A 57261-nucleotide genomic window follows, 5' to 3' on the forward strand; every position below is an offset into this window, starting at 1 on the left:
TAAATATTATTTTGCAATTTAAGACTTTTCTTAACTAATAGGACATTTTGCAGGAACCTGCCCAAAACAATTTTACATGTGATTAGCCCAGATTCGCGTCCTTGTTTTTTTGTTTAGTTTTTTTAATGGTAGTTGATGATATCATGATATTAGTTCAGGAAAGTTTGAAATTGTGAAATAATGTGTATTGAAGGCCTGAGCTAAGACATTTTCTGGATGAAAAAAGTACCAAAGACTTGTGTCCATGTTTGGCAAATTATTTAATTGGCAAATACCTAACAAACTGGACTTTGCCACCTGTTGTAAAGGTGTGTCATATTCTCTTGAGACCCAGCAATGCATTTTTGTTCTCTGTAGTGGACAAGAGTTTCCTTGCTTTACGTTTAGAAAAATTAAAAAAAAAAAAAAAAAAGAAGAAGTCCACTGAAAAGGACATATTAAAAAAATGTAAATAAAAAATGTGTTTGAAACAACTGTTGCATCATGCTGTTTCCAATTAAGGGAATTATTTAATGTAAAATTGCAAAATTGTTTATTAACTAGGTCTCAGGAGGATATATGACTTTATTTTTCAGGTTTTAGTGAATTGAGTGTCTAAATAATACTTAAATGTTAACCAGTTAAATCAAGTCCCTGTTGTTGTGATGGCATGACTATGCACTGAGATGCCTGTCAAACACTACTATAATAAAGGCATACTTTCTGACGTAAGGAGGGCTGATATCATCATACCCATCACCAATCTTTTGTCAATCTGCTTCCTTTTCAGAAATAATTTGCCACAATGTTCCTCACCCTAGCGCTGCTGAGAAAAGGCATCCCTGGGAAACAGTGGATCGGAAAGTATCGACGACCACGACAGATTACGTGGCAGATGAAACGCAATATGGTGAAGCATCTGGAGCGCGAGGCTGAGAATGAATACTGGATCAGCCGACCATACATGACTCCAGAACAGGAGCACGGCCACGCTGCGGAGCGCAGAGCCCAGGCCTGGCTCAAGATCAAGGAGACTAAATTCAACAATTTTCCTGAACACAAGACTTTATCAGATCACCTGAGTCATCTCAAAATCACCAAGACGTGGTGAAATAATGCCTGCGGTTCAACATATGAAGACTGTGTGAAATGAAATGTTAAAAGAGCATTTATGTTTGCAGAAAACCCTGTTTGGTTTCACATTTAATGTTGTACAAGACTATCAGCTGTTAAAGGTTTTTTCAACATCACTATAATATACATCTGCAAGTGACTTATTCTGTATCACAAAGACTGAATCCACCTTCCACTTGAACTGTGAATGTTCCACTTCTGCTTCATTGGATAATAAGTCCTTGATTTCCATTGGTAGTTATTTTAACACTCATTAATAAATGGGACTCTGAAGTTGTAAAATTCAAGGTTACTGTTGGTTGTACAATATCTGCACAAATCAACAAGTGCAACAAATAAGGAAAATGCTGTGAGCCTTAGATTAATTGTCCGGGGAAATCTGTATTTTTACAAGTGTTTAATCTCCATAGAATATGGCAGAATTCATGTTTGATGTGTTTCAGTTTGTAACATTCAGTAAAAAACAATTGCATTTTATATGACAATGTTAAATCCTCCTGAATAAATTCATAAAAAATTAAGGAAAACATTTTCAAAGTTCTCTTATGGAAATGCTTTTAGCAGTCAGATAATTATAACATTTTACATTTACAGAGCTTTGTAGCTCTCTTCACTCTACTGTTCAGTGAGGTCAAAGTCTAGGAAGATTTGGTTTGACTTTACGGACTGGTCACATGGGAGATAAGTCAAACATCTGATAACAGATAAAGGGTCGCAAATAAATCACCTGCACTAAGAGGCATTTATGTATTTAAAAGCTTGTGATCTTTACGTCATGTGCTACACTTTCATTACCATTTAAGTAGAAACTCACAAACGCCAGAGGTGTGTCCATAATGACGAGGCAGTGACCCATCAGTAGTTGTTCATTACCAAACCTTATATGGTTTTTCTAACTGGAATGGACCAGTAAGGGCCCTACTGACCAAAAGAAATCCAAGGGCAAAACTGTGTGTAACCTGTCCAGTGAACAAAATACATAATATAAAGACCTACTGCTTCATACTATCTGTCTAGTCACTATCATGGTTGTGTCTCTGAGCTTTTGTTTGAGGAAACACTCTGCACTGCTTGGCTCAGCCTTGTTTGTACATTTATATTTATTTTCCACACATAGTTGGAGGCAATGTTTGGGCACCACAGGGTCCAAAATAATTGAACAGGATTAATGTGATGGAGAAGAAAAAGCTAGTTTTGAGTGTGCAAACTGTCTTAGGGAATCAGAGGAACTATTATTGCTCATCTGGGACACAAACACAATCCGAATATAGCAGAAGATTTATCCATTACAATTAAACAAACCAGTTTCCCCTCGTAGAGGGTGTACACTGGATCAAACAGAAACCTCACTGCTCTTCCTCTGTGTGATACCAGAACCTGTTCAATTACAGACATTTAGACTGAAAAAGATGAAAAGGAATGTACTGACTGTTTTCATCATTTATATACTTACTCATTCAGTCTGATTGTTGTAAGAACAATAAATAATTATTTAAAAAAATAGGGAATATAATTAAGCAATTATCAATATTACTTATTACTCAATTTACCCACATTATTACCCTATTATGATTATTTTTATTCAATTTAAATTAATACAATAATTATTGTAATTACTTCAGAAGTGATTAGAAAAATAAAGGTAGATACCAAGAAAGAAATAATCATTTATAGCAGGAGTGTCAAACTCATTTTAGTTCAGGGTCCACAATCAGCCTAATATGATATAAAGTGGGCCGGACCAGTAAAATAATATTTATACACACACACACACACACACACACATATATATATATATATATATATATATATATATATATATATATATATATATATATATATATATATATATATATATATAATAGTATAAGAACTTTCAAGTGAAAAAGTAAAATTCTGTAATGAAAATGTTTAAATCTATGAACTGTACTTGAACATAACATGAACAAATATGAACAACCTGAAAATTCTAAGTGCAATGTTAACAATATTGTGCCTTAGTTTATCATTTATACATGTGCATCACAACGTACAGATCACAGTTTATCTACAAATATACAAGACATTTAGAGAACATTTTTAAAATTCCATATACATCTATTAGGACCTTTCAGGTAATTTACATTTTTTTTGTAAAAGGCTAGTCTGTAAATGTAAACATTTTTGTGAAATGTAACTTTTTTTAACACTAAAACAAAGAGAAAAAAATTGCAGTTTTCATTGTTCCTAGGTTATTATGATAGTATTTTACTGGTCTGATCCACTTTAGGTTGAATAGACCGAAAATGATTCTAACATCTTTGATTGTTAATATCTGCAGTGTAATTTTTGCATTTCACAAATTCATCCCGCAGGCTGGATTGGACCCTTTGGCGGGCCAGATTTGGCCCCCGGGCCACATGTTTGACACCTGTGATTTATAGGATCCTTCACTTTAAAATTCATCAATATTGTGTATTTACAGATGTTGGAATTGCTTTTTCAATTCAGTGAGCAACAGCTGTAAAGAGAGGACACTGTAGTTCCTTTTTTTTTTTTTTTACAATGATATTCTAGTTTATTTGTTGGAAGGCATAGGATAGGCAATAATAATCCTCATGCTTCAGCCTGTTCCTTTTTTTCAGTTGTTGATCATGACAACATTGGAGTGAGATATTGTTTATTGTATGATCCATGCAACTGAAAATAAAATTTCATTTCATTCAAGCACTGACTTCAGTCATAATATTGCACAGATTACAATTCTTATTTATTTACTTATTTATTAATTCATTAATTCTGGTCACAAATAACACTACAGAAGAAAACCTTTGGCCCATCAGTGGCCCCTGAAGTTAAATGAATGTGACACCCATGCAGAAGATATTTGGCCTGTAGTTCCAGTTTTATCACCCTGTGAGTTTTCCTGGTAAAGCTGCAGTGGAGCCTCAGTCCAGCAGATGGAGCCCCGGGTCCTGCTGCTGTTCTGGGCTGAGGAGCAGAGCCGCGGCCCCTCCTGTGCGCTGCGCCCCGGCGTTGTTTTCCTCTCCTGGATGATGAGGTGCGTAAAGAGGCGCCAACGCACCGCACCGGGCTGAGGGAGCTAATGACCAGACCAGACAGACAGACCCTCCACTAGAAAATCCACGCAGCGTCTCCAAGCGAGGAATACCATGAAGAGAAGCACCGGATTGAGGAGGAAAGATTCACCTGCAGACGACTGAGTGAAGAGGCAGGATGGCGGGGGGTCGGAGGGGACTTGTGGCCCCTCAAAATACTTTTTTGGAGAATATTGTCAGACGGTCGAACGGTAAGGATGATGCTTAATTAGTCAGATTGTGTCTCATGATTTCAAACTAATCTTTAAGAAAAAAAAAACTCTGCCTCCTTTTATTGTAGTAAACCTTTTGTAATCACGACAAACAAATAATTGATTAAGACTAAGGAGGAATTAGTGAAATAATTATCACACGCACAGGCTTTGGAAACTTACCACAGCAAGCAACTACTGAACTATCCACACGTCTGATTCCGAAATGCACTCCTAGTTCATGCAAATATATATTTTATTATTTTAATTCATCCTATTTAAATGACAGAGTTTTCAAGCAAATCACCTGGTCTTATGAGGGATTCTCCAAAAAAAAAAAAAAAAAAAAAAAAAAAAACAGCAGATACCCACAACAGTCATTACATTTACTGCCAATTACATAAAGCCAATGGAGGTTTTAATTGGAAAATCATCTAGGATGGAAATGTCTGGTCTTTATACTTGTGAGGACAGTGTAGCCTATAGCGTCTGAGAGAGTATTTTATTGAACCAGTACAAGGATGTGCAATCTTTCAGGGATCAGTCATGTAAAATGCCTTTTTATGATTATTCATCTGATTTTTCCTTCAAAAGACAGACTGGTGGTGAATTCATCTAAGCTATTAGGGCTTTCAGTGATGTCTGGAATCAAGCAGGAGCCTTTAATGTGCACAATCTGAATTGAATGGAACTGAGCCTCAACTTGGGTCCAATGTAGGCTGTGTCTTTCTTTATTTTTGTGGTAAATAACCACAGAAACATCCTCAAGTCCTAATTGGATTTTGCTGAAGGTCTCTTAACCAACACAGAGGAGAAAATTGAAAATTTTCAAGTAGTTGTGGTATAAATTTCAGACATTTATTGACAGAAAACCATGTCAATATGGCATGGGCGTCTCGGTTTCTCGTCTTTTAGTTTATTGAGCATTAAATCTTTAAATAACTTTGCAAAATGCATTGAATTAATTAGACTGTTTCATCTTCAGCAGGCTGCAGATGTGGTTTAGATCTGTACTAGCAAGGTAACATTTACAAAACAATGATAAATGTTTTATTTTTGGATCAAGCTGTCAATAATCCTTTGCCTTTTCTGTACGTTATTAGATTCAATAGGATGTGGCAGGAAAGACTGGAGAGTTATGACAGTGGACAGCTACTGTGAAACAAAACCAGCATCTGAGTGTGTGTCTGTCATGAGGTTGTCACTGGAGTTGAATACATTAGGAAACAAAACAGCTTCTTCCTTGGCACCGGTTTGGTTAAGTTGAGGTTTATGCACATTTTATCCTCTGCAGTCAGTCATTTGTCTGTTTTTGGATCCACTCCTCGTGCCTGTCTGTTACTCTCCTGCTGTTATCTTCAGTAATGGGTGTTATGACAGAAAAAAACAACTTGGTCAGAAAAAAGATGGTTGCTATGTCCAGAATTAGGATTTTTTAGGCGAGTCATGCTATCTGGGCTCCAAAGTTGTACAGAATAATTTAAAAAAAAAAAAAAAAAGGAAGAAAGGAAGGAAAATCCCCCTAGAAAAAAAAAACAAAACCCATGCAAACGTTATTCCTCTGACCTTGGGCGGTCTATGGATTAGTGAGCAGTAAATCTCTCCCAAGTAAGAGACAAAAGAGCCAAGACTATAATCTGCGGGATGCCAGCGAGAAACAGTGGAGTGACTGGAGAGACACTGAGTGGTGGGCGGGCGTTACGGAAACAATGAGCTCTTCCTTTTATGTATCTTTGGTTTCTCAATCATTCATTGTGTAATAAGCAGCTTCCAGCAAAATTTTGATGACAACGTGTGAGATTACAGGGTTTACATTTTACTTCTATTTTAAGTTTCACAAATAAATTATTTAAAGTGTACTTATAAGAACTTACATTTGCTTGGAACCTCTACATTTGAATATTTTATTAGCTATACGAGTGCCATTTAAAGCAGAATTTTATATATTTTCACCAAATTCTGCAGCTCAGAAAGAGTTTTATTCTCGTAGCACATACTAAAAATGAGTCTCTTCATATGAGCATTGTTTCAGCCATATTTTTTTTGTCTTATAAACTCATTGTTAGGCCTTTTACTCCACATCAAACAGCAGACAAAGTCAAACAGCTGGGGAGTTCTGCATGTTTTTGCTGACACAAGGGAACACTAGCACAAATATTCTTATTTGGGTTCTTCTAATGAATATAGAGTCAGTATTTTTCCCTTTTTCATTTACTCCTCAGGAAAAGTGGCTCATGTTCCACTAGAAATGTTCAGCAGGTACTTGCTAATTGCATCTATCTGCTGTTTGTTGCCGGGCAGATATTGTGGCGTACGATGAGTTTAAAAGAAGAGATTTTTGCTGAAAGTAGCTGCTTGCTGTGGCTTTAAAACATGTTTGTTGATAGTAGGTAATAAATATGAAACCAAACCAACAAGCAAAACAGAAAATTAAAGCAGTAAGCTAAAAAAAAAAATTGCCATGGTGGAAGTACGTGCTCTCACTTTAATGTGTTATCTCATAGGATTTAGTTTTGTCTGTGACTTGTGAAAAAATATAAAATTGAACAGAATTAGGTGATATTTTTCAGGACTCTTACTTTTATACCAAATTTTATGCATTGTTTATTGTTATCACAACTTTACTTAAAAAAAAAAAGTGACACTGGGGAAATCAAATAATTTCACTCCTAATGCCTTTGACTTCATGTGATATGATCTTACATAAGATATAACTGTATGTATATCAACTGCTGTGAGAAATGTTGGTTTGAAGCACTGTTTTAACCATCTGTGTCACTTTTTTGTTGACACATCCTTTTGTCTGTCATTTACTGTAGCAGATACTGTGATTTTTTAACCATTGTTTTTCTTTTTAAAAATTTCAGTTTGGACACTATCACATAAACAGACAGGTACTAGAGCCATAGTTCTTCTTTTGTTTTCTTTCCAGATCCCTCTTTGTAATGTACTAAATGTTCTATACCAAATGCTGTTAATTTACAAAGTCTTACAAAGATTAAAAAATAAATAAATAAATAAATAAGGCTGCTATGTTGTAACAGATCAATTCAAGGCTAAAACAGTCCTAGAAGTTTGGACTATTTTATTCACAAGATAAATGTTCATCTGATCATTGTAAAATAACACGTTGGCATGGAACGTCTCGTGCATCATGTCACGCTTTTCATGTTAATTTTTCTGTGTTTTATTTGATGGTTACATCATATCACTTTTTTTGTTCTATAGTACCATTGTGCCAAGTGTTTTAATCCTACCCTGCTCTGTTATCTGTGTGTCTTTACATAGTTGTAGTTTGTGTGCGTAGGAAGGTACAGTATGCTTTCATATGTGCAGATTCTGTTTTATGTGACTTATGCCAACTTACCATCATAATTCTCTTGTCCCATTTAAGGCCATTGCTGCTATACCTCTGTGCTTTTTGTCACATTTATGCCAGTAGATTTATAACTGCACTATTAAACATAAACATATCAATGTAGATCAATAGATAGATAGATAGATAGATAGATAGATAGATAGATAGATAGATAGATAGATAGATAGATAGATAGATATTTAAAATGCACAGTATATTGTTTTTCTAACATTCTATGGCATATTACATGTTTTTTACTATAAATAAATCATACCAGAAGGCCATACATCACATACTGTATGTAAAACTGTCTGATAACAGTCAGCGTAGCCATTGTTTTCATTGACAACTAATTAATATTTTATAGAAATCAGTATTTATAGATTATACCATAAAGAAATGCTTTATACATTTGTCCATTTCTGTGGCAAATACACCTCACAGCCATGTCTGACACGCTTGTGAAACAGCCATATAGATCTGTTCCATATCCTGCAGCAGTGCATGTAAGAGGCACCACAAGAACCTGTTATTTTGTTCCGCTTTAGTCACATACAGTATGCCCAAATCTGAAACACACATTATTGCTCGCTGCAACATCATACTGGGTTGAGGCGTTTCTAATGAGAAACTATAAAGAAGTCAGGGAAGTGTAACTCTGCATGTTTTCCACATAAACAGCAGAGAGTTTGTGTAAGTGCTGTATGTGGAGTATGTAATGAGCCTTAAACCATCAGGGAGACTGAAAAAAGTCTTTTAAGTGTGGCAGCAGCGCTTAAAGACGGGCTACTGCATCTTTTTAATGATATCAGACATGTTTGAGCCACTTTTAAGGTCTTATTCAAAGTAAGAGAGTAAAGGGTGGTAAATTCATGACAGTTTTAGTGAAGTAGATGTCTTTATTATGATACTGCTGCATAACTTTCTTCAATCTGACACTTAAAAAATATAGTGTTCTTATAGTGATCACATTTTCTCTCATTATTGATTGGTACATGCAGATAAAGTCAAGGAAACATGTACAGACATTCTTTAAAGCGTGACAGTTTTTAGTTTCTCTATACTTATGTCAACAAATAAATCATTCATTCTAAACTTCCTCTGCTCTCATTTTTGCTTTGAATTTTTGGCATTTAACTAATACTCCCTACAATTCTTGTTTTTGAGGTTGCAACTGGCCTTTTTGTAAGGTTGCCCAAACTAAGCCACATTAGTACATTCCTTTTGCTTTTAGGAAATGTTGTAACCCCTCAAGCATGTGCCCTCTTTCTCTCCTGTTTAATCTTTAAACAGATACCAACTTTGTCCTGGGAAATGCTCAGATAGTGGACTGGCCAATAGTCTACAGCAACGATGGTTTCTGCAAGTTGTCAGGATACCACAGAGCTGAAGTGATGCAGAAAAGCAGCACCTGCAGGTATGCAACAACATCTGTGGTCCCATTTTGGAATATAAAGATATTAGATATTTAGGTGTTTTTTGATTCATTGCAAATAAAACTTGTATATCCAGAGTGGATACATGACCAGAAACGAAAGATAAACAAGTAGTACCAGGCCCAACAAACCCCGCCCCTCCCATGTATTATAGCTTATTTTGGCATTGATCCAGCCGATGTCATCATGTCTATGTGTGTGCTGATGTCAGCGTAGACACAGACAGCATAGACAAATTGTGGCTATTATAAGTAAAGAGGGAAAAAAAAAGATTTTAAAAATTCATAAAAAAAATTGAACTTTGACCTACTTTTCCCAAAATGTAATCACATCTATTCTGGGTCACTGGCAATCTATAAACCCAGTTTGTTATGAATTCAATCAATAGTTTTGCTGCCAAAGTGTTAACAAACAAAGAAACAAGCCAAACCATAAACAATACCCCCCTAATTATACAGTATTTGGGAGGGATGTACACAAAAATTTGATTAGCTGATTAGATCAGATTCATTAATGGAAATAATGTTTACAGTACTGTTTTTGCCTTAGAGCTGCATAAAGTAAAGTCTGAAAAGTGTTGGTTTTTTTTGGGGGGGTGGGGGACACTTGGTTTTATTTTCAGAGAATGATATATTTAGCTGAAAAAGTCACTTTTTTAATACTTTATTTTTTGAAAGATTTTACATTTTTAAACAAACAGATGATAAAATGAAAATGCAAAGAGAAGAAGAGCATCAACAAGCACAGATAGGGTGGTATCAAAACTTAAAATACAACGGTAACGAAGTAGGTCCATGAGTCACATTATTATCCCACCGTGATAAGAGGGTTGAATTGACTTAGGTCAGTGTTTTTCAACCTTGGGGTTGGGACCCCACATGGGGTTGCTTGGAATTCAAATGGGGTCGTCTGAAATTTTTAGAAATTGATAAAAAAAAATTAAAAAATAAAAAAAATAAGAAAAACTTACTAATAAAAAAATTGTTGATTTGAGAGAGAGACAGTCACAATCCATAAAAGACATGATGAACTCTGAAGCTGAAGTGCTGTGGTACTGTTTATCTTTCAAATGTTCATTGTGGCCAGTTTAAGATGCTGCAGCTCTTTCATAATTCATAGTTTGAGTTATTGTTTTTTCAATATTAATTTGCAGCTCATTCAGATATATTCTCATGTTGCATCAGATCATGTCCACGTGTGTGAAACGGTTCCTCAGTGACACTGACAAGTGTTTTAAAAACTAAATGGGATACTTGTGTTTTATTTCCTCCTTGATTAGTTATTTTAATTTTTATTTTGGTTTTCGTGGAGAACATGTGTAACAATGAAACCATGATTAATCATCTTATATTGGCTTGATTTTTGGTCTTCATAAAGTAATTAAAATGCCCATATTTAGTCAGACATACCTGGCAAGTGACCAAAATTATGAAAAATGTCAAAACAGGTCAAACTTGAAGTAATGACAATAACTATAGTAACTGAGTGTATATTATTATTTCTCTACCTGTTGCAGTTCACATTTGAAGCCATTGCAAATGGTTTTGTCAAGTATTAATCATCTTACCAACAACACAGTGTTTTTACAGAATAAAGAGCTCAAATTCATGTGTCTTTTTGGTAAAGTTGACATTGATGCCAGGTTGTTCTTTAGTTCATTTAACTTCTTATCAGTTATTCAAATGAGTAAGATTTAGTACATTAGCAGTGAAGTGAAAACGTTATTATTCATTCATCCAGTACTGAGATTGATTTCTGGTTGGGGGCAGTAACATGTGGTGACAAAGACACAACTGAGCACTGAAAACCACATGGCTCTCTCTATTAATAGATTTTCTAGATCTTTATTTTCCAACCTAGGGCGCAGAGGTTCGACTGAGTACAGACTGGGGTGAGCAGACAGTTCAAATTGTCACTGTTAATGTAAGTGTTCAGAGGTTTCAGATCTGGGCCTGACACTCACGGCACCATGGAGTCCTTGGATGGATTACAACTCTCCTTCAGCCTTAGGCACCTTGGTATAAACATACAGAACTCACAATTACAGCACTTTTAAAACCCCCCCCCCGCCATATCCAGTCCTCAGAAAGTGATATTTAAAGGCCAACCAGCCGTTGTGTGGGGACATGATCCTTTATTTCGACGAACATGACAGCTTTAGCTCAGGCACAGTATACACTGTGCTGCTGCTGAAGACACAGTCTGTAAAACAGTCCCAAACCAATTCAGTAATGTTTAATTTATTGTTCTTTTTTGTAAAGGGAAGCATATTATTATAAATCCTCTGTTAGCATTTATAACCTCAGTAAGAATAAATGGGCTCAGTCAGGGAAATTCAAAGATCTGGAGATTGAAACTATGCTTTAATGCAATGAAACTGAAGAATAATAACAATAACACATATTCACCCTGCTGTCTTTGGGCTTTGTTGTTGTATAAGACAGTTAATTAGTTGTCTATTTCTTGTGCAAAGACAGAAAGCAGATACAAATCTGTGATGTAATCAGGTTGAAACAACTGAAACGTCTTGAGCTCCCATCAGTGATGCTGAGGTGTGGTTTTTTTACATACCTTAAAATGGGTATTCATTTTCAAGTACTGCCTATAATTTTGTTGTGTTTATTGTGCCTATTATAAGCAAGACAACAACTGCTAAATTAAAAGGATCACATGGAAACAGTTGGGGCTGCCAGATTTTAAAACCGTGGGAGATTTTGTCTGTTGTAGGAGATGAGGTTTCTCACAGCCAACACTGCAGCTATTACTGATTTAGACCCTCGAGTCCCTAAACATAAGCTGTAGGAAGCTTTGCCAATACAAATATTATTTGCCGATTCTTTTTAAAGTTTATTTTTAGCCTAGCAGATGCAGCTAAGTGTTGTAAGGACAGAGAAATTTGCCCTTAATTGAGTTGGATTCATGACTGGATAGTAAACATTCTTTTACTGTATTAAAATGTGTATGGATGGATGGATGGATGGATGGGAAACAGAAAAATAGAAAATAAGAGCAAACACACTATACATAATTACAAGTATAAAAACAGACCTGGATAAAAAAGCTGGATAATTAAATTGTAAGGTGCAAAATAAACTGTAATGTTCAGTATGATAAAGGTGCAAAATGGCTTTAAACTTATGTTAAAATTGTCCAATACTACAAATGTATAATGCTTGATATTTTACACATTGCTGATATGCTTTTAATAAGATAAAGATAATGGCTGATTGTGTTATTTAGGGTCTAAGGCTGAGGACGTGAAGAACATAGATGCGTAACCCATGTCTTGGATGACTCAAACATAAAACCCACACTAACTGGTGTTTAAGTCGAAGATCACAGCTTGTTTTGCTCTAGATGTTGATTAAAGAATGTTTTTTTTTCCATGTTAGCACTTAATGTTTTCTGTGTCACTTTCGACGATGGATTATTTATTCTTCTGTGTTGGATGTCATAAACATAGAGTGACAAACCTGTGGGAATTCTTCACACATGATGAGGAACTCATTTGAGGAATCGTTTCAAGCGTTTTCTTTGAAGAGCGTCACATTACTTCAATTCCAGTCACAGACAGGGAAAAAGAGAGAGGACATTCATCAGTGATATTACATCAAGCACTGGTCTGAAAAGTCTCTGCAGCGTCAGAATGCAGTCTCATTAAATTTAGCCTTCCTTTTGTATTTCATAACAAACTCAGAGTTATATTTAGATCATGCTGGAACAGGCTGCTACTGAGGGTGGCAGTAACAAGCAAAGTGAGATGAATGTCTCTGCAGCGTGGTTAAATGTGTTCATGGTTGCTTGACCTCTCTTCAGGTTTAATTTGTTTTTGAGAGGTACTTTACATTTGGCCAATTAGGTTTCTGGAAGTATTTGTCTTTATTTAGTTTTAATCTAGTTTCTCTATATAATGCAACACTAATTTCTGGATTCCACTTAACATAGTAGCAAGCAATTTTTGCACATTTTAGGAGGAAATTGATAAAGATATTATAAAGCATATTAAAACAAGAAAGCTAAATGTAAATCACGTACTGTGTGATAACTTATAAAGACGACAGTGCACAAAAGTGTAGCTTAGAAATTCAAATATTCACACATTTGAGTTTTCCTCAGCAGCTTGTAGTGGAAGAATAAATGTGCTAGCGTGATCTAAACTGTAACTTTTCGTCTTGAATTGTTATTTTTCTTTCTGTGTTGCAGCTTCATGTATGGGGAGCTAACGGACAAGGACACGACGGAGAAAGTGCGGCTGACGTTTGAGAATTATGAAATGAATTCATTTGAAATACTCATGTACAAGAAAAACAGTAAGTAGTGGAGGCATATGTGGAGAAAGAGGGAAATGTGAAGTTCCGCTCTCTTGTCATGCAAATGTATTCAGAGCCTTACTAACATACAGCAGAGTTCAAAGGCAGCCCAGTGCATTTCTACCTCTGTGGAAACATACTAATTGGTTGGAACTCAGACCAAAGAAACCTTCCCAGAAAAAACTGTGCTGTGTTTGTTTCCACTCACAGGTGTAACCTTCCTCTGCTTGCAGGTATAACAGGAAAGTTTTAAGACACTGGGATGTTTCTGGTTACAAATTGCAATGACTATTTCTGCCATTACACCTCCTGAAAGCAGATGATGTATATTCATATTAAACTTGTTCTTTTTCTAATTTAAGGGACGCCTGTTTGGTTTTTTGTGAAGATTGCTCCTATTCGCAATGAACAAGAGAAAGTGGTCCTGTTTCTGTGCACGTTCAGTGATATCACAGCCTTCAAACAGCCCATTGAAGACGATTCCTCCAAAGGTTAGAGTCAAAAAGCTATTTGATGCTGATGGATGTTCTTCTTAAGCTGTCAGTGAAAATGACTGAAGTCCATTCATACAATTACCCTGCCCCACGAAGGGGAGGCAAGGGGTATTGTTTTTGGTTTGGTTTGTCTGTTCATTTGTTAACCCTCTAACAGCAAAACTGTCGGTTGAATTCATACTAAATTTGGTTTGTAGACTGCCAGTGACCCAGAACAGATCAGTTAAAATTTTTTATGAATTTTTTAAATCTTTTTTTTCCCCATTTCCTTATAATGGGTGAAATTTCACATGTCTGTAGTAGCAAAACTATTGGTTGAATTCATACCAAATTGGGTTTATAGACCCAGAGTGGATCTCATTACATTTTTGGAACAGTTGGTGAAATTTCAAATTTTTTATGAATTTTAAAAATCTTCCCATTCACTTATAATGGGCGAAATATGTGTGAGGGGCGGGGGTTTGTTGTACCTGGCACCAATTCTTCCTTTTTTTTTTTGTCTACATTATTGTAGTTTAAATTATGTTACAAATTCTGCCCTTCTGGTTTAAGGCGAGCCCAAACAAACATTATTCCTTTTGCACTTAAATGTCAGAACATCCTGACTGTGTCAAACTCTGCACAAACATCATTTTGCACACTCGCTCTCAGAGATTACAGGGAAGGAAGATGGAGAGAAGTTGTTTTTGAGTGGTGGGGGACTTTAATATTTCATACAGAGATGATCAGATGATAGCGGTTGAGTCATTTTGTAACATTTTATCTCCAGCGATCATCATCCGACCCTGAGTATTGTGCATCTGCTCTGGCAAGTATGCATTTGGTCAGGCACTCAACACTAAAAATTATTCACTGGTCTGTATGTAACTGTTAAAGACAGCCAAAATAGAGCATGAATTAGTTTAAGAGAGCGAACACAAACAAACAGTGGTGACAAAAACAGAATGGGAATAAATCATGATATTATAGTTTATAAGTTGGCATCAACAGGTGAAGGCCATTTCACTAATGATCTGTTTTATAGTTTACTGGTTTTATACAACAACAGAATAATAGTAATTTAACACAACAGAAACAGGTACATTGTAGTTCGAGTGACAGCCACATAAATTACACAAAAACTAAGTATACAGTCACGGAAAAAATTATCAGACCATCAAAAGTCATCAAAAACAATGGTTATGCAATCAAGTACTAACTCCTGTGTGTATCATGTGACTAAAACAGACAGAAAATAAAACACGGAATGCCTAAAAGCACTGTTCTTGGCAGTACAATGCCATAGACATTGACGCAAGAACTTAAGTGATTTTGGTTATTATCAAGAAAACATGGAAAATGGATAGATATCAACTCTTAAGTTAAACTCTTATGAGCTATTTTTGTAGTTATCAATATATTTTTCTAAACAAATGTACCTTTAGTTGTACCAGGCATTAAAATGAACAAGAAATTAAAGAAAACAAGGGTGGTCTGATCATTTTTTCTGCAACTGTATCATAATCAAGTCAATAAAATAAAGGCACAGAGCCACAAAAAAGTGGCTGATACATATGATGCTAGCAGCTGTGTGGTTTTCTTGCAAATTTTGTGATGCTACATGTGTTTTCTTACCATCCTCAGGCTGGGGGAAGTTTGCTCGACTGACTCGAGCTCTCACCAGCAGTAGAGGCGTGTTACAACAGCTGCAGCCCACAGTTCACAAAGGAGAAAATGTCCACAAGCACTCCCGCTTAGCTGAGGTACGGACCTGCGAATTTACTCCAGATTTTACTTAGTATGCTTCCCCACTTTGTATTGCGTTGTCTGCCACAGATATTTTATTCAAATTTAAATGCGCAGTATGTAATTATTGCTGCAAGGGGTCTCAATCAAAACAATAACAACAGATTGTTTGATGATGTCGTGAATCGCTGTGGGACCATGGGAGTTGTTGTTTTCAACACAGTTGCTGATGAAAAACCACCTAATGTGAATTAGGCAGATACAGTATGTAGAGATGAGTACCATGTTACCATAGATATTTTTATTACGTTAATTTATGTCATTTAATTCTAATGAAATAATAGCAAGTAATGCCAAACATTAACTCTTTGAGACCCAAACAGCCAGTGGTGACCAAAAACATCTGCTGATCTAAAATGTTTAATACCTGTTGATCCATTAATCCTATCAATCCATGTAAATAATTGGTGTAAAATGCAGTTTTTCCTCCTTTCATGGTCATCAGATATAATCCATTTGGACGTTCAGAGGCTCCGTAGTGAACATGGAAACACCATCATCTTCTACAACATTGATTCACCAGTAAAACCCATGGAGTTTGATATATGACAGTGGATGGACACACTTGTTTTTATGTTCAGTTAATGATATTTTTGCTGGAAAAGTCCCTTTTTTCCCAGTTTTCTCTGATTTTGATACAATAACCCTCAACTTTAATTTGAGCTTTTATGAACATCTACATGATCAGTTAATTAAATTTAGGAAAATACAGGATTTTCACTGAGAAAACACAAAATTCAGAGGATAATATTAGAATAAATGTTGATAAGTCATTTAAGAAAGGTGAAATATAGAGAAAAATTATTGGGGAGCTGCCACAAAAGTAAGACTAAGTCTTTATGGGTTACTGTTAATAGCAGAGATGTTGACAACATTGACAAATAGACCAAATAAAAGGGCCCATTCCCTATTTCTCAGAGGTCATCGTAGTCTATAAGCTAGGCCTGCTTGTTTTGAGATTAATAATTAATGCAGAAATGTTTTAAGATGCTGATGTGGAAAAACTGAATCAGGGGCATAGTCAGATGACTCCTCAGATTTTGATGAAATGAAGTAATGTATGCTAGTGCAGACAACATACAAATGTCTAGTCATTCAAAGACACAGTAAGTCTTATATCTTGTGTGACAAGCACCTCCCACTGTCCTACATACAAACCAACCTTCAATAAATCAATCAAGTTGCGACAAAGTACAAATTTATGCTTAAACACAAACTGCAGCCTTCTACGTACACACTCAGACATGGATCTGGTTGCGGCTTCTGGCCTTGAACCAAAGCATCCTCTAACTATCTCTCCACTGGTTTTCACCGCCTTAGGTCATGATAGCCATGAGAATGATAAGATGGTGAGGAAGGAGAAGTGAAGCATATAAAACATGGAAAAAAACTCTATAAAGTGAATTATTACCCACAACTGGCAGTGGTGCAAAACTGGTTGTTGCACAAATTGAAACATACACTGATATACATGAGTCTCCCTGAAACACTGGCCATTTCTTACAACACACCATAGGGAAACTATGAAGAGAGGATTTTATTACAACATAACCAACTTATCTCAGTTATAAGGGGTGACTGCATTTGTTTTGCATAGTTGTGATAATCATTTCTTTTCAAATGCACAAATACAACTGAATGAATGTAACAGAAATGTCACATTTCCACCAAATGATTGGTGGAAATGATTGATTTGATGTGCGCTCTTTTAATGATGATCCTCATTTTTCATCTCTTCACAAAGTGTTAAATGTCTGTTGGTACCTGTCACTGGTACTTTTCTTTTATATTTCAGTAATAGCTTTTTATGTCTAAGCTGTCTCTTATAGACATAAATGTGGTTATTGTTTAGCCTTTAATAAATGGTTGTTTTTCTTCTCTGGCGTATAATCACATGACTGTTAGTCTTATGCTATACTAGAGGCATAACATGAAGTGAAACAGACAATTATATGATTAACTGTGATTAGCTGTTGGACAATTAATCATCAGTTAAAGTTTCATTTTCATGACAGCCAAACTGACAGATGTTATAAACAGGTTATGTGGCTGATTAGAATGGACACAAGCATAAAGTTCAGATCAAAAATAAATGCGGTCACTTCATAACAATCCCCCTGACGAGGACAAATGTCTAATCCTGGAGTTAAAGTACCTTTGGTCTCCTGCTGAATGTATATATCATTTTACCTGTTTTCCCTGTTCTCTCTTTTCCACAGGTTCTGCAGCTCGGCTCTGATATTCTACCTCAATACAAGCAGGAGACCCCCAAAACCCCTCCTCACATCATCCTGCACTACTGCCTCTTCAAGACCACCTGGGACTGGGTCATCCTCATCCTCACCTTCTACACGGCCATCATGGTGCCCTACAACGTCTCCTTCAAGACGAAGCAGAACAACGTCACGTGGCTGGTGGTGGACAGCATCGTGGACGTCATATTCTTGGTGGACATCGTTTTGAATTTCCACACCACATTCGTAGGACCCGCGGGCGAGGTCATCTCGGACCCCAAACTGATTCGAATGAATTACTTGAAGACCTGGTTTGTTATCGATTTACTCTCCTGTCTGCCATATGATGTCATCAACGCCTTCGAAAATGTGGATGAGGTGAGTATGGGTGAAGGTTTAAGGCTGATTATTCATGATAGCATTTTATTACTATAAGAAAGTTAACCATGTACTTGATACTTTATACAGAATTTAGTCATGATTCTAAGTGGGATTAATGAAATGCTTTTCATCTCATTCATGTAACTATTTATAAGATTATTTTGTAGAATATTTTTGTTGGATAAAAAGCATCAACTTCAGATTACAAACACTTCATGAGCAAAAACTGTAAAAAACAGTTTGGCTGTATTCATTATTTTTGAGTGCTGTCAGAATCGGATCAAAAGAACAAAAACATCACCTATAGTAAGTTGTAGTATTTATTCTTCCATTAAAATTGATGTGTGAGGGAAGGCAGCAAACGTGAGCAGATCAAAACAACTATAAAAACGGAGAGACATTATTTTAAAGAGTTCCATTAGCCTGCACAGAATCATGATGGATATTGCTCTGGAGTGATTTCCATTATGAGGCCCCAATGCTGAAAATCAGACTTACACAAGATGAAGGATCACATATGGAAGAGGTAAAAATCAGAATTGATAGGATCAGACTCCATGTGATTTCTGCTGTTCACACTGTGATGAAAGAACAGATATGAGTGGTGGAAATTCAGATTTAGACACATCATTACATCACAATTTATATATCAATATAAATAAAAAATTTATAAATTTTATGCAGCAGCCTACAATTGGAAAATGGTTAAATCTGGTGGAATACAGTAACGATGTCAAATATCACTATTTTGCTTCAAAATTAAATGTTGACGTAAGAGAATGTGTGGTTACATACTGTAATGGCAGTGAGATGAAAAAATCTGGTTTTAATGGAAGTCGATGAGGCATTTTTGACTAGGAAGGTGCCCAAAGGAAGTATCTGACTCTATATAAAAAATAATAATGGATTGGATTTTATATAGTGCTTCTCTAGACACCCAAAGCGCTTTACATTATTGATCCATTATTCATTCACTCTCACATTCCCCCTCTGGTGGTGAAAAAAATACAAATGCAATCAAGTCCATTTTGTTGTTAATCTTTGACACATGCAAGAGTCTAATCACCACCGATGCCCCATCCCCCTACTATGAATTATATGGAAAATGATACATTTTTTATGGGGTATTTTTGTAATAAATAATTAATTAAACTAGGATTTAAAGGGTTAAAATGCTGAAAGTGATTGAATGTTTGATAGCGTTGAGCGAGTTTGAAGTTGTTTAAGAGATTTATGAAAAAAAGCCCAAAAAAATATTGACATGTCATGATGCAATAGCAGTTTTTTTGGGTTTTGTTGCATGCACATTTTTGCCACAAAGGTGTCCAGAAGGTAGTAAATTTGAGGAGGGCACAAGAGTTAAAATACTTTTTATACGTTTGTAGTTGATTCTCCGTCTGCTTTGTTCACTGAAGCTGAATCATGTTTAAATATACAGACAACACAGATAATAAAATGTTTGGTGGATTTCCATCCACTCCATCAATCACTGATGTACACCCAATTCAGTTCACTGTTGTTGTTTTGTGTAGCGACAGACAGTGGGGAAAATAAGTCTGAATATGCAGCATAATGATATGCTTGTTTGTGAATTTATAAATGTTCAAGCATAATGAGGGGTGTTTGCTGGAGAGCTATCACAGGATCTTGAGATAATTGGCACATTTTAATTGGGGAAGGAGAGTTACATTATTAAACTGACACATTGTGCTGTGTCACTGATGGCTTAAAGTCATCAACACCTCATGAAAGCTGGGAAAAGGAAAAACTGTGGCTGGTTATTTTCAGGAAATCACTGGACTTGTCACTGATAAATTACTGTGACTGCAGTGTTTATGGTAACAGTGTCCCTCTCTCTGGCCATTAATTCTTCCATTTGTCCACAGCTGAAATGACTAGTCCATTAACTGACTGGTTGATTTCACAATTGATCTGCACCTATTTTGACAATTAATGTATATTTTGGAGCATTTTAGGGGGGGGCTTTTTATGCTTTTATATGATAGTGGAAAGTGATTCAGGGAATGTGAGGAAATAGAGAAGAGGAAAGCCATGCTGCTAATGACTGGGAATCAAACCACAGACTTGGCACCCATGAGGTATGCACCCTAACCACTTGGCTATGTGGTCAGTACTATTAATCTATAATTTAAAGGTGGACTCTGTGACTCTTATCCAAAAGCGTTTTGTCAAATTCAGTGAATATCTCATCATGAAAATGAAAAAAAGGATCAGCTCAGTCTATACAACACAGTTTCATTCTGCAGTAAGCACACTGGGCTCCAATAAATTAGCAATAGGATGTGTTAGTGCTCTTGCACAGAGCATGGGGAGTTAAGCGTCTGAAGGAGCACTGAAGCAAGGGATGTTTGGCTTGAGCTCAAATAGTCTTTCTCAGGAATTGCTAACTCCACTTTTAAGCCTTTTTCAAGAGTGCAGTTAATGGTTCTCCAGTCTGTTGTTACTACAAGATTTTGTTTGTGGAGAAGTAATTTCTTCAGCAGTGATTTTGGGGGCTCAGTAGCACAATATGTGGTATTAGTGCAGATGATAAATTCTAAGGTATTAATAACTGGGTAATCTCATGATGTTAGAATGTGATTGATTTTATTTTGTCATATGATCTGCTTTCAGAGAGATTGTACAGATCATGAGATTAAAAAATACCAGTTCAAACATTTCTACTCAGCTGACATTTGATGTAAAGGATCACCAGTACAGGTTATGAGGTTAATAAGTTTGTTTTAGTTTATTAATAGTGATACTTAAGTATCTGAAAATGCAGAGTTCCTTGTAAAAAAAAAAAAAAAAAGTCATAGCTCACAGCCTAAACCAGAAAAAGTAGAGTGAAACTTCTAGTTAGTTGCAGCTTTTCCTACATTTTAAAGGAGATGAAAAAAATGTGACTCAGATAGTGGATTGTGATTCTGCCTCCAAAGATCTTACAGCCAGGTCATCCACATCTAAGTGTAACAGTGTAAATTGTCTTACTGTTATTTTGAAGCTAATTTTTGAAAATATTTTTTATATTTTTACATATTAATTTTTACACAAATTAAGGAATTTTAACATGGTGTTGCTTTGTTGTAGTCAGAAGGTGTCAAAGTTACAGTAGAGAGATGATCTGAACACTGTCAGCAGCAGAAAAACACTTACATACAAACTTCTGCAGGTTGAAGTGAACAAACTGACAGAATAGTATGATGATATAAACAATCACTTAGAAGATTAAAATACACCCAGGAGCCCACTCTGACATCCCATAATACAACCCTCTGTATTCACACTAATACTCACCCAATTTAACATGAATATTAGTGGCATTGGAAAGTTTTGACAGCACAGTTATGACACATTATATAGGATTGGTCTGAAAAGCAGGTCAGATGACAAATCAAGATAACATTTGTGTAGGAGTCAGTGCTGGTTGTGGAGCCTCATGGCAAACACAACAACTGTGACCATAGCAGGTTGTCGCGGTTGTGTGCAGTCCTCTGTGGTTTCCATGTCAATAATGCGGTACTACAATGTTGCAGTCAGTGCAGTTACCCAAATGTAGACATATGCTTGTTTTTACAGATATATTTGGTTATTTCTGGTGTTTTATAGTCCAAATATCTAGAAATAACACTCAGTATAATAGTCTATCTGCCAAGGTGTTGTTCAGCCCTATGGCAGTGGGGATGAGGGACCTCCTGTACTGTTAAGTCCTGCAGCAGAGTGAGGTGAGCCGTCCACTGCAGCATCACTGTAATGAATAATTAAAAGAATGATTGGTTGCTGTCCTACTTTAGTGTAAAAAATGTCAAAATGTGTCCATCAGAATTTAACAAGTAGTTTCTGTTGAAAGGAGGCAAAAATCTCCTTGTGAAATTGCAACTAATACAGATTTTTATCCTAAAAATGACTTAGTATTTGCCAAATATTTTTTCTGCCACTGTATTTGGTGATCACTCCTGGGTTCATCTCAAGGCCATAGAAATATTTCATGTGTCCACGAACTATCAGATGATACTGTAATACAACCGAAATACTGTTACTATCTGTAAGTTTATCAAATAATTGTATCTACGCCCATTTTCTTATTCTTTTGCAACCAGAGCAGATCTTTTTTTTTTTTTACACATACACACATGCCGCAACACACTCACACAAATACTGTACATTGATTAAATGGAGCCTCTGGGTCTTGCACTTGCCGGTTTTCATTATATCAATGCATCATTGTGCCTGTGTGTGTATGTGTGTCTGCGTGTGCTTAAATATGTCATGCCTCTTGATGTGTGTGTGTATGTGTGTGTGTGTGTGTGTGTGTGTTATTGCATCTTGTGTAAAATGCTGTGATAGCATTTATCAGCCCAGTGTGTCACACAGTGAGCAGTGTACTGTATGTTGGCTCTCAGGGGCTGTCTGGTACGACGTACTATAAAATGCTGTGGTAATGTTTAAAAGAGGCCTGTTTGTGGGCGCTGAAGCATATTTGCTGCCCCAGCATTTTGCTCCTTTCTAGTCTTTCAATGCTTCAGCATCCTAAACGCTGACGGGTTCAAGTATCTGGGGCAAAAGCAGTCAGAGGTCAGCAGATGGAAAAAACAACGACCTTTTGAGATTTCAAAGATAACACTGATGTTATTTGATTTTATCTTAACATTTCCCATCATCTCCCCACTATCAGCTTCTAATATAAAACATGCACTATAATTAAAATCCATTATCAGTTGAGAGGATCTTACATTAAAACTCATCGTTATATTGTTTTTTCCTTTCTATTAAATGCTGCTTCATACTTTCCAGTAGTGCATTTTCACTCTGAGAAGGATGGACATTGGCCGTGGCTGCAAACACACATCACAGCTGTAACCGTCCACTCACAGGATCGCCTCGTGTATCTCCGTAACAACCCACTGACACCAATTTGCTTCAGATAGCTTTGAAGCAATGCGCCGCAACAGTAAATGTGAGCAAGTAAACAATTGCCTGAGTTATTAAACCGCTGCTGAAACATCTCGTTGCCGTTGCTGCTGCAGACCTTAATGACTGACATGAATAACTTTGATGCCTGTTTTCCCCTACAGGTTTCCAAATGGGGAAGGAGAGATCATTAATGTGAAGTGGCTGTCAAAGTTATTCTTGGCTATTAGCTCTATGTACCACCTTGAAAAACTAATAGTCAATGTGTCATTTCAGTTTCTGATGACTGAGAACCCAATGACGACAGAAAAAAAAATACCGTCTCAGAATTGCAAGTGAAAAACGATGCTTTCAATGCATGCTTATTCATACTGCACATGCTTTATTAACACAGACACTGTGTTTTATGTTTGTTTGATTTAAATCATTTCTTTGAGTGTTGATTTTCTCCTGTGTTTATTCATCGCTCACCAATGATCAGGTGTCTTCTCTCTTACTTGTGCTTCATTTTTGTTTTCTTCTTTTTCATCCCTCCGTTCTTTTTGCATGGCCCCTTCCTCTTCTGCCTGTGTTCATGCATGGGACGAATTGATGGGAAGAATTGGAACCACCGAGCTGTCACTCAAGTAGGCTTCAGTTTGATCCGAATATGATGATGTGTTTTTACTTGCACACTTACACACCTAATAAACATGTTTCACAAACTTGTCTCTTGATGAAACTGTCGTCACATTTTCTGCAGCACTTACTTGCCAGGAATAACTTGTTAAAAGTATGCAAGAAGACGCCATCAATTTTTTTTTTTTTCTTTTTCACTTTTACTCAAATTTGACACATTCTTAACATCTTAAACTTAATTTTTTTTTAATTGCATCTGTCAACAAATGCACAATTATTTTCTGTGCAAGAAAATGTCAATTCAAAACTTTCCTACTATGGAGAGGATGCATTAGAGTTACTGTTCCTCGGTCTGTCTTTATTTATTTACTCTTTGTTTACCAGTTATATTACATTAATGAAGCCGGCTAACTGACTGAGGTAACTCCTTTATTTTAAGACAAATCTGCCTTGGTCTCTTCAGTTATAAACTTTTGTCCTAACTCATGTTTGCAGAGTTTGCAGCAGAACTCAACAGCACGATTGCACTGGTAATTGAATTGTGTCGAGAGCTCAGGTCTGTAAAGTGATTTTAGAGGAGCTGAGGTGTCTGGCAGGCAGCTAGATCGGATCAAGTGACAGCGAGCACTGCAGTTGTACTCACATTGCAGACCACAGCACATTAGCAAAATCAATATACCCTCCCAAACACACACACACACACACAACTGAAAAGATGTTGTCTCTTAGAAAGTGTAAAGCAGACTGACGCAATTTCCATCCCTTTAAATCACAGAATGGGTGTCTCAGTATAACATTTCAGCTGAGTTGACATTTACTTCTTGGTTATGTAACCACTAGAAACAGTAAAATAACATTGGAGTGAACAGGGGATGCTCATAAAATTAACACAAGGTACACTAACATTTTTAGTCTGTCTCATCTTATTTTTTGCTACATTTCATTTACATCTGTTAACTGCTTCATAGTACCACCTTTATGCATATTCATTAATGTATGCTGATACACATTTAAATAAACTAGTCTGGTTAAAATCTAACTCTGGTTACTTGTGCCAACAGGTTATTTATTTAATTTATAAGTTACATAAAAGATTCACTTAATTTGTGGACATTGGAGTCCCCTTTATTTGACAGTTTTCATTGTTTCTAACAGTGGCAAATATAAAGATATATTTTTTAAATGGTGGTGTAAATTTAGGATTCAGAGTAAATTTATACATATATTTTGTATGACAGCATTTTTTTCTCTTTTTGTTTGATTAATATTTTAGGGGATCAGCAGTCTGTTCAGTTCTCTGAAGGTGGTCCGACTTCTCCGTTTGGGTCGGGTTGCCCGTAAACTGGACCACTACATTGAATATGGGGCGGCGGTGCTGGTCCTCCTGGTGTGTGTTTTTGGGCTGGCTGCCCATTGGCTGGCCTGCATTTGGTATGTTCTTGTTATTTTAAAACAAATGAGCATGTATTTTACATTGAGTGGACCGTCCTCAACTAACACGTAATTATATCCTGTTTTACTCTCTGATCATGATTATCAATTAACAGCACTGCCAGTTATTATAATGAGTTGCTTAATTAAGCTCATTAATGCATTAATTAGAGGCTAATTTTTTGTCAACATTCTTGTTTTCACACATTCAGACTGTATGTTCTTTGTACCTTAAAGCAAGGAAGAGTTATCATAGTTTCAAGAGAATTAGTTTTTCTCATTGATATGCAAATTTATGGAGCACAGGCCTCCGAAGTCTAATCAGATCATCTACTCTGCAGGAGGCAAGTGTGGTGGAAACATTAAGTTTCCATCATGTTTTGTGCTTGATTCATTATGTTTATGAGAGCGTGTGGTATACACAGATAGATAGACATACATACCATTATGACTGTTTAAAGTCCTACAGGGAACAAAGGATTATTTCCTTGTTGTTACATTTTTATATTATATTGTAATTAGAAATTATAACTTTTTTACAGTTAATTTTCCATGTATGCTTTGAGAATAAACTGGAAAAAAATCCCATTCTGTTCTGTTATTATACTAGTGTTTCAGTTACACAACACAAACAGAACATTTGTATTTGAACGCCATTACATAAACATAAAAAAGTAGGAGCAACAATGGCAATATTGTCTCCCCAAAATGATCAAATAAATTTACAACATTGTTTTTTTTTTTTATCTTGACAAAAAGCTTTTGTCTGCTCTTTGAGGTTCTGACCATTCTGTATTTGTGATTGCATGACAGAGGGTATGATTTTATTTATGATATAACCTAAACACGTCTTGAGACAGTTGCAGCAGCATCTCTTATGTCATCTATATAACATAAAGTTAAAAAAAGTTTAACCGATCAATACATTAAAGCAGGCTTTACCACTAAAGCTGGTTCTTATTAAGAAGAAAAAATAGGTTAAACTAACATTCACAGGTAAATGTCAACATTTAAGACAGAAGTTAAAATCACACACTCAACCACTGATATTACATTAGACTAAATTAGTATTATCAGCTTTTTTCCAGCCAATTCCGGATATTATTTCCATAGAAAACAAAACAAGGAATACACTATTTAACTTTAATATTAATATTAATATAAATATTATTTCAAAGCTTAAAGAAGTTTCATGTCCTGTGGTAGAACTACACTGCTGTGACTTCCTGTTGAATATTGAATGGATGATGTGGCCCAATTTTCTAGAAATCAAAAGTATTTTTATTTAATGTCTACCTAGCTTATGTATGCAGTTGATAAAAAAGAAGATAGAGGATACACATAGGAGTTCCAATATGTGCAGACAGAGGATGAGTCAGTTTTGAACATGGATTTGCAGTAGTTTTACAGTATTTTATTAAAAGTTCCCGTTGGTGGGAGTATAGAAACTAAAAGCAGTTTTTCTAACTTAAGTAAAATGACAAGGACTTTGTAGCTACTCGTATTGAGTTTGGTGTTTTCCTGAGAACTATTACACAACCACACAATGTCAGTATTGAATTTTAAAGCCAAAACTCTATTTAGTAAATGTAGTGATGAGTGTTGTATTTCTACCTGTCCACACTTACAGGTACAGCATCGGTGACTATGAAGTTATCGATGAGGAAACCAACATTGTGCGCACAGATAGCTGGCTCTACATACTGGCTGAGACTGTGGGTACTCCATACCGCTTCAACGCCAGTGGCTCTGGGAAGTGGGAGGGCGGCCCCAACAAGGACTCGGTCTACATCACGTCTTTGTACTTCACCATGACCAGCCTAACGAGTATCGGCTTCGGGAACATCGCCCCGACGACAGATGGGGAGAAAATCTTTGCTGTGGCTATGATGATGATTGGATGTGAGTGGAGGCGTTACATCTTCAGTCTAATGTAGAGAATACATGAAACAGGAGAAGTTCAAATAAGCTCTTTAAAGCCACAGTCCACTGAGACAGATGAACAAAATCAATTATGCATACTGCTATAGCTACTCAGAAAATATAACTTTACAGATGATTAGCTGAGTAAGATTATAACTCCTCTGGAGCCTAGATTATGCTTCTCATTTTGACTATAATTTAATGAAATAACTATTGATCATATTTTCTATTTAATTCATCAAAGAGTTTCCCACTACACATCACTCCTTATTAAAATAGCATTGTTATGGTCAAATATTAGCCTTTTTGCCTGAATCCTGACTCAGCTTCTCTAAATTAATCATAGGTTATAAAATACATCCACCTTTTATAAAAAGAAAAGGATCAATGGATTTAATATTAATCTAAAAGAACAAAACAAATGCTGAAACCAGAGAATTGTGTGGCATCCTGGCAACCCAAAAGAAGACTCATGGTAGTTATGCAAACCCCCCCCCCCCCCCTTTTTTTTTTTTTTTTTAACAATACAACTTGCTTTTATGTTTGTGTTCTGGATTGATGAAGTTCAACAATCAAACCCCACTAATATCAGTTACATGCACAACACACTAGACATGCTCTACCTCTATAATGAACTGTTAAATAATGGCACAAAAACAACAAGACCAGTTTTCCTTTAAGTAAGAATGTTATAAAACCTGACCTCACTAAATTATCAGATGATCAAAACTACTAAGGATGAGGCAGATTTTCACAGCATGTCCTTATTTCCACATCTCCATATGAAACATTTATGATGTATCTCTGCTTATGTGGCTTCTAATACAGTGTACAGTGCTGTGCCATTATGTGTGACTGTACGTGCAAAGCAACAGCTCAGAGCAATAACACTGCCAGATCAGTTCAGCGCAGCACACCCGCCGATCTCTCTGAAATCACTCCTCACCTACGTTGTACTTTTCTTAGCCACAGTCTCAATCCTGTAACGAGTAGATGATTGTCCCCTACCACGCACTATTTGTACCTTTTGGCTGTTCTGTTTCTGAATGCACTCTCAGGGGAAATGGCAAGACTCATCTGGATCTAAGAGTTGTCTTTTTCTAAATGTTTCATTGTGTGATACAGATCATCTTAAAATGTGAATATCTAAACATCAGACAGCCCCTGGAGGTTTCTGTTGTAGATGCAATCTACTGTAGTCCACGGCTGTTCTCTATGAAAAATGAATGCCCTGATACTGTGCTATTTTTACCATCAGCACTGGATCGTGCTGCCAGTAGAAGATCACAGTGTGACGAGGGTTTGTGCGGAGGGTGGCATGGGGAAGAAGGGGGGCTGTACATATGTCCTGTTGCTATAGCAACTGTTGTCCTGGGGCTTGAGTTTCTGACAACTGTCTTTTAACTACCTTGAAACAAACCAGCTGTTGGATGCCGAGCAACGCTACGATGAAGTTCAGTACGTCAGCAAGTGAGGAGCGATGTGCAGGAGCGACTACAGTAGATGAAGCTCTGCTCTACGGGGACAGATACAGTGTCTTTTGTTGCAGCAATTTCTGCTTATTAGGGAAGGATGCACTCAGGCTTGAGGTTGTTGTCATCCCAAAACTCTGACAACCTCAAACGCAGGTTTTCTTTCCTCAAGCAGATTAACCCTCTTGAGCTACAGACACATGAATACTGTACGACAAAAATCATAGAAATTAATTTCCTTTTCAAAGCATGACAAATATTTCTAAAATCTAGGCCATGTAAAACAATTGCTTTGAAAATAGGGCTGGATGATGTGTCCAAAATTGTCATCATAAAACTGTTCTAATCATTAGACACTGATGGTATCATAACTAGGATGGTTTTGTCCTGATTTTAAAAACAATAAGGTTTATTGTTGTTTTAAACCCTTCTTCATGGTGAGAACTGAGAAACACTATCCAACTATTTTTATAATTATAGAGACAGCAAATCAAATTCATATTATATATTTATATTAGAATAAAATATTTAAGGATGAAATATTTATTTTGTGTGTTTCAGTGGATAATAAAAAAAACCCCATAAAGATAAAAGAAAAATATAGACCACAATGCTGATAATTATCACAAAGAGAAATTATATTCTTTTAAAACCAGCAATAATAAATCTTTATTCAACATAAAATATGAAGACTGAAATTGAGTAAAACAACAAAACATTTCTTTTCATTACTAATGTGAACCAAACATGTAAATGATCATAATGCATTCACTTACTATCAGCCCTACACATACATATTATTTTGTGGCGTATAAAAGTGTCGTGGACTGCAACAACTGATAAAAGTGCTGAATCAGAGGATGAGGGTGAAAGTGGTGGTCATCAAACCAGCTGTTGGATGCTATTGATGAAGTTCAGTATGTCAGCAAGTGAGGAGTGATGTGCAGGAGCGTCTACGGTAGATGAAGCTCTGCTCTATGGGGACAGATACAGTTTCCTTTGTTACAGCATTTTGTGCTTATTAGAAAAGGGAGCACTCAGGCTTGAGGTTGTCATCCTAAAACTTTGACAACTTCAAACGCACATTCTTTTTCCCTCAAGCCGATTAAATCTCTCAAGCTGTTATCTCACCGATTTTATGAACATATGCTCCAAACACGCATCCGTTGTTTTGTAGGTTATAAAAGACTGTAGTATACCGCAGCGCTTGATAACACTGTTGAACCAGTGAGTGGTGGTGATGAAAGGATGAAAGTTGTGGTTATCCTCGCCCTTGAGGAGTTTTGAGTGCATTTTTAATTAGTATTATTCCCTGTGCAGTTTTTCAACACTTTGATTGTGCACCATAAAATAAACAAACACACAAGCGCACACAAACACACGCACAGGTTACTGTCATCATCTGAGGATAATTGAAATGTGTGGCTGGCATGTTTCCTCTCCGTCCCTTCTAGCAGGGCTAATTAGGGCTCTACTGCCAGGAGAACACTGCACACAGAGCAGACATCTGATGGCTTTGATCCACACACACCAGCTGTTGCACCAGTTCATCCACACAGACATCCCACAGATCCACCTTTTCTTATCTGTTTTTTTATTTCTTACATGACAAGATGAGTGAAAGACACAATCTTATTGGGTAGGATGTAACAATGTGGGTATGGATGGGTACACACACATTTAACAACAAGCTGTAATTATGGTTTTTCCCTTTTGGCAAGAGGTTTATTCATCATATTTGGAGGTAATGATGAGTAGGAATTGTTAATTTCCCACATGATTGACTAAAGCAGTCACTAATAAAACAATATTAACACTTAAGGCACATTTGGTTTGACACCTAATTATGATTATATATAATAAGTACCAGCGGTAGTTAGGATGTTTTATGTCCTTTTACACCAATACTTGATGATTCACTGTTTTCATCGTCAATTTGAAATAACATCACAGCTTTTCTAATAGAGAAATATTATGTTAATCAACATTCTGTTGACAATATGTGCAATTTTCTTGCTTGTTAAAAATGTATAAGGCTTTTTTGTATTTATTTTAGCCTGTCCCTCTGAAGCCTACACATACTGTAGTTGTCAATTCATTCATTCTGTCACCACTTAATCCTCTGTGAGGTCAGGGGGGATGGAGCCGATGTAGCTGTCAGTAATGCTGTTTTTTTTTGGTGTTGTTGGAGGCACCCACACATTGATAATGTATTATATAATGTGTAAGGTGTCATTTGAGTTATGTGTATTTATAGAAATAGGGTAGGAACAGGTAAATTTGTACATTTATACCTGTTTTTGTCCCACTCTCTTTTAGACATGTATTGTTATGGTCAGGGATATTTATTCATATATAAATATTGGGAATTTTTATCTATACGCTCTAGTTCATTCATGTTATATACTAATTTAACTTAACATGACATAATATAACTTGATTTGAATCTTGAATTTATCAAACTTATTCTTCATTTTCTGCGTCTTTCTCCAGCGCTCCTTTATGCCACTATCTTTGGTAACGTGACCACAATTTTCCAGCAGATGTACGCCAACACAAACCGTTACCACGAGATGCTAAACAGCGTCCGGGATTTCCTCAAGCTCTACCAGGTGCCCAAAGGTTTGAGTGAAAGGGTCATGGACTACATCGCATCGACCTGGTCCATGTCACGGGGCATAGACACAGAAAAGGTACCAGAGTTATATGATGTCTGGTAAAATGCTCAGTGTCTGTACTTTTAATCCTTACAGTTTTGTTTTGTTTTGCTTTTTTTTACTGAAATGTCAAAATGTTTAGCAATTTCAAATTATTTATTGAGCCCTGTTTAGGCATTAAGCTTGTACTCTATGTACCGTATCATTTCTTTGTCTGGCTACAGGCCACACTAAAGGGTCTAAAAATGGCACATAATCCCTTTCTGCTTGACATTCATCTTCAAAGAGATTTGTTTTAAAGGCAAAGTCCTGTGACGGCCTGGCATCCTGTTGATTAGGTGTACCTGAACATGCTGCCTCTCAATGACACTGAGGACCAGTGTGTAGCAGCTTCAGCAACAATGAATTCACCTCAAATCTGAATTTATGATGGATGTATTCAGAAGTAGATCCATAAAGTCTCCAAAACTACAGAAAAAGAGATTTAAAGATATAATATTTCACATTTCCTCAGAAAAATGCACAAAATGATTACATACTGTATGTTTTATACATGTTTTTTTTTTTGTTTTTTTTTACTTTTGTACTAAATGATGTACACAAATGTAATTAAATTACATCAAATGGTCAATTCACAGCAATCTGTTAATAGCTGCATCAGTTCCTAACATTACTTGTGGCTTCTTTATTAAAGAAAATAATATGATGTGAATCTTCACTAAGAATCAAGTGTGAATACAACCTGATGACTTGAAAACATGATTTCTGGCTGGGTCGTGTCTGATCGATCATGTCAGATTTACTTATTGTTTCTATTGAGAGCAGTTAGAACAAGTGGTGCCAGGCACAACAAACCCCGCCCCTCGCACGTATTGTATATTATTTCGGCATCGATCCAGCTGATGTCATCATGTCTATGCATGTGCTGATGTCAGAATATCAAATGCCTCTACATATGTGCCAAGTTTGAAGTAAATTGAAACAAAATTGATGTTTTTATAGACATTTGAAATTTCGCCCATTATAAGTAAATGAAAAAATAAATAAATAAAAATTCATAAAAAATTGAAACTTTGACTTACTTTTCCCAAAATGTAATAACATCTTTTCTGGGTCAGTGGTAATCTATAAACCCAATTTGGTATGAATTTAACCAATAGTGTTGCTGTTAGAATGTTAACAAACAAACAATCAAATGGAACCAAAAACAATACCCCTTGCCTCCCCTTCAGGGGGTGGGGTAATAACATGCTTAACTCAGTATGTGTTATTTGTGATGTGGAAATACTTAAAACACTATGTTCTTCAGAATATGGCTGCGATTTGTGCTAAATGCAAACTTTGCCACGGATTTCCATCAAAGTAAAGGACAAAGTGAAAGTGTATCAGCAATAATATTTAACATTTTCCCAGATTTTTTGACAACTTTGTACATGTTTTTTAATTATAAATGAGTTAATCACTTGATATGGTTGTTATGGTAGGATTTAACATAAGCCTAGTTTTCCAGATTTATTGATCAGTTACTTTGAGTTTGACATTCACTAATTTATATATTTATGTAGTTTGGTCTTGGAGAAGGAGAGGAAAAAGGCTTAACCTGACAAAACCAGTCAACTATTGGCTGTATACTGATCCAAAATGTTATTGCTGCACTGACATTTAAAAATGCACTGTCAGTTGACCTCTATTTAATTATTAATACAGCAGATTTAAAGCAGTTTTTTGGGCCCTGTAGCAATAGCATTCTGTTCTTGTATACTCCAGTCATTATTGTTGAAATATTTTTTCTTTTTTCTTTTTTTTTCAGGTGTTACAGATTTGTCCTAAGGATATGAGAGCAGATATATGCGTTCATCTCAACCGTAAAGTTTTCAAAGAGCACCCGGCTTTCCGACTGGCCAGCGATGGCTGCCTCAGAGCTCTGGCCATGGAGTTTCAGACCATCCACTGTGCGCCTGGAGACCTGATCTACCACGCAGGGGAAAGCGTGGACAGCCTCTGCTTTGTGGTGTCTGGATCGCTGGAGGTTATTCAAGATGATGAGGTGGTGGCTATTTTAGGTGAGATGAGCAATATTTTTAAAAAATGTTATGAAATATCAGTGTCTGCATTTATTTAGTCACATGTTCCTTGTTTGACATAATCGTCTCTGTGTACGTCAATGGACCTTTTCTAATGTAAGGTTCTAGGTTTACTCTAGTCAAGTTCTTTACTGTTTCGACTTTCCATTAGACTGGTGATATTTTTCTTTTTATTTTTGGTTATTACCTCTGAAGCAGCCAGTCACCTACTAATTGGTGTTCAGTATCCCAGTGTTGTCTCATCATCTAAACTCTATTTCCACTCTTCTTAAAGATTTCAAGATTTAGAACTATTTCTGTGGTGGCCTCCAAATGAGTTTGTCTTTACTTTTAACATTTCCAAAGTGATTTATCACCATTTATTATAATATTATTGTGTGCATTTTTTTTTCATTTTTCAGTGAAAAACTCATTTTCCTATATTTAATTCACTGATCATGAAGATAATCATTAACAATTCAAAGATTATTTTGTCAAAACAGAGAAAACTCAAGAAATAGTGACTTTTTCAGCAAATATCATCAACTGATTATAAAAACAACTATCTACAACTACTGTCATTTGTCGAACAACATGGGTTTTACTGGTGAATTCACTACAGAGCCTCTGAACGTCCAAAAAAACACACATCTTATTCTGCTGAGAAGCTGAGGAATTGCCTTTTACCTGGATTATTCATTCATTCATTCATTCATTCAAGCTTTATTAAAGACACAAAACTTGGTCCATAAGATAAGATAAAACAAAAAAAAGAGAGGAAAAAAACTTGTTCTATTGATAGAACAAGTGAATCAAAAGTTATTTAACATTATAGATCATTCAGTGCGTTTGGCCTTTGAGGGCATTAGTCTCCTTGTGGCAAACATCCACAAACTGGAATAACATCTTTTACATATTATCTGTTGTTCCTGTGTATTGTGTTAGGACGGCGTCACTCCAGTTTCAGTTCCAGTTAGTGTGATGACCAGTTGTATTGAAAGAATATTATATCCGCAAAGGAACCAAAGTACCTGATATGAGTTGAGCTGGTGCCTTGCGGTGGAAAAGCTCCATTTGTCTGACCTGAAAGAGATTGTTGTGCTGAGCTACTTTAGTGAAACCAGGACTAATTAACATCTTTTCACTAAGCTGTAATCAGCACTCTGAAATAATTAAAACAGAATTAAACACAATTTACAAAGAATTAAATGAATCACCTGTGTTTATTTCATGAGAGGCAGTTTAACCCCTACTGTCAAAGGACCTGTCACAAATCTTTTTCAGAATATAACTTTAAAGACCTTTTCTGACACAAAAAGTTGTTGTTAGGTTTTTAAAAATAAATTGTGAGTGTGTTGATGCTTTTGACCCTCCTTTTGAAAGATGTGTCAACACCAAAATGCTGGCAGTGATGACAGTAAATATGCTTTTTAGTGAAAGTGGCCTCCAGCACTGATCCAGTACGAGTTACTTATAGTCTTAGCTTTTTTCTGTTTTTCTGTACAAGCAGCATTTTACAAGCTTTTTATCCGACTGCACTGGAAGCTGAGCTGTTTGGGTCCCATTGTCAGCTGCATCACGAAGTCGGGATTTGAATAAGAATTTCTTTGTTGCAGATACATGATCTCTCATAACATTTTAAATAGAGTCTTGTCGTTAAAATGCAATGAAAAGCGGAAATCCTGTACAGATCTGCTTATGTTTTAAGGCTGTGAGCTTATTTTATGGGCTTCTACACATAAATATGACTACATCAGCACATCCAGTGTCAGTTTAGGCAAAATGATGATGAATCTGACTGAAATCTAACCTTTGCCAAATGTGCTTTAAAACCTTATTGATTTTATTTCCCCGCCCCCTGAAGGGGAGGCAAGGCGTATTGTTTTTGGTTTGGTTTGTTTGTTTCTTTGTTTGTTAACACTCTAACAACAAAACTACTGGTTGAATTCATACCAAATTGGGTCTATAGATTGCCAGTGACCCAGAATAGATCTGACTACATTTTGGGAAAAGTAGGTCAAAGTTCAAATTTTTTATGAATTTTTAAAAACTTTTTTTCCACATTCACTTATAATGGGCGAAATTCCAAATGTCTGTAGCAGCAAAACTATTGGTAGAATTCATACCAAATTAGGTTTATAGATTGCCAGTGACCCAGAAAAGATGTTATTACATTTTTGGGAAAAGAAGGTCAAAGTTCAAAATTTTTAATGAATTTTTTTCCTCTTTTTTCTCCCATTTATTTATAATGGGTGGAATTTCAAATGTCTATAAAAACATTAATTTTGTTTCAATTTACTTCAAACTTGCCACATCTATAGAAGCAATTGATATGTTTACAGCAGCACACGCATAGACATGATGACATCATCTGGATCGATGCCAAAATAAGCTACAATACGTGCGAGGGGCGGGGTTTGTTGTGCCAGGCACCACTTGTTATAAAACTGATTCTTATGAAATAAAGAACATGCAGAAATAATCCAACTAAATTCTAATCAAAGAACTCTCAAAACAATGAAATATACATTTTCAGATGTATAATCCTATGCCTCTTTCATCTACATTGTTTTATGTTCTAAATATGTAACATCATTTTTTTTATATATATCAAGGTCCCTCTTTACTGTTTCCTTTGTTAGCATCTCTGGGGCAGTTGCATAAATATATCAAATGAAATGGGTTTTGGGAATGAATAGCAAACCTCATCCAACATATAAAAGCACAACAATCCCTAATTTGTGGCAAACTAAGTGTCTGTGTGGAGGTTTTTTTTTTTTTTTCACTAAAATTATTTTTTCCAAAGCATGTGATTTAGGGCTTATTTAGTCATTTAACACTAATCCTCCTCTGTATTTAACAGCAGTGGGTGAGGAAGGCGTATTTGTGAAACCACATCAAGATTTGAGGCGATGATTGACAATAAAAATCCTTTAACCTCTTTCACGGCGACGTTTTGGCTCCAATAAAATATCTCTGCATGAGGATACAGTATGCCCATGTTCACAGGGTGCAAAAAGAGACAGAAATATTGCAGCCAAATCAGAAACAAATTTAAAGCAGTGACATTGTACCTCAGTCCCAGTATTTTCTGGATTTAGGTGTGAAGTGGTCAGAACAATCCGTCCTTGAGTAATAGATTTTATATTCTCAGGCTATGTGTTCGTCCTATTCTCAATCTCATTTTGGTACATTTTTTATCTGTATTTGATTGTGTAGTAAGAAAGGATGTGTGGGTAAAAAGAGCAGAGGAATGACATGCAGCAAGAGCAAGAGGTGTGGTCATCTAGGAATTTAACCCTCAACACTTTGTCACAGCTGACATTTTGACAGAAAACACACAGGTGTAATTGGTGTCGTTAAAACAGTTGTTTCCCATTTAGACGCATCAGTTTCAGGCCTTTGATTTGTTAAACTAGAATGGCCTCCTGGGAAAACTAAATGGAACACAGCCACTGCTAATATTAGTAAAACCTGTGCTTCAACCGCCTTTACAAACCATTATGTCTGCTGTGAAAAAGGTCTGTAAATAAATGATGAAGTGATGACATTTTACTTCCAAAAGGCCAAAGGTCAACTTTACTGTGACATCATAATTTTCTGCAAACATTTTTCTTGTCATTGTTAAACACCATAACTCAGGAACAGAAGGGCAGATTGTGACCATATTTCACACACTGTGGTGGCTGTATAGATCTGGTCTGCTGGTGTAACACTGAATTCTGTCACTGTTGCTACTGAGCAGCCTGACACAGACAAGAATGTTTTAGTTTGTTTACATTGTAAAATAGACTGTAAAGAAATGACATTAGAAAGACTGGGGCTTGATATTTCTTCAACTTCATAATTACCTTTTATAGCATATTGTAATTCAAGTAACCTGACAGGAAATGAGACATCTTCACCTCCTCTTGAGGCTGTGAAAAATGAATTCCATGACTGAAGATCACACATTTTTAGCTGAAATGGGTAATTACAAGTGTTTTTAGAGAGGTCAAGGAGTTTAATATATGCTTCAGTTATCAAATGACTCTAATGCTCTATTCTGAAACAAATACATGCAGAATATTTTGGCAATAAGAAATGACATATACATATATTACATTTACACTATAGACAGGATAGATCTGCAGATCAAAAGTATGTATTGTCAAATTTTGGCTTCTTTTTTTACCCTAATAGTTAACAGCTGTAGGTTGAAGCTGAAGGTGCATTTGATTTCCTTTTTTCTTTTTTTTTATTCTTTGGAGGTGATTTTTGAGTAAATGTGCATAAAAGAAACAGAAAGACCTTTTTTTTTAAATTTGTAATAAATTCTAACCTAACAACATTTAATTCTAGCACTATGCTGCATCTTCCCAGATGTTATGATGGAGTGTGAAAACATGTCTAGTACATGTCATGTACTGATGAGGAGACCTTTCCTATCCTATCCCATCCCATCCCGTCCTATCCTATCCTGTCCTGTCCTATCCTATTCTATCCTATCCTATCACAAAATCAACAGAATGCTCTGCTTCTTCTACTCTGTTCATTAGAATTCTATGTAACATAGTTTACAGCGGCCCCTCCCAGTAACACAACGCAGCCTAGATTAGTCACTCCAAACCAGTTTATTGCACTTAATTTGCATCTTCATATTTGTGACAAAAGTTTACTTAAAATGCGTGACATTTTGTGGAAACACAGCTGCTGACACCATCAGGACATTTTCCAACCAAACTATTTCTACTAAGGCATTTTACCTTCTAATATAAATAAAACCTATTAGTAGTGCTCAATAAGTCAGTGCATTTTCTACTGTCTCAGCTTCCACTTTGTGGTCTATTAAATCAGAGTCAGCTTTATTGGCCCAATAGAAACTTTTTTTGTTTCCCTCTCATTAACACAGTAGACAGAAAAATAAACTGATTTCTCTGGTGGATGGAGGCATATAACCACGAAGTAGTAATTCTAGTTGACTTTTACTTTGTTACTTCCTTTACTTTCCAACTTGATTGATTTAATGAATAATGAACATCATGCAGTGACATAGTCTTGGCTCTGGTGTGTTAGCTATCTCCTATTGGATTCCCTCGGAACAGTCAATACTTTGCCGCGCTATTACCGTTGACCAATATGGAGGTCCTTTATTGAGAGGCTCAAGTGATAAACAAGCCACTACTCTGAGTCAGTTTCTCATTAGCCTAATGGTACTGTAATGCAGATCATCATCTAAACCTCAGATGGGTGCATTTTGACTTTCAATTCCCCAAACTACTCTGCGTGGCCCAATGTGCAGCTCAAAATGTCATTAATCAATGTAATTCAATTGAATAGCCCTATCAGTTTGATTAATGCTTCTGTAGTACAGCTTGAAAGGCTTGAAAATCACTTTTTTTACAACATCTTGTACAACTTGTCATCAAAATGTCCAAGGCAGTGGTCAGATGGCGTTCAGTCAAGTAAGTCACATATATTTTCTGCAGTTACATGTGAGATTGTTGATAGTAATGAGTCACAGTACTTCATAAGTGTTGTTTTATGATGACGCCGTACCTCTCAAAGTTAATAATACATGTAGACTTTTATAAATGACTCATGCCTGGGTCAGTATACTTATGTTGAGCACTAACAGTATAAAATTTCTTAAATGATCTAATGCTGTAGGCACTTTATATCCTGGCTGTGGAAAATACAGAGTGTTTCTGACTGGCTGCCTTTTATAATGCTATTATATGTTATTTTATATTTTATGGCTGCTACAGTAAACTCTGGCTGTAATTTACGATGTATCACACAGTGTTTTATTACTGACAGCACTTCTTCTCCTGTGCTGTCTCCTTAAGTTGCTTTCACTGCTGAATAGGACCTAAAAATATGTTTGTTTTATTGATACTTTATTCATGAGAAGCTAAAAATCTGTCCATGCACAGTGACCCTCAGCTACTTCAAAGCCAAAAGTTTGAGGCGCTGAAGCATTAGAGCTCACACAGTCTCATTCGGTAGTTCATTCCAGAGTCTCGAGGATCTTGGCCAAATACAGCTGTCAGGGGTGACTGGTGCAGGACTTTGGCCTCTACGGTCTGGATGAATCATATGACACTGCAGTATTAAATCAGAATTTGTCTTGGTTGGCAGGAGCTGGAGTCTCATCCACTCGCATGTTAAACTGAATATAACCCTGTTTGAAAATGATGATTTGAACAAATTCTCCATGAAAACTGAGCATTGTGTAAATAGATTAAATCGATAATATATATATTTTTCTTTCTTTCTTTCTTTCTTCATTTTTTAAATTTTGAGGCCTAACATAAAGCACAGTAAGGCCATCACGTTAATTTTTTGGGTTGAGTTGAAGAATTATAAATATTGAAACTGGATCATGTTGAAAACACAGATCACATCAACTAACAGTGTAATAATTAACACCATAAATATATTTCAGCTACTTAATAAATGTTAACACATACAATTATGTTTGATCACAATATTATCATGTATAAACACACTAATTACAGCTACCTGAGCTAATTAGCAGGCTAAATGACAGACCATATAATTCAATGCAAATTAATGCTACTAATACAGTTAAATAATGGTGTTTATTGTAATTAACTAGCAGTAAACTTGACAGAATCCTCTAACACTACACTGGAGCTGCCGATCAAGGAGAAAAGTAAGTGTAATTTGGTAAAAACAAGAGGTCAGATTGTCTAATTTGGCAGGGGAGCTAATCCTAGCTGTCAATCAAAGCCCACACAGGACAACAAAGTCTGATGACATTTACCTGTCAATCACATCGGCCACTCCTTTAATAGGTTCTTTTCAGGTGACGTCAAATCACAGCAGAGGATTATTATAAGCAAACAATCCACCATCCGTCTGTAAATCTGATACTCAGTGTCACTAGTGATAATCAGGTTTATTTACTTTGAACTGGTCTAGTGGTGGTTTTTAGAAATATTTCAATGCATTTTCATGCTGCTACATAAACATTGTTATAAGTAGAAATTCTGGATATCTCCAATTTGGAATTAAAAGTGAGACGATCTTTGTGACTCATATTTACAGCCTGATTATTGAGCTCAGCAGATACACAGTGGTTAAATAATGTTCACAGAAACATAATACTCTCTTTGATTTTAAATCACTGCAAAAAAAAGAAGCCCACAGAAACCAGTAAACAGTCCTTTCTCTTCTGACCTACCACCCCATAGAGACAATACTTAACCGACCATCAGTTGGAGCTCAGTTATGTGTTGTCTGCTTTGCCAGTCTGTATAAAGAGAAAATGACAACCTCATGTATGAAAAAATATAAAATAATTGTTGTAAGTCGACTTGTCACCAGCAGTGAATAATTGACCTCAGCATTCATATGTTAATGCTTCAGTCCCAGGCTTTTTGATCCATGTACAGTAGCAGTTCTGTAACTTACACGCATTGATGCATGTCTTTAGTGACATTTCACTGGTTCATTAATCCAGTAATGATAAGTTAACAATTATAACATTAACATTGCAGCACTGTGGCAGTGAACATTTGTTGTTTGGAGAAGGACCAATAGTGGCTTCCTGCCAGGGGCGCCGCAAGGGGGACAAAAGTGATGATGATACTAAGGAACCATGACTGACAGGAGCCCTAGAAGACAGTAGAATATTAGTCAGTTTTCCTCTGAAAAGGATTAACTTATCTCCATAAAAGAATGTTTGCTTCATATTTGTTCTTTGCATTAGTTTTGTTTTGTTTTTGGCAAAAAAGAAGAAAATCCAGCCATCCTCTTTTTGTAGTGAACCCCCAGTGGACATTCAAGTTACTGCAGATTTTGACACTAGCTCCTTTTACACAGCACTTCTGTTCCAGGTATATTTCACCTTTATTCCGGAACAATGTCTATGTAAGCAAAATGGTGGGATCATTTGGTCCCACCTCTGTCAGGGCTCTGTAACACCTCTGGAGGTAGTAACAGAGCTGTGATAAAGGTGGAATCATGATTATGGAACGCTATGTGGAAGGAACACCTCTCGTTCCGCAACCAAGGTATGACGTTTTGATGACGTACTGCGTGTGTGACCCCCGCACCAGGGGGGATTTTAAAATGACCGCAGGCCGTGCACAGTAAACAAACATATCAACGCGACCAGAAAGATGTCGAACTGGGGAGACACCGAGGTCCGCGAGCTGCTGTCACTTCAGGCGGAGGACTCCATCCATGCGAACATTTGTGGAACAGTGAAAGACTCTGCTTGGGTATTTCTGACACACTATACGCCACACTATATGCTGCGCTGTGTCACTGCCCCTTTGATTGCGGAACACAGGTCCACTGTGTAAAAGTCTAGCCTGTCTCACCTCTGTTACTCCTTTGGCTTGGCTGTGGAAATCGTTCAGTGGTGGAAAAAAGGTGGGATCACCATCTCAGCTTTTTTCCAGGATCTCTGTGTAAAAGTGGCTTCTGACTTCACTTTTCAGCTTTTTAAGACTTGTTTTTTTATGATTCTGCAGAGACCGAGCACATCAAAAGTCTACCAAAAACTGTAAATGTGTTTCCTTTGAAATACACAAAGGGCTTCATGCTGCTAAAATGACACAAAGCATTCACAAGTTTCCACATCTATAATTAGCTGCAGATGTGTTTTATCTTATTGTTAAAACATAAAAAAATAAAAAATGAGTGTATCTGTTGAATTACAGTCTCTCTAGTTTGTAGTGGACATTTGAACCACAGTATAAATGTAAGTTAATCTGTCTTTTCCTTTTTCTACAGGTAAGGGGGATGTGTTCGGTGATGTTTTCTGGAAAGAGGTGACTCTGGCCCAAGCCTGCGCCAACGTCCGAGCTCTGACCTACTGCGACCTCCACGTCATTAAACGTGACGCTCTGCAGAAGGTGCTGGAGTTCTACACGGCTTTTTCCAACCACTTTTCCAGAAATCTGCTGCTCACGTACAACCTGAGAAAGAGAGTGAGTGACTCTACAAATATTCTGAAACAGTAGTTGAAGCACATCTTTATATTTTTAATCAAAGACCACAAAACTTCAACCAAACTGACTGAAAACGATGGTGACAAACACATTAGAGGCCCTACCAAAGATGAATAATTCTTTCTCCATCAAAAACATTTCTCAGAAGTGTTTTAATGAGTACACAGAGAGTTAACCTTTTGTTCTCCTCCTCTGTTTTTATGCCTTTCACAATAGAACTAATTAGATTTTGAACTGACCAGTTTCTTTCCCTTGGTTGGGGATATTATTTTTAATGAGAGCTTTTTTAACCTAACATGTTCACTGAGTTTTATAATTGTATTTAGCTCGCCAGCTCATAATTGCTGGTTTGTTTTTGTAGAATGTAACTTTGTGCAGTGCTCTTTATTATTTCTTCCTGTTGAGAGTTTGTACAGGTTTGATTGATTAGGTTCATTTTGTCGTTTTTCTTATATTAGATTAGCGATTCCTTTTTTCCGACAAAGTTAGTAAGGATGACTGATTTACCTTGTTGACATGTTTCGATTACGTCTGAGGAAGTCTGCAGACGTAGTCGAAACATGTCAGCAAGGTAAATCACTCATCCCTACTAACTTTGTCAGAAAAAAAAGAAGCACTAATCTAATCTTGTACAGGTTTGATTTTTAGTTGAAGAGGCCAGACTTTGACATGGCTTTAACGGTATATGTGTATGTAGTATTAATATATTCCAAACTCTCAACAGCAGGGGGATGTCGTGTACCAGAACACAGTATCCACAGACTGTATCGCTGACTAAACTAAAACTTAACAACAGGTAACAGGTTATACTGTTACTGTTCCAATGTTATTAGACACTTACAACAGTGTCTAATACTCCTCATGTGCTGCATCATTTGATACTTTACTGTTACTCTGTTAGCTACGCTTTGATTTTAGACAGGAAACAGCCAGAAAAGAGTAAAACCATAAGTCACCTCCATTTTCTGCACGATTTGTGTTGTCGATAGCTGCACTAAAGATCTGTTTGGAATCATCCAAACAAGGTCAGAACTGTCATCATTTAGTCTGAACTTCAAATCAACAAAGAGCAACTTAGCAAAGACAAGCAGAGACCTTTATAAAACTCATAATCAAAATCCCCCATGATTTCAGCATCAAACTCCATTGTTTTCATTTAGAGCTTTGTTCAGTGATGAAAACAGTAACAGTGCTTCTATCTTTTATCACTTTGTCGCTGTCTTTGACGCAAAAAGTTGTTTCTCAGCAGTTCTAGTTGCATCCTGTTATTTTCTGGTGTTTTGGTCAAATACCCCATGGTGTTAGTTTTTCTTCACCTTGGGAGAAAGTGACTCACTACTCCGTCTAGTGGCCACATTAATTTGATGACCTCACATTGTAAATATATTCAGTGCATATCTCTACAATCTAATACATTGGCATCATTGACATAACACTTCTTTTTAACCACTAATGACACTATTAGGTTATTTGAATGTCAAAGCACATTAAAACAAAATAAAGAGATTTTGTTTGTTTTGTTTCTTTGGATTATTTTATTCTTTTTTTAATTTTATTTTGATTAAACTCAATTTTGGGAGTCTTTGAGCTTTTATTCAACAAAAAGTAAATTTTGCCAAGCAGCAGAACAAACATAAAGAGTGAATGTACCAAAAAATTTGAATGACAAGATGTTACATTTTTTTATCGTTTGACAGCACAAATTTTGATGTTTTACAAACATCAAAACAAAAACATCCAATGATAAAAAATTTTAATCAGATTAATCACAGGGTTGCTGTGGATTAATTTTGGTTAATCACAATTAAATATCATTAATTTCCAATCTATATTAATGGCGTTTCATTTTGCATGAGCAAACAGACTCAAGAAAGAAGGGAATATGCACTTAATTTGTTTATTCAACACCTGTAACAGTTTCAACAAACAACTTGAAACAAAATAACTTGAAACAGCTGTTCCGTCTTGTTTTTTTGTCCTCATATTTTCATCCAGAGGGTAAACGTGCTGTTTAGTGTCTTCCATCTCTGTGGGTTGGTTCTGTTGCCTGTCAATACCAGATCAACTGCCCATTTGTTCATGTGCAGTGCTAACTCTACTTGGACAAACTGCTCCAAATGCGCTGCCAGAGAGTCATTCTGCGCTGCAGATGGGTTAACTGCGTTAAAATTTTTAAGCAGATGGATCATGATGATGGATTAATCCACGTTGGCGCGTTACCTTTTTTTTACAGCCCTAATCAAAATATGTAAAAGTAGTAAAACAACAAAACACAATGAAATAAACCACAAAAGATGGAAAAAAAATGTTTATATTGATAATGGAGCTATATTATGACAATCAGTATTATTCTTTTATGATCCACCCGTATTTCCGTATGCCATTCTTGGTACAATTTATAAAAGCAGAAAGAAGTCGAAGTTCATGTAGGTTAGACATCTGAAAAACATTACAGAACACTGTACATAAGTCATACAACCTTTATTCAGACACAAACAGCTAAGACGTCGAGACAACTGTAGCTACCAATCATCGCCTCATTCATAATAAGGTTAACCTGTCCCGGAGAGATTCAGTGAGATTGAATTGCCTGCATATTCAGAGGCAATCTCATCTTCTGCATTAAACTAACTATTCACCAGGGTCCAATACTTTGTGAACGTATACAGCTGGGAAATCCAGAGATAGATTGAAGAAGGAGCCAAATGCTGCTTTCAAATGAAACTCATGAGGTTGTGTTGTTGAAATGGAAAATCCAGCACACGCATGTGTTCTGCTCTCCAAGTCGATGAGAATCTGACGAGGGAAATGGACAATGTGTGTTCACTTTTCAGAAATGATGGATGGGTTTGTGTCGTTCAGATTTCAGTGTCAGGCTCGGGGACGAGAAAAGAGCAGACATCAAATTAAAAGATATGAAATGTACTGTATATTCTGCAAGAGATGATATGAAACAGGAGGATTATAGGAGCACACGTGGCAGGAAAAATGAAACTGAGCACTCCACATCTCAGAGTTATTTAGTGTGTATTTTCTATTGCAGGGCTCAGATTGGAGAGAGGCTCCATCCAAACTAACCTGAGCCAGTTTTAAGTATTTTATTTATTTATTTATTCCAATCTGAGTGGAAAAGAGCAGGATGAAGAAAACTTAGAATATTTGTCCCTTTCTTAAAACATCTGCTTACATCAGATAAGTTGCCATTACAGCTATTACAGTAAAAACAGATTACACAACAGTCAACAAAAAAAAAACAAATCCAAAATCCATAAGTAAAACTATTTCATTACATGTTTTTATTAAGCTTCTCTATTCTCTCCTTATACAACCTCTTAAACTGAGAAATATTTGTGCAGCTCTTCTCTTCCATTGCCAAAAAATTCCATTTATGACTGTTGTGACGATGCAAATGTAAAATCTCTCAGCAAAAACATTCAACTTGTCTGAACTAAAGCCACAAAACAATCTGACATTATAGAGGAATGAGTGACAAGTAAATACATAAAGTTCTAGCAGATGAGTTTATCATATGAATATTGTATTCTGTTGTATTCTGCAATTTACCTAAATGCAAATTCATCACATTATACTGGTCTACAAGTAAAATGCTCTTCATTAATAACGAAAAATTAAGTCAAAAATGCTAGTGGCTATAGTTTTCAATATGCAGTATTGGATCCAAATATAAAATTCCCTGAATTAATAAGAGAATGGATTTTATTCAAAAGGAGTATTTGTCTCTGAGCTACAAGTTATTCTTTAAAACACTATTTACGCATTCAAATATAGGAATTTTTCAGATTTCAGACTTATAAATGTATAGATGTAACAACACTGTATCGTGTATCGTGAAACCATTACCCAACCAGCAATTTAATTTTCAATTCATCTTATATGTATGTAGGTTTTAGCACATTTACTTCTAAAGCAGATCTCCAGAACCAGTGCGGCCCAGTGTTATAAACAGCTGTGCAGTGTTTCATGCTCTGATAAACCCTTAAACTCCCAGGTCTGTTACTCAAATCATACTTCAGTTTAATTTCTTATCGGTACCAGAAGCAACTCACCCATAATAATGCAGATCTTTTTAACATGTGGCTGTTCAACCAAATTACTGTTTCATGAGTCTTTCTGAAAAGCAGCAGGAAACTAGTGAATACATAAAACATACCTGTCTATTGGCAGCGGCTCAGTGAGCTTACAGTAGGCTGTGTCTTCAACCACCGAAGCCAAAGGCAACTTATGAACTTTCCCTTGGTGTCATGGGAAAAGACTCTTTAAGGTGACATTTGCAAAGCACATACAATTTGAAATATATCTTCACAAAAAATTATCCATTAAAAAGCTAGACACCACACCAAATCACTGGATTTATGTATTTAGATTTTTAAGTATTTGAGCACTTAAAGAGGCTAATATGATTTAAAGGCACAATATGTAGCAAATGTGAATTATATTAACCCTTTATAAGGCAGCCAGAGAAAGGCTCTGAAATTCTAAATTTCCACCTTAGTGTGTTATTGGAGGACATAACAAGACTTTATTACCTCTGCCAAGGAGGTTATGTTTTTGTCGGCGTTGGTTTGTTTGTCTGTCTGTCTGTCTGTTTGTGTGCAAGATAACTCAAAAAATTATGGACGGATTTGGATGAAAATTTCAGGAAATGTTGATACCAAAATTTACTCATTTGTTCCTTGTGCCAGTATCAACATTTCCTGAAATTTTTATCCAAATCCGGGGCACTGATCTGCCTTGGTGGAGGTCTGCACTCTCCAAGGGCTTCTAGTGTTTTCATTGGGGTTTGTTTGTTTGTTTGTTTGTTTGTTTGTTTGTTTGTTTGTTAGCAAGATAACTCAAAAAGTTATGGACGGATTTTGATGAAATTTTCAGAAAATGTTGATACTGGTACAAGGAACAAATGGTTACATTTTGGTGGTGATCAGGGGGTGGGGTGGGGTGGGGGGCTTGGGGGGGCACGCTGATCTGCCTTGGTGTAGGTCTGTGCTCTCCGAGTGCTTTTCTACTTACTTTTGTGAAATTTTTCAAAATTTTTTATTGTCATGTAGAAAATCAAGGTAAATGAAGTTACCATATTTGGTTCCTTGCCCATGAGTGGCAAAATAAAAAAAAATACAAGAAGTTTATATAAAAATGCAAGAAAAACATATGTAGGGTGAAAGCAACATATTTTAGAACACAGGTGTCAAACATGCGACCCGGGGGCCAAATCCGGCCCGCCAAAGGTCCAGTCCGGCCCTTGGGATGAAGTTGTGAAATGCAAAAATTACACTAAGATATTAACAATTCTTTTAGTTCAGGTTCCACATTCAGACTAATTCAATCTCCAGTGGGCAGGACCAGTAAAATACAATCATAATAACAGATAAATAATGACAACTCCAAATTTTTCTCTTTGTAAATGTAAATATTTTCATGCATTTACACTATAACAAAGTATAATTTGGCAAAAAATGTGAACCACCTGAACAAATATGAAAAACCTGAAATGCCTTAGGTTTTTTTTCATTTTTTTTTATCAATATTCTGCGTGTTACTGAATGTTTTGTGTGTTTGTAGATCCACTGTGATCTATAAGTTATAATGTACATGTGTAAATGATAAACTGAGACAGAATATTGTTAAAATTATACTTTTCCATTTTGTTCATGTTATTCACTTCTTTTTAAAAGATAGTTTGTAGATGTAAACCTTTTCATAATGTAAATTAACTTTTTTTGCTCTAAAACAGAGAAAAGTTTGGAGCTGACATTATTTATATATTATTATGTTATTATTTTACTGGTCCGGCCCACTTCAGATAAAATTTAGCTGAATCTGGCCCCAGAACTAAAATGAGTTTGACACCCCTGTTTTAGAGCATTAGAACAACATTTTTAAAATATTAGACCAACATTCTCCCTTTGAATATTATTCCTTACATTAGTACCATTACTTCATGGTACCTAACAAAGCAGGTACACTCACTGTTCATGCAGAGGTGGACCTTACAGACCCTGTAGACTCCATTTAACCTAAGATTGTGGATTCACTGTCCTCACTATAACTGTTGATGTCACTGTCCTGTGATGTGTGTGGAAATGACCAAAAATAGTCACTTGCCTGATAAAGGGCTAACTGATTGGTTTGTGTTAATGTATCATAACAAACCCTAAAAAATGACCAGCCTCGTATCAGTTATGACAACAGCTACAATACTACACAGAGATCTGCATACGTAGAGGACTTGGATCAGATTTTCCGCTAACTTTATTATGGTTGAGCTCAGGTTTTTCACTGCATCTGGTGTGCTCTCCTCTGTAGTAGAAATAGTGGACAATTTACATAGTTAATGCAAACTTAGAAAGGGAGTCTGTTAGCATCAACATATACCCCAAAAAGACAACAGAAAAACAAACTAAAACATGTAGATTCTACGCATTGCACCTTGAATAGAAATGTTACTGTGTTTGTCTCATTTACATATTTTGTAGTGGTTCTTTCATTCAGATGTTATATTTATAAAACATACAATTGTCTTTTTAGATCGTCTTCCGAAAAATCAGTGATGTGAAAAGAGAGGAGGAGGAGCGGCAGAGACGTAAAAATGAAGCCCCTCTAAACCTGCCGCCGGACCACCCAGTCCGAAAACTCTTCCAGCGTTTCCGTCAGCAGAAGGAAGCCCGGCTGCAAACTGAGAAACCAGACCTGGATGAGCATGACATCGAGAAAGGCCAGGTGTACGTCGAGGCCTCTGTAGCTAAAACCACCATCGCCACCACCAGCATTGTCACCGTGACAGAAAGCCCGGCGACGCCCTCATCTTCAACGCCATCATCATCAACACCCCCCACCTCAGAGAAGGGGAAGCTCCAGGTGCCACCTCCTGTTTCCCTCGTGGGGTGTCGCACTGCTGAACCGGTCAAAGTCAAAGGCTGGGGTCGTTTCAAAGAGTCCATGGCCAAAGCCGACAACTGGAACAAAGTCTCCAAAGCCGAATCCATGGAGACTCTGCCTGAACGGTCCAAGGTACACGACTCGCAGACCTCTTTAAAGAAGACAGACTCATGTGACAGCGGTATCACCAAAAGTGACCTCCGCCTGGACAAAGTAGGTGATTATCGCCTCACACCGCAGGATCGCAGCCCCGTCCAACCTGAAAGCAGACACTCCTTCTACCCAATCCCAGAACAAACGCTTCAGGCCTCGCTTCAGGAGCTCAAGCTGGAGCTGAAGGACGACCTCAAGAACCTGAATGTCCGAATGTCTGGCCTGGAAGCGCAACTTATGGAAGCACTTCAACTCCTCAAAGAGAGGAAACCAAGTGCTGGTTCTCCACAGCATCTTTTTGACATTTCTAGACCTGCTTCACCAGAACTGGACAAAGAAGATATCTTCTCTTGAAGGATGTAAGAGGAATTTTATTCACCAGGTAACAGTATAATGGTTACTCAGCTGGACTCCAGTAATATCTGGATTACTGGGGTGGCTGAGGCTGCATTGGCCACACCTTTCAGATTAGGTAACAGTGCAGCTTGTGTCCCACGTGTCCCTGTCGGCTCAAAAGGGACCCAGGTGTTGGGAAGTTCGAGGTCGTAGCGCACTTTTTGAAGACTGAACTCAGAGGGTACTTAAAGCTGACAGCTGTATGTTTGTATATAAGTCTGAATTATTTTTCCATGGGCACTTTACTGGAAAAATAGCTTGAGGTGATACTGATTTATTGCGACTTAAATCTGTTTATATTATTACAGATTTTGAGGGAGTCTAAACAGGAGAGCGTAGTTGCATCTCTGTTGGATGCTCCACTGGAAACAGCATGATGCACTGGTTTGTTATTGAATCATTTGTGTCTGATTCTCTGCATGTCACATAAAGTAGATGTGTGCCTCTGGATGCAGATGGTGCATATTTGATTCACTGAGGCCACACAGTCATTTGCATTATTTTACACTGACAGACAATAAGGAAAGGCTTTACAGATGTGGAAACTGTCTCAGAGTAATTTCCTCAAGCAACTGATGAACTCTTATTATTTCAACTGCCAGGTTCATTATGAATTATACAACAGAAAACTCTGGCCAAGCAGCCTGATTTTCAAAGAAATATTTTAGCAGAGCCTCTAATTTCCATAAAACATGGACCGATAAGCTCGATGAACAATGGAATAAGATGCTAACTAGTGTGATCATGGAGTTTTCCATCTTGGTTTCTACCAAATATTAATTATTCTCATGAGTAAACACTACAGCCACAGTCATAATTTGTATGAAAGCCGTGAATTTTAGGCTTTGTTGACACATATGCATCAACTTATATGGTGCATACATACAAGACGAAATGACACTGTATATGATTGTGACCCTAACATGTTTTAAACAGACATAAATTGTCATATTTGTTTCTTCAGTAGCCATAGAAGGTGGATTTCCACAACTAAATAGGTGGACCGGCCTTTAGATACAGACACTTAGATTTTTTGTTCAGATTTTTGCTTCACAAATGTTAGTTTTTCCACTTGATGCATCTGTTTGCATATTTTCATATGTCTTCACATTTAGTCCAGATGTAGAGATGAGGCTGAAGTCACCGAGAGACTCAGCGAAGTGTTTACACTGCAGGTGAGCATGAATAAATCCATTTGTTGACAGTATTCACAGGCAATATCAGTATGACCACGATAATGTAATGTCCGATGTAGCAACAAAAATAGAAGAAAAATATAAGGTCATGTTTGTTTACTTAACATATGCTCTGAGGACATTTCATGAACAGGAGGAATAGAGGAAAACACTGATAAATCCATAAAAAATAAATGATTAAAATGTATGCCTTCAGAAAAAGATTTAGCAAAACATGAGTTTTTTAAGCAATAATTTCACATATTTTAAAACCCAAGGTGTTTATACAACATGGACAATTGATGAATTTATTTTATTTAAGGATCATCAGACAAACAAAAATTTACAACCATAACATTTACTTCCCCAGATGTTAAGCTGTAGATGATGATAGAAATTACAATACAATTAAAAAATGTGCAGATCAATGATAACATCCAAACTAAATCTATTGCTATCAGTAACAAGTGGTGCCAGGCATAACAAACCCCGGCCCTCGCACTTATTGTAGCTTATTTTGGCATCGATCCAACTGATGTCATCATGTCTATGCATGTGGTGATGTCAGCATATCAATTGTTTCTCTATATGTGCCAAGTTTGAGGTAAATTGAAACAAAATGGATGTTTTTATAGACGTTTGAAATTTTGCCCATTATAAGTAAATGGGAGAAGAAAAAAGATTTAAAAAAAAAAATTTGAACTTGGTCGCTGGCAGTCTATAAACCCAATTTGGTATGAATTCATCCAATAGCTTTGCTGCTAAAGACATTTGAAATTTCACCCATTATAAGTAAATGGGGGGGGGGGGGATTAAACTTAATAAAAAAGTTGAACTTTCACCTACTTTTCTGAAAATGTAATGACATCTATTCTGGGTCACTGGCAATAATTAAAACCAATTTAGTATGAATTCAACCAATAGTTTTGCTGCTAGAGTGTTAACAAACAAATAATGTGGTTTGTCATTGGTGATATATACAAATGTCGGACTTTCTTTTACAATAAAACTGACCAAAATTCACTTTAAGTTACATAAGGTTAGGAGCTTCAGTGGTCTGCTTGATTCTGTCTATACTAAAGAAGGAAATATTCTCCCACATGACAGAAATAACCATTATTCTATATTATTCATTATTCATATAGATAATTTATGTTGCCAGCATGCCTTTTCTCTTACAGAGACATGAGACAAGCTGAGACGGGCACAGCGGAGGGGAAAAAGATGCCTAGGTTTTCTGAAGCCCCATTTCCATCAAAAATTCAGCTTACTAAAAATAAATGGGCTTGTCATCACAGGAGTGAGAACTCATTTGGGTTCGAGCCAGTGTTTGTTGGTTGTAATGGGCCTGGTTTTTTTAATTCTAGAACGGAAAAAAAAAACATCAGACTTGTAGAGGAAACACAGTTGCTGCTTATAGTCAGAGTTCAGAAATAAAGACAAAAAGAGGCCAGAGCTGACAGTAGCATCGATAAGCACAGTCTCTGTAGTAAAGGACAGATCTACTCATGAAATCATGGCCAACATCCTGTAATGGAAGGATAATTAGCTTCTTTACTTGAGCAAAAATCATTCGCGTAAAAAGGTCTTCAGTCTAAAATGATATGGTTCTGTTTGATTCTAACTTAAATGTAAATTGCAAATCATATTTTAAAACTTGCACAATTTTCCAAAATACATTGTGAAGAGTATTTTCTTGTGTTAAAAGCCTAATACATTAAAACATTAAAAAAAAAAAAAAAAAAACAGAATTATAGAGAAATGATATTTAACCCTTAAAGATCTAAACAGTCACTGGCAACCAAAAGCATCTGTTGAACTAAAATGTTAATAACTTTTCAACTGCTAATCCTATCAATACATTGAATAATTCAGATAAAATACGTTTTTTTGGCTTTTTATGGTCATCAGATATGACCCATTTGGACGTTCAGAGGCTCCGTAGTGAACATGGAAACACCGTCATCTACTACAACATGGATTCACCAGTAAAACCCATGGAGTTTGATCAATGACAGTGGTTGTAGATGACTCCTTGCACTTTAAGTTAATGACATATAAGTCATTTTTTTCTTCGGTTTTCTCTATTTTGATATAATAACCTTCGAAATAACTTCAGAGTTTTTACAAACATCGACATGATCAGTAAATTAAATAAGGAGAATACCTGATTTTCATAAAAAAAAAAAAAAAAAAAAAGCAAATCGCAGAGAATAATGTTTTAATAAATAGTGATAAATCACATAGGAAATGTTAAATTTAGAGAAAAAACTTACATGGAAGTCGACACAAAAATAGTTTGTTAAATGCCCTGAACGTTTGATGCGATTCTAAATAAAAGAAAGAGAGTGACTGACTGTTCCTTCAAAAAGAGTAAAGATGTTGAGTTTTTGATGAGTGTACTAGTTAGTATTAACTGCTACCAATGAAATCATGAAAAGTTATGTAGAAGAGAAATATCCTGGTGTTAAAATGATACTATTGATGATGTATGTCATTGATTTTTACAGTTAAAGGTGGAGACATTTGACAAAATGACTTTGTAATTTTGATTATCTTATACCAGCCCCCCAAAAAGAATATATTTTCCTGTTTTTATTACTAGAGTATAATTTCATTATGTTAAATACAGTTAATAAAACTAATCACAATGAAATGCAGGTTTTTATTCCAATGACCACGATGAATGACTGTAACATGAGTAAAATGTGTCTTAAACATATAACATTTTCTGCTGCAGGTGAAGTTAAATCATACTCACTAACATTTGACTCATTTTTGCTGTGTTAGTATTATTTCTGAAGTGTGTCGACTGAAACCAGCATTGGCATTCTGGACACTTCAAATCCTTTTCGCAGATATGACTTAAGACGTGAAAGATTTAAATCAGTGTCAAATTCAGATCTTTTCCATTTTACGTGTGATGAGACGTGTGGGCTACATCTCTAATGGTACTTCCGCTCATCTCAACAGTCTAAATTTTTAAAGAACGTCGTACGTAAAAGGTTCTGCGGCTGCAAAATTCAGATCCTTGAAAGCAATATGTAAGATTCAGGCAGTGACAAAAACATGAAAAGACCTTAAGCTACAAAGAAGAAACCTTTTACAGCACATTATTACTTCATTTGGTGTAGTGTGGAATTATTAAAGTCATTACATTTGATTGCTACTGAGAAGCATGCAACACTGTGCCTTCATAAAACTATTCCTCCTTATTAGCCCTGCAGTGAGAAAGGCTGTATTAAACATCCAAATTACAGATGCTTTTATGACACATGGCGGCGCAGACAGACCATGTGAACACAGGACTTGTTTTGTGTTCAGCTTTAGAAAGGTAGAAAACACTGGATAGATTTAGAAAACTATAAATATATGCACAATTCTATGGAGGTGGTTTTGTTTCAGAGGAAAGTTTGATGTACATTTATGTTATATGCACATGCCTCTATGTTCATACATGTCATGTGATGAGAAATGCTTCTATTTCAAGCACAATGGGAACTATTTGTGAAGAACTGTGACCTATTGTACTAATAAATATTTTCTACATACTCCATCCTGTTTGTTCGTTCAAGTGTCAGACTTAGTTTTTTTAATCTCCCACGCACCAGTAACAGGAGCCCTTTTCTAAGAAAGTGTAACTCAGCAGATGTACCCTTGTGTTGATCTTCTTACGTCAGATAAACCTCACAGTTTTGTGCTCGTTTAAGAGGATTCCTCGCTGACCCCCACACACTAATCCTACTTAGTGCCACAGATGTGATAATCCCTAAAAACAGAAATCAACTAATGGAAAAACTGGAGGCTCATCAAAACAAACAGGCGTTGGATTACACAGTCGGTTTATATCATTTACAGTTTGAAAGAAGCTCAGAAGTTTGTGCAGGATGGAAAAAAAAAATGAAGTCCAATTTTATAAACACCCCCAAAATTTGCAACCAAATACCAGTCACTCCTGTTTTTATTAGACTGTTAATCAACTCTTAGTTTTGTTTAGTTTATTTCAGACACAAACATAATACAAAACATAGGAAAAAACCCAAAACAAGACAAAAAACTGAAAATGGAACAACTCTACATTATAATATTGTGGGAATTTTTTTTTCAGCAGACTGACAATGATGTGCAGTTTTTTGATGACTGACTTTTCTAAACAATATCTTTTTTCATAAATTTTTAAAATTTATTTTCATTGTGCATCTCTAAAAGTAAAAAAAAAGAGAACGAAATTCACATTTTATGATAAAAGATTTTGTGGCTCACAAAGTATAAACCCCCCCCACCTGAACTGATGGTAACCACCCATACCAACCCAACCTGGGTTGGTATGGGTGGGTCCTGGACCTGGGTCTCAAAATGCGAAAACCACTAATAAAAACAAATACACGTATATAGATGAAAATGAATATAATTTACAGATATAAACAGATAGGTGATCAGGATAGTCATAGACAATTACGTTGCACCCTTTCTTTAACCATAATGTAAACAGCATCCCACACACTAAGGGTTTTTCAACTGGCTGCATGCATCCAGGCCACTGACGTCTCCATCATAACTATATCTAGAAAATAATTGATCCATTGTTACTGTGATAAAGTATGAGGTGGCTGCCATCTCAATGCCAGCATTTTCTTTGCTGCTTCTAAACTATATCTTATAGCAGGGTATGACGTTCGTCACCAATTTTTCTTCAAATCTGTAATAGCCTAAGTATCACAGATCCGTTAGTCTTTCTGTGATTACGCAACTGAATCACTTCAAGAAGCAATGAAGCCGTTTCTGTGCATGTTGCCGCTGCAGCCATACCGCGGCTGCATGGAATTCTGAAAAAGCCAGAGTAACGGTTTGGTTTCAGTTTGGTATGTAAACAAATGGACTGCTTGTGATGGAGTACACTTCGAAGTTGTTCACTGTGAGGGAAGTGATTCAAGTGCATAATCACAGAAAGACTAACAGATTCATGATACTTAGACGACTATCGCTTGGGTTTTACAGATTTGATGAAAAATTGGTGTCGAACATCATATGCTGCTTTAAAGTTTTTGATTGATATAAATTGCTCATCATGTAACAGTGGTTTCATTTGCTTTTATTTGTGCTATGATTATAAAACCATCCATTCCATTTCTTCGGCTTGTTCAGATCACAGGTAAGTGTGAGGGAGGAAGGATAGCTATAAAGCGTTAATGGCTGAACCTTAACTGTAGATTAAACATTATTTTTATACTAGTTTGAAGAGGTCTCCAACTAAAGCTGGATATTTTTTTGTCAATACTACGGATAATTTGCAGTTTTAACCAATTGTTTTCAGGCTACGAAGTATGGCTCAAAAATACTTCTTTCTTAGACTATATGTGATATATGTCTGGAAAAACACATTCACAATTACAAACTATTGCCCATGAAGTTGAAATAATTTAGTTTTCAGACACATTCCTCTTTTAATTTCTATTTCTACACATCAGTAAACACTTTTGACCAGGTGTAATAATTACATACTGAGTCCCAGTTACACTTCATCAAGAATAAATCACACAGTCACAATCATTTAATGAGGAGGTAAAAATATATATTCAACATTTATGGGCAACAGAGTAGAATAAATGAAACTAACAGGTTGCTTTTAATATTTCTTGAGCAAGAAAAGTCTCCAGAGGAATAAACTCATGTTTGTGATTTTAGTATTTTTCACAGTTTTCAGAAAGCAAAACCAGTTATTGGAACCTCCGACCAAACATTTGACCAAGTTTTAACATGAATCAGATACTCATACAAGTCTTGGACATTCAACTGTAGATGAACATAAAAACATTCATTCTGCTTCTTTTAGTTTTTCAGATTTATCCCTTAAAAAGCTTTCATGTTATATGAAGTCAGTTGATGTAAATTCACTGACTTAACTCATTAAAAGCTGTACATAAAAAAATAAATGAGTCCCAGTATGTAGATCCTTGGAAACATGGACAGATGGACATCCATAATCATGAAAATCTAATTTGTAAATGAAGTATTCATTCAGCACTGGTTCCAGATTGGATTAATTTGCTGAATATCTGAACGCAAAAGTAATCTTTTTAGAGAAACAAACATTCCACTCAGTAGTACAAACATATTTTAGAAATCCCCCTCACATTATCAGTGGTTTTAGTGAGTTTTCTTTCTCCTCTTTCCAGTGGAATGAAAATCATCTACCTCTGAT

At 36.2% G+C, this 57261-nt stretch overlaps 1 protein-coding gene across 3 annotated transcripts; it reads left to right on the forward strand.

Moving 5' to 3' along the window:
- The first annotated feature begins 4139 nt into the window (after nt 1-4139).
- On the forward strand, nt 4140-51597 carry LOC115433745 (potassium voltage-gated channel subfamily H member 1-like). 3 transcript variants are annotated; one of them, XM_030155210.1, is made up of 14 exons: nt 4140-4402; nt 7270-7296; nt 9054-9177; nt 13400-13506; nt 13869-13997; nt 15624-15742; nt 18005-18397; nt 23911-23937; nt 25203-25360; nt 26991-27262; nt 31249-31448; nt 33223-33475; nt 42224-42420; nt 48985-51597. In XM_030155210.1, exons 1-14 carry the CDS (start codon nt 4330-4332, stop codon nt 49840-49842), a joined length of 2937 nt encoding a protein of 978 aa, XP_030011070.1. In that variant the 5' UTR covers nt 4140-4329; the 3' UTR covers nt 49843-51597. The 3 variants fall into 3 exon arrangements, with proteins under 3 accessions (XP_030011070.1, XP_030011071.1, XP_030011072.1); XM_030155211.1 differs by lacking the exon at nt 23911-23937; XM_030155212.1 differs by lacking the exons at nt 7270-7296; nt 23911-23937.
- The last annotated feature ends 5664 nt before the right edge of the window (nt 51598-57261 follow it).

Source organism: Sphaeramia orbicularis, chromosome 15, assembly GCF_902148855.1.
Source record: "Sphaeramia orbicularis chromosome 15, fSphaOr1.1, whole genome shotgun sequence".
NCBI lineage: Eukaryota > Metazoa > Chordata > Actinopteri > Kurtiformes > Apogonidae > Sphaeramia > Sphaeramia orbicularis.

Excerpts from the sequence above, each read along its gene's own strand:
- LOC115433745 (XM_030155210.1), top strand. The coding sequence starts at position 4,330 with ATGGCGGGGGGTCGGAGGGGACTTGTGGCCCCTCAAAATACTTTTTTG. Across the intron at positions 7,297-9,053 it reads ACTATCACATAAACAGACAG|ATACCAACTTTGTCCTGGGA; the intron begins GTACTAGAGCCA and ends ATCTTTAAACAG. Across the intron at positions 23,938-25,202 it reads ACCACCGAGCTGTCACTCAA|GGGATCAGCAGTCTGTTCAG; the intron begins GTAGGCTTCAGT and ends TTAATATTTTAG.